The 72,089-nt window shown below is 43.5% G+C and overlaps 2 protein-coding genes across 6 annotated transcripts; both read right to left on the bottom strand.

Annotated features, from left to right (window-relative positions):
* Positions 1-41,767: 41,767 nt before the first annotated feature.
* On the bottom strand, positions 41,768-59,583 carry LOC118391503 (protein prune homolog 2-like). 4 transcript variants are annotated; one of them, XM_035782965.2, is made up of 12 exons: positions 59,501-59,564; positions 58,518-58,808; positions 55,973-56,048; positions 55,421-55,630; positions 55,002-55,178; positions 54,523-54,625; positions 53,719-53,850; positions 50,699-50,785; positions 44,159-44,257; positions 44,026-44,064; positions 43,500-43,547; positions 41,768-43,273 (listed from the first exon to the last, which is right to left on the bottom strand). In XM_035782965.2, the coding sequence occupies exons 3-12, from the start codon at positions 56,025-56,027 to the stop codon at positions 43,243-43,245; spliced, it is 981 nt and encodes a 326-aa protein (XP_035638858.1). In that variant the 5' UTR covers positions 56,028-56,048; positions 58,518-58,808; positions 59,501-59,564; the 3' UTR covers positions 41,768-43,242. The 4 variants fall into 4 exon arrangements, with proteins under 4 accessions (XP_035638858.1, XP_052314288.1, XP_035638859.1 ...); XM_052458328.1 differs by lacking the exon at positions 59,501-59,564 and adding an exon at positions 59,262-59,471 and having other exon boundaries at positions 43,496-43,547; XM_035782966.2 differs by lacking the exon at positions 59,501-59,564 and adding an exon at positions 59,262-59,470.
* A 1,236-nt stretch (positions 59,584-60,819) lies between these two features.
* On the bottom strand, positions 60,820-71,125 carry LOC118391501 (guanine nucleotide-binding protein subunit alpha-14-like). Of its 2 annotated transcripts, none has more exons than XM_035782964.2 (7): positions 70,886-71,125; positions 65,522-65,730; positions 65,238-65,377; positions 64,888-65,016; positions 64,408-64,537; positions 63,986-64,139; positions 60,820-63,658 (listed from the first exon to the last, which is right to left on the bottom strand). In XM_035782964.2, the coding sequence occupies exons 1-7, from the start codon at positions 71,004-71,006 to the stop codon at positions 63,465-63,467; spliced, it is 1,077 nt and encodes a 358-aa protein (XP_035638857.1). In that variant the 5' UTR covers positions 71,007-71,125; the 3' UTR covers positions 60,820-63,464. The 2 variants fall into 2 exon arrangements, with proteins under 2 accessions (XP_035638857.1, XP_035638854.1); XM_035782961.2 differs by having other exon boundaries at positions 65,238-65,392; positions 65,546-65,730; positions 70,886-71,117.
* Between the last annotated feature and the right edge of the window lie 964 nt (positions 71,126-72,089).

Raw genomic sequence — 72,089 nt, 5'->3', positions numbered from 1 at the left:
TGGAGGTCATTTTGCAGGGCTCTGGCAGTGCTCCTCCTGCTCCTCCTTGCACAAAGGCGGAGGTAGCTGTCCTGCTGCTGGGTTGTTGCCCTCCTACGGCATCCTCCACGACACCTGATGTACTGGCCTGTCTCCTGGTAGCGCCTCCATGCTCTGGACATTACGCTGACAGACACAGCAAACCTTCTTGCCACAGCTCGCATTGATGTGCCATCCTGGATGAGCTGCACTACCTGAGCCACTTGTGTGGGTTGTAGACTCCGTCTCATGCTACCACTAGAGTGAAGGCACCGCCAGCATTCAAAAGTGACCAAAACATCAGCCAGGAAGCATAGGAACTGAGAAGTGGTCTGTGGTCACCACCTGCAGAACCACTCCTTTATTGGGGGTGTCTTGCTAATTGCCTATAATTTCCACCTATTGTCTATTCCATTTGCACAACAGCATGTGAAATGTATTGTCAATCAGTGTTGCTTCCTAAGTGTACAGTTTGATTTCACAGAAGTGTGATTGACTTGGAGTTACATTGTGTTGTTTAAGTGTCCCCTTTATTTTTTTGAGCAGTGTATAATTACTATATTACTCATATGGTTAGCCCTGCAGCCACTTGCCACAGTAGCTAGTGCGTTTTATTAGAGGGGTTGTGTAGGTAAAGTAACCTGGCCTATTGCCTGTGTATTAGACTGCATAAAGGACATATTTAAAAGGAGGGCTAAACCATTTTCTTTTAGCAGTTATTACTGGTTAAAAGAGTAGCAATAGCTGCTGAAACACAGTCTCAGACCGAGACGGTCCCTGGAAACACATTCAAATAATTGAACAATCCAAAGGTTTTAATAGCAAGCAACAACTGCTGAAAACAAAAACTAAAGACTTTCAGACTTTCAAAACTTCAATATGTTTTGTGTGTATTTCCATTCAACAACTGACCCCTAGGGACCTGTACACTAGAGGTGCAATAAAAGTTTGCATTACAGCAAGACTTTTTAAAACCAAATAAATAGGTAGGAGGACTGGTGCCTTAGTTACCTGTGGGGCAGTCAAGGTGCTCAAGAACACAGTTTAACAATTATTTCCAGAGGAATTTGCCATTTATTTGAAATGAATGTTTTTAAACATCAAAGTCAGTCTCTCCCAGTATATGTTATATAACTTCAAAGTGGTGTGACTGCTTGCCGAGAGGTGCATTTTCTTTGTTTTGTTCAGCTTTCATCCAGTTAGTTTTTTTCCCCAAAGTGGAATACTAGATTAATACACCAATTCAAAAGGAATACATTTAACTCAAAAATGGAATTAATCTTCGAGCACAACTATTGCAAAACATTGAATACACAATGCAGAATTACAATGAATGATTCATATCAATAATAAATCAACATTGGCTCGATGATGAAATTATAATATACAGTGCCTTCGGAAAGTATCCAGACCCTTTGACTTTCTCAACATTTTGTTAGGTTACAGCCTTATTCTAAAACTGATTAAATAGTTTTTTTCCCCCTCATCAATCTACACACAATACCCCATAATGACAAAGCAAAAACAGTTTTTTAGATTTTTTTTTTGCAAATTAATACAACAAACCCCGGAAATATCACATTTACGTACGTATTCAGACCCTTTATTCAGTACTTTGTTGAAGCACCTTTGGCAGTGATTACAGCATCAAGTTTTCTTGGGTATGACGCTACAAGCATGGCACACCTGTATTTGGGAAAATATCCAATTCTTATTTTCAGGTCTATCCAGAGATGTTCGATCGGGTTCAAGTCCGGGCTCTGGCTGGGCCACTCAAGGACATTCAGAGACTTGTCGCTAAGCCACTCCTGCGTTGTCTTGGCTGTGTGCTCAGGGTCGTTGTCCTGTTGGAATGTGAACCCTCACCCCCAGTCTGAGGTCCTGGTCGCTCTGGAGCAGGTTTTCCTCAAGAATCTCTCTGTACTTTGCTCCGTTCATCTTAGCCTCGATCCTGACTACTCTCCCAGTTCCTGTCGCTGAAAAACATCACCACAGCATAATGCTGCCACCACTATGCTTCACTATTAGGGATGGTGACAGGTTTCGTCCCAACGTGACGCTTCACATTCAGGACAAAGAGTTCAATCTTGGTTTCATCAGACCAGAGAATCTTGTTTCTCATGGTCTGAGTCCTTTAGGTGTCTTTTGGCAAACACCAGGCAGGCTGTCATGTGCCTTTAACTGATGAGTGGTTCCCGTCTGCCTATTCTACCATAAACGCCTGATTGGTGCAGTGCTGCAGAGATGGTTGTCCTTCTGGAAGGTTCGCCCATCTCCACAGAGGAACTCTGGAGTTCTGTCAGAGTGACCATCGGGTTCTTGGTCACCTTCCTGACCAAGGCCCTTCTCCCCCGATTGCTCAGTTATGCCGGGTGGCCAGCTCTAGGTAGAGTCTTGGTGGTTCCTAACCTCTTCCATTGAAAAATGATGGAGGCCACTGGGTTCTTGGAGACCTTCAATGCTGCAGAATGTTTTGGGTACCCTTCCCCAGATCTGTGCCTTGACACAATCCTGTCTCGGAGCTCTACGGACAATTCCTTCGACATCATGGCTTGGTTTTTGCTCTGACATGCACTGTCAACTGTGGAACCTTATATAGACAGGTGTGTGGCTTTCCAAATCATGTCCAATCAATTTAATTTACCACAGGTGGATATATTTGTTTTTTCTACATTTTAAAAAATTCTGTTTTGTCATTTTGGGGAATTGTGTGTAGATTACTGAAAAAAAATGTTTTATTTAATCCATCTTAGAATAAGGCTGTAACGTAACAAAATGTGGGGGGTCTGAATAATTTCTGAAGTCACTGTATATATATACCATTCAAAAGTTTGGGGTCACTTAAAAATGTTCTTGTTTTTAAAAGAAAAGCACATTTTTTGTTGATTAAAATAACATCAAATTGATCAGAAATACAGTATAGACATTATTAATGTTGTAAATGACAATTGCAGCTGAAAATGGCAGATGTTTTATGGAATATCTACATAGGCATACAGAGGACCATTATCAGCAGCCATCACTCCTGTGTTCCAATGGCACGTTGTGTTAGCTAATCCAAGTTTATCATTTTAAAAGGCTAATTGATCATTAGAAAACCCTTTTGCAATTATGTTAGCACAGCTATAAACTGTAGTCCTGATTAAAGAAGCAATAGAACTGGCCTTCTTTGGACTAGTTAAGTATCTGGAGCATCAGCATTTGTGGGTTCGATTACAGGCTGAAAATGGCCAGAAACAAAGACTTTCTTCTGAAACTCGTCAGTCTATTCTCGTTCTGAGAAATGAAGGCTCTTCCATGCGAGAAATTGCCAAGAAACAGAAGATCTCGTACAACGCTGTGTACTACTCCCTCCACAGAACAGAGCAAACTGGCTCTAACCAGAATAGAAAGATGAGTGGGAGGCCCCGGTGCACAACTGAGCAAGAGGACATGTACAATAGAGTGTCTAGTTTGAGAAACAGACGCCTCACAAGTCCTCAACTGGCAGTTTCATTAAATAGTACCCGTAAAACATCAGTCTCAACGTCAACAGTGAAGGGGCGACTCCGGGATGCTGGCCTTCTAGGCAGTGTTCCTCTGTCCAGTGTCTGTGTTCTTTTGCCCATCTTCATCTTGTGTTTTTATTGGCCAGTCTGAGATATGTTTTTTTTTTGCAACTCTGCCTAGAAGGCCAGCATCCCAGAGTCGCCTCTTCACTGTTGACATTGAGACTGGTGTTTTGCGGGTACTATTTAATGAAGCTGCCAGTTCGAACCCACAAATGTTGATGCTCCAGATACTCAACTAGTCTAAAGAGGGCCAGTTTTATTGCTTCTTTAATCAGGACAACAGTTTTCAGCTGTGCTAACATAATTGAAAAAGGGTTTTGTAATGATCAATTAGCCTTTTAAAATGATAACTTGGATTAGCTAACACACATGCCATTGGAACACAGGAGTGATAGTTGCTTTAGCTATTCCATTAAAAAAAGCAGCCGTTTCCAGCGAAAATAGTCATTTACAACATTAATAACACTGTATTTCTGATTTTAAAAATTGCTTTTCTTTCAAAAAAAGGACATTTCTAAGTGACCCCAAACTTTTGAAAGGTAGTGTATATATATCAGCAAAACATTTAAAACATTATCACGTTCTGGGAATGGATTGAGAATCAAACGTTCATTCAGAGGGTGTCAGTTCAAGGTCGTCTTAAAGTAATACTTTGGGATTTTGGCTATTAGACCCTTTATCTACAACCCCAGAGTCAGATGAACTTGTGAATACTATTTGTTTTTCTCTGTGTCCATTATGAAGGAAGTCAGACCTAGTTTCGCTAGTCAATGCTAACTACCATTAGTGTTAGCACAATGATTGGAAGTCTGTGGGTATCTGCTAATACCCATAGACTTCCAGTCATAGTCAATTGCTAGTTGGCAATTGTGCTAGCACTAATTAGAAACTTCCTTCAAACTGTAAGCAGAGACATAAAAATGGTGTCCACAAGTTCGTCTGACTCATGAAAAGTAGATAAAGGGCCTCATTGCCAAAATCTCTTTAACACAATAAATGCTGGTTTTAATGGATGACAGATAGGGATCGATAATATTCCACTGACGTGTAGATCCCAGTTTATCCACTACCACTGTCCTGAACTGATCCTGAATGAATAGGAGGGCTCAACCATCTCTGAGTCTGCCATAATTACATTGTTAGCATCATCTCAAGGACAGCGGTGTCAACTCCTCACTAATCAGGCTACTCGTCTGCCATACAAAGAAGCCTAGTCTAGGCCTAATCATACAGTGCAATTCAACATTTCGAAGGGAGGGATTGTGTCAGTCACAACATGTGTCAGTCACTAAATCCTTCATACGCAAAATTGTTGTCAATCAAATCACACATAGGCTCCATACACTGAGTTTACAAAATATTAGGAACACCTTCCTAATATAGAGTTGCACCCCCTTTTTGTCCTCAGAACAGCCTCAATTCGTCGGTGCATTGATTCTACAAGTTGTTGAAAGCGTTCCACAGGGATTGACTCAGCTTCCAACACTCGTGTCAAGTTGGCTGGATGTTCTTTGGGTGGTGGACCATTCTTGATGAAACTGTTGAGTGTTAAAAACCCATTCACCCTCTGAATAGAAGAGCACATACACAATCCATGTCTCAATTGTCTCAGGGCTTAAAAATCCTTCTTTTACCTGTCTCCTACCCTTCTACCCTTCGTCTACACTGATTGAAGTGAATTTACAAGTGATATCAATAATGGATCATAGCTTTCCCCTGGATTCACCTGGTCAGTCTATGTCATGGAAAGAACAGGTGTTCCTAATGTTTTGTACACTCACAGTATAGTGAAATCTGCAGTTTGACCAATAGGCCTAGTTGATTGTATCACCTGTGAGTGACTGAAAGAAGATTATGCAGGGCCATTGAAGATGGCAATCTGATATCTAGGCTAGTCTGCTTTCTAAATGAAGTCGGTCCTTCAATGGTAGATTCAACAGAGAAAGTATATTAACTGTAACTAGAGTCCAATGTAACTAGAGTCCACTGGAGGTGTTATTGACACACTCCTACATAATTTAGCAGCTGCATGACGTCCTGCACACACGCAGGCACACACGCATAAGACATACTACATGTACATAAATACATATATATGAATATAATTGGACCTTTCACCTGTAAGGAATTCAGCAGAATCAGCAAACATGCAAAACAAAAGTGTGCATTCCATACTAAGTAGCTGACAGTAGTTGTCCTGTAACCTCTATGTGTCTGGAGGTGAAGTGGATGCAGCAGCAGGTGGTCCATCAGATGACCAAGAGGAACTCCAGAGCCAGTCACATCTACTCAGTCGATGTCAGGACTAAACACACTCACCTAGGCCCCACCCAACCTAACCAGACCCAGAACTAGACCCAGAATCAGAACCAGAACCAGAATCAGAACCAGAGCTGGACCCAGACACTGGTCTTTAATGACCCCCAGTAGAGCATTCTGTTGTGCATTGTATTATACTATCCCTCCACTGAGCTCAGACGAGGGCACAGACTACACTGCAGAAATAATGGCCCCGTTGCAACACTTTTAAAATGGATCCTTTGTTCTTACCTTGAGGTAATCACTAATCTGACATGACATGATTGATGAGAGCAATGTAAAATGAAACAGATCAGTGATTACCTCAAGGAAGAAAGGAAGGATACATGTTAAAGTCATTTGAAAAGTATTATTGATTACTACATTGTCGGGGTTAGAGCTTGCAAGAAAGGCTGTACTTGTGCATGTGAAATTAACACTTGAAACTTGGCCTTTGGTTTACAAACATGCTGCAGGTTTGTGTGCATGACCCACATATGCCCCATTGTTTTGTGTTTTGTGAGGACCCCTTGCAGTTATAACTATTACTAAAGTAATAGATAATGATCCAACTTAACAACTAAACATGATATTGCTGTGGGACTTGATTCTATTAAGCCACAAGAGCATTGGTGAGGATGGAAATTAGGCCTGGCTCGCAGTCAGTGTTTCAATTAATCCAAAAAAGATGTTCGATGGGGTTGAGGTCAGGGCTCTGTGCAGGCTAGTCAAGTTCTTCCACACCAATCTTGACAAACCATTTCTGTATGGACCTTGCTTTGTGCACAGGGGTATTATCATGTTGAAACAGGAAAGGGCCTTCCCAAAACTGTTGCCACGAAGATGGAAGCTCAGAATCATCTAGAATGTGAATGTATGCTGTAGCGTTAAGATTTCCCTTCACTGGAACTAAGGGGCTTAGCCCGAACCATGAAAAACAGCCCCAGACCATTATTCTATTCCACCAAACTTTACATTTGGCACAATGCATTCGGGCAGGTAGTGTTCTCCTGGCATCCGCCAAACCCAGATTCAAACCCAGATGGTGAAGCGTGATTCATTACCCCAGAGAACGCATTTCCCCTGCTGAGTCCAATGGTGGCAAGCTTTACACCACTCCAGCCGACGCTTGGCATTGCAAATGGTGATCTTAGGCTTGTGTGTGGCTGCTTGGCCATGGAAACCCATTTCATGAAGCTCCCGAAACAGGTATTGTGCTGACGTTGCTTCCAAAGGCAGTTTGGAACTTGGTAGTGAGTGTTGCAACCGAGGAGAGATGGTTTTTGAGCACTACGGGCATCAGCACTCGGCTGGCCCATTCTGTGAGATTGTGTGAGCCATTGTTGCTCCCAGAAATGTCCACTTCAATAACAGCATTTAAAGTTGACCGGGGCACCTCTAGCAGGGCAGACATTTGACAAACTGACTTGTTGGAAAGGTGGCATCCTATGATGGTTCCACATTGAAAGTTACTGAGCTCTTCAGTAAGGCCGTTCTACTGTCAATGTTTGTTTATGGAGATTGCATGGCAGTGTGCTCAATTGTATACACCTGTCAGCGGGTGTGGCTGAAATAGCTGAATCCACTACTTCGAAGTGGTTTGGCAAATGGCCCAAATGTAAAAGTCCAGAGCTGAGACAATGTGCAGTCAAAGCTCTTGGCCGGGAGATTTTAAACGTCAATGCAGAGTATTAAAATGGAAGCTAAATGTTTGGTCTACTTTTGTCTGCAGACACCGCCTGGTTGATTTGTGAGTAAATAGGTTCGGACTGGTGTGATGGAGGAAAAAAGGCCAATTGACCACTAACTTTTTTTTATGTCAGTGTATCTTAGGACCCCTTTGCCCGTCATGATGTCAATGGGAATGATGATGATCCCACAGCCAGATATGACTCCAGCCATGACGTCTGCGCGACAGGTAGCCTAGAGGTTTAAGTGTTGGGCCAGGAACTGAAAGGTCGCTGCTTTGAATCCCTGAGCCGACGAGGTGAAAAATATGTCAATGTGCCCTTGAGCAAGGAACTTAAATCAAACTGCTTCTGTAAATCGCTCTGGATAAGAGTGTCTGCTAAATAAGTCAAATGTATATTACAATGTACAGATCGCTCATTGCTAGAGCCAGAAGTTTTCCTTGGTTAAGCCACATGGTGGAGGCAGATGACAGGAGTACTGCCAGGTGTGTCCATGTGACAGTTCATAGGTGGTGTGTCCATGTGACAGTTCATAGGTGGTCTGTCAGTTCATAGGTGGTAAGTCCATGTGACAGTTCATAGGTGGTAAGTCCATGTGACAGTTCATAGGTGGTGTGTCCATGTGACAGTTCATAGGTGGTGTGTCAGTTCATAGGTGGTGAGTCCATGTGACATTTCATAGGTGGTGTGTCCATGTGACAGTTCATAGGTGGTGTGTCAGTTCATAGGTGGTAAGTCCATGTGACAGTTCATAGGTGGTGAGTCCATGTGACAGTTCATAGGTGGTGTGTCCATGTGACAGTTCATAGGTGGTGTGTCCATGTGACAGTTCATAGGTGGTGTGTCAGTTCATAGGTGGTGAGTCCATGTGACAGTTCATAGGTGGTAATAACATGCGACAGTTCATAGGTGGTATGTCCATGTGACAGTTCATAGGTGGTGAGTCCATATATTTTATATATATATGACAGTTCATAGGTGGTGTGTCAGTTCATAGGTGGTAAGTCCATGTGACAGATCATAGGTGGTAATAACATGCGACAGTTCATAGGTGGTGAGTCCATATGACAGTTCATAGGTGGTATGTCCATGTGACAGTTCATAGGTGGTGAGTCCATATGACAGTTCATAGGTGGTGTGTCAGTTCATAGGTGGTAAGTCTATGTGACAGTTCATAGGTGGTGAGTCCATGTGACAGTTCATAGGTGGTGTGTCCATGTGACAGTTCATAGGTGGTGTGTCAGTTCATAGGTGGTGAGTCCATGTGACAGATCATAGGTGGTGAGTCCATGTGACAGTTCATAGGTGGTAATAACATGCGACAGTTCATAGGTGGTATGTCCATGTGACAGTTCATAGGTGGTGAGTCCATATATTTTATATATATATGACAGTTCATAGGTGGTGTGTCAGTTCATAGGTGGTAAGTCCATGTGACAGTTCATAGGTGGTAATAACATGCGACAGTTCATAGGTGGTATGTCCATGTGACAGTTCATAGGTGGTGAGTCCATATATTTTATATATATATGACAGTTCATAGGTGGTGTGTCAGTTCATAGGTGGTAAGTCCATGTGACAGATCATAGGTGGTAATAACATGCGACAGTTCATAGGTGGTGAGTCCATATGACAGTTCATAGGTGGTATGTCCATGTGACAGTTCATAGGTGGTGAGTCCATATGACAGTTCATAGGTGGTGTGTCAGTTCATAGGTGGTAAGTCTATGTGACAGTTCATAGGTGGTGAGTCCATGTGACAGTTCATAGGTGGTGTGTCCATGTGACAGTTCATAGGTGGTGTGTCAGTTCATAGGTGGTGAGTCCATGTGACAGATCATAGGTGGTGAGTCCATGTGACAGTTCATAGGTGGTAATAACATGCGACAGTTCATAGGTGGTATGTCCATGTGACAGTTCATAGGTGGTGAGTCCATATGACAGTTCATAGGTGGTGTGTCAGTTCATAGGTGGTAAGTCTATGTGACAGTTCATAGGTGGTGAGTCCATGTGACAGTTCATAGGTGGTGTGTCCATGTGACAGTTCATAGGTGGTGTGTCAGTTCATAGGTGGTGAGTCCATGTGACAGATCATAGGTGGTGAGTCCATGTGACAGTTCATAGGTGGTAATAACATGCGACAGTTCATAGGTGGTATGTCCATGTGACAGTTCATAGGTGGTGAGTCCATATGACAGTTCATAGGTGGTGTGTCAGTTCATAGGTGGTAAGTCCATGTGACAGATCATAGGTGGTAATAACATGCGACAGTTCATAGGTGGTGAGTCCATATGACAGTTCATAGGTGGTGAGTCCATGTGACAGTTCATAGGTGGTAATAACATGCGACAGTTCATAGGTGGTGTGTCCATGTGGCAGTTCATAGGTGGTGAGTCCATGTGACAGTTCATAGGTGTTGAGTCCATGTGACAGTTCATAGGTGGTAATAACATGCGACAGTTCATAGGTGGTGAGTCCATATGACAGTTCATAGGTGGTGAGTCCATATGACAGTTCATAGGTGGTGTGTCCATGTGACAGTTCATAGGTGGTGTGTTCATATGACAGTTCATAGGTGGTGTGTCCATGTGACAGTTCATAGGTGGTGAGTCCATGTGACAGTTCATAGGTGGTGAGTCCATGTGACAGTTCATAAGTTCATCAAAAGTTCAGAGTTCTTTATTAGTTGCGTTTATAAAAGCATGAAATGTGTCCTTTAGCGCCAACACACAAGACAGAAAATGTAAAAAAATTACACATACTGTATATTCAGCAGTTCAAGTTAAATTTTAAAAACAGCACTTATGGGTAAGGGAGGCACAGTATATTGTATATTGAAGAGGCATACATACTGTATGTACTGCAGGTCAGATGGTCCCATAAAAATAGAATCTCAAGTAACACTTTCTTTGTATAGTCCATCTGTAGATGCTCTACAAACTTTCTACTAACCCTAACCCTTACCCAAACCATTATTCTAACCCTTACCCTAGCCCCAACTCTAACCTTAACCCTTACCCTAACCATTCTTCTAAGCCTAATAGTTTGTTGATAGTATGACCATCTGCAGAGCATCTACGGATGGAAAATCTGGACTATCCAAATAAGTTCCAGTCTATTCCTATGGGTGATTCACCCTATGTATTGAATGCTAAGGTTATGAAGGTCCCTCCCCCTCCCATGTCTGTAGGTATTCGTATGCTGGAAGGAGATGTGACGGACATGGTGGAGGCCCCATCGCTGAGCTTCAGGCAGCAGCATGTTGATATCTACTCTGCCAGCTTGGAGCCGGGGGATGACGGGAGGACGGTGGAAGGACCTGGCCATCTCCTCTCCTCGCCTTAGAGAGCGTCATACACACTGTAAGTGTGTGTGTTTGTTTGTGTGCGTGTGTGGGTGTGTACATTAGAAAAGTTGATTATCCACTGTGTGTGTGTGTGTGTGTGTGTGTGTGTGTGTGTGTGTGTGTGTGTGTGTGTGTGTGTGTGTGTGTGTGTGTGTGTGTGTGTGTGTGTGTGTGTGTGTGTGTGTGTGTGTGTGTGTGTGTGTGTGTGTGCGTGTGCGTGTTTCCGTGTGTATATATGTATATTTGTGTGTATGAGTGTTTGTGTGTGTGTGTGTATGTTTGTCTTGCCTGAAAATGTGTTTGTTTGTGTGTTAGTCTTTTGCCTTGGGTTGTATGTTTACTTCTAGGATTTATTTTATCAATATGTAAATAACAGAAGATGCCCTTAGGCACGGATCTAGGATAAGCTTACGCTCCCCAAATCCTAACCTAAACCAATAATGAGGGGAATTATAATCCTAACCTAAACCAATAGTGAGGGGAATAATAAACGTAACCTAAACCAATAGTGAGGGGAATAATAAACGTAACCTAAACCAATAGTGAGGGGAATAATAAACGTAACCTAAACCAATAGTGAGCTGAATAATAAATGTAACCAAAACCAATAGTGAGGGGAATAATACACGTAACCTAAACCAATAGTGAGGGGAATAATAAACGTAACCTAAACCAATAGTGAGGGGAATAATAATCGTAACCTAAACCAATAGTGAGCAGAATAATAAACGTAACCTAAACCAATAGTGAGGGGAATAATAAACGTAACCTAAACCAATAGTGAGCGGAATAATAAACGTAACCTAAACCAATAGTGAGGGGAATAATAAACGTTTCCTAAACCAATAGTGAGGGGAATAATAAACGTAACCTAAACCAATAGTGAAGGGAATAATAAACGTAACCAAAACCAATAGTGAGGGGAATAATAAACGTAACCTAAACCAATAGTGAGGGGAATAATAAACGTAACCTAAACCAATAGTGAGGGGAATAATAATCGTAACCTAAACCAATAGTGAGCAGAATAATAAACGTAACCTAAACCAATAGTGAGCAGAATAATAAACGTAACCTAAACCAATAGTGAGGGGAATAATAAACGTAACCTAAACCAATAGTGAGCGGAATAATAAACGTTTCCTAAACCAATAGTGAGGGGAATAATAAACGTAACCTAAACCAATAGTGAAGGGAATAATAAACGTAACCTAAACCAATAGTGAGCGGAATAATAAACGTAACCTAAACCAATAGTGAGCGGAATAATAAACGTAACCTAAACCAATAGTGAGCTGAATAATAAACATAACCAAAACCAATAGTGAGGGGAATAATAAACGTAACCTAAACCAATAGTGAGCGGAATAATAAACGTAACCTAAACCAATAGTGAGCGGAATAATAAACGTAACCTAAACCAATAGTGAGGGGAATAATAAACGTAACCTAAACCAATAGTGAGCTGAATAATAAACGTAACCTAAACCAATAGTGAGCTGAATAATAAACGTAACCAAAACCAATAGTGAGGGGAATAATAAACGTAACCTAAACCAATAGTGAGCGGAATAATAAACGTAACCTAAACCAATAGTGAGCGGAATAATAAACGTAACCTAAACCAATAGTGAGGGGAATAATAAACGTAACCTAAACCAATAGTGAGGGGAATAATAAACGTAACCTAAACCAATAGTGAGCGGAATAATAAACGTAACCAAAACCAATAGTGAGGGGAATAATAAACTTAACCTAAACCAATAGTGAGCGGAATAATAAAAGTAACCTAAACCAATAGTGAGCTGAATAATAAACGTAACCTAAACCAATAGTGAGCGGAATAATAAACGTAACCAAAACCAATAGTGAGGGGGATAATAAACGTAACCTAAACCAATAGTGAGCGGAATAATAAACGTAACCTAAACCAATAGTGAGCTGAATAATAAACGTAACCTAAACCAATAGTGAGGGAATAATAAACGTAACTAAACCAATAGTGAGCGGAATAATAAACGTAACCTAAACCAATAGTGAGGGAATATTAAACGTAACCTAAACCAATAGTGAGGGGAATAATAAACGTAACCTAAACCAATAGTGAGCAGAATAATAAACGTAACCTAAACCAATAGTGAGCAGAATAATAAACGTAACCTAAACCAATAGTGAGGGGAATAATAAACGTAACCTAAACCAATAGTGAGCGGAATAATAAACGTTTCCTAAACCAATAGTGAGGGGAATAATAAAAATAACCAAAACCAATAGTGAAGGGAATAATAAACGTAACCTAAACCAATAGTGAGCGGAATAATAAACGTAACCTAAACCAATAGTGAGCTGAATAAGAAACGTAACCAAAACCAATAGTGAGGGGAATAATAAACGTAACCTAAACCAATAGTGAGCGGAATAATAAACGTAACCTAAACCAATAGTGAGCGGAATAATAAACGTAACCTAAACCAATAGTGAGGGGAATAATAAACGTAACCTAAACCAATAGTGAGGGGAATAATAAACGTAACCTAAACCAATAGTGAAGGGAATAATAAACGTAACCTAAACCAATAGTGAGGGGAATAATAAACGTAACCTAAACCAATAGTGAGCGGAATAATAAACGTAACCTAAACCAATAGTGAGGGGAATAATAAACGTAACCTAAACCAATAGTGAGCGGAATAATAAACGTAACCTAAACCAATAGTGAGGGGAATAATAAACGTAACCTAAACCAATAGTGAGGGGAATAATAAACGTAACCTAAACCAATAGTGAGGGGAATAATAAACGTAACCTAAACCAATAGTGAGGGGAATAATAAACGTAACCTAAACCAATAGTGAGGGGAATAATAAACGTAACCTAAACCAATAGTGAGCGGAATAATAAACGTAACCTAAACCAATAGTGAGGGGAATAATAAACGTAACCTAAACCAATAGTGAGCTGAATAATAAACGTAACCTAAACCAATAGTGAGGGGAATAATAAACGTAACCTAAACCAATAGTGAGGGGAATAATAAACGTAACCTAAACCAATAGTGAGCTGAATAAGAAACGTAACCAAAACCAATAGTGAGGGGAATAATAAACGTAACCTAAACCAATAGTGAGCGGAATAATAAACGTAACCTAAACCAATAGTGAGCGGAATAATAAACGTAACCTAAACCAATAGTGAGGGGAATAATAAACGTAACCTAAACCAATAGTGAGCTGAATAATAAACGTAACCTAAACCAATAGTGAGGGGAATAATAAACGTAACCTAAACCAATAGTGAGGGGAATAATAAACGTAACCTAAACCAATAGTGAAGGGAATAATAAACGTAACCTAAACCAATAGTGAGGGGAATAATAAACGTAACCTAAACCAATAGTGAGCTGAATAATAAACGTAACCTAAACCAATAGTGAGTGTCACGAGTCCGACCGAGGGTGGCTCCCCTTCCCGATCGGGTGGCGCTCGGCGCTCGGCGCTCGGCGGTCGTCATCGCCGGCCTATTAGCTGCCACTGATTGTCTTTCCTCCCCCTCCTTGTATGTTTATTGTTAGCACCTGTTAGTGAGTCATTAGTTGGGCTTTATTAGACAGCCGGCCCGCCTGTTTCTTTGTGCGGGATTAATTATTGTGACCTTTGGTTATGTAGTAGAGGAACGTGTTTGTTCCTGGTCGTGTATTCTGCTGTACTGTTTTCGTCCCCCGTGTTTGGGGCATTTGGTTTAGAGCACCCAGTGTTGCGTGAGTGCATTAAAGAGCACAGTATTGCATTCTCTGTTTCCTGCGTCTGACTCCACACCCACGACACCCGGAGCGTTACAGAATCCTGCACCATATGGAATGGAGTCAGCAGGAGCAGCAGCCAACCCTCTCCCATCGATGGAGGAACGGGTTCTCCACCACACCACCGTCCTCCATCGGATCGGATCGGCGATGGATCAAATGATGGAGAGAATGGACCGATGGGAGAGGAGTGGTCTCCTCTCTCCACCTTCGGCACCCCCGGCTCCGGACTCCCCATCTCCTGACTCCAGCACCCTCCGTCTGACGCTCCCGAGGGCTTATGATGGAGCGGCGGCGGGTTGCTAGGGGTTTTTACGACAGGGCCCTTATCTACCACTACAGATGTTGTCTCCGGGAGGACGTCCGCAGGGAGCTAGCGTGTCGGGACACCGCTCTTTCCCTGGATGAGCCAATCGATATGTCCATCCGATTGGACAATCTGCTGGCTCAACATCACAATACCTCCGGGAATGCTAGCTAGTTACCTAACGTTAGTTAGCTACTAATACATCAAACTTGCCAGGCGGTATATTAACTATCTGCTATCAAACTAACTACCCAACATTTATTGACTTGATTATTCACATCATTCTTAGCTAAGTGGTATAGGCGTTGAGCATTTCAATGGACATGGTTAATTCTCGCTCTCCACTCCAATTTCAGAGCACTCTGAATGCTGCAAAAGTGAAAGGCTCTGAATTTACAAATGGAAAATCTGACAAAGCTCTGGATTTACGAACGTCCAGAGCGAACTCTGGCACTCCAGATTGAATTTACGAACACATCCGAAATCATAAAATGTCTAGCTAGTAATTTATTATGCTAAAAATCTAGCAAGAGGTTGCATAGCAACAGCATCAACTTCCTTTAGACAGGCGAAATGCTAGTATGCTCAACTGAAATGATACAGTTTGTTTACAGTGTACTAAAATGAACTAATAGTGTATAGTATGTAGTATATACTCATTAAGTTTGTAGTATACAGTATGTTAGTATGGGTATCCGAACACACCTATTGACTTGTCAAGTCTGCTTCTCAATGCATTCCCGGTGGTATTGCGATGTTGAGCCTTTGGGTTTAGAAACTCTATCATAAAATGTCACATGGTCGTGTCGTGCCGAACTGTGTCACACGACCATTAGACCCGATGACATGTTTCTGCATGTGATCTTAGCTAGCTAACGTCGCCATGTCATCGCCTACGAGTGGCGAGCGTAATCAGGGATTTTTATTGGAGAAGCAGTTTTTAGGCATCTTCATAGTAAACTATTTGATTCTACAGTCACACAGCATTACTCTTTCTATCTGCCAGGTAACGCTAGACCATAAACAAGGCAGCAAGAAGGAGCATTCTGGGACCTCAGTCTCCACCCAAGTAACGTACTTTCCTAAAGATATCATCACTGATATCTAACTGTATTGGGAATAATATAGGTAGGACAAGGAGGTTTTCCTGACTACATGATCTGACCAGTAACAACTCTGGGCCCTAGTTACATGCCTTAGTTCCAGGCACTATAGTTACAGGTCCTATAGTTACAGACCCTAGTTACGGACCCTAGTTACAGGCCCTATAGTTACAGACCCTAGTTAAAGGCCCTATAGTTACAGACCATAGTTACAGACCCTAGTTACAGGTCCTATAGTTACAGGCCCTATAGTTACAGACCCTAGTTACAGGCCCTATAGTTACAGGCCCTATAGTTACAGACCCTAGTTACAGGCCCTATAGTTACAGACCCTAGTTACAGGCCCTATAGTTACAGACCCTAGTTACAGGCCCTATAGTTACAGACCCTAGTTACAGGCCCTATAGTTACAGACCCTAGTTACAGGCCCTATAGTTACAGACCCTAGTTACAGGCCCTATAGTTACAGGCCCTATAGTTACAGGCCCTAGTTACAGGCCCTATAGTTACAGACCCTAGTTACAGGCCCTATAGTTACAGACCCTAGTTACAGGCCCTATAGTTACAGACCCTAGTTACAGACCCTAGTTACAGGCCCTATAGTTACAGACCCTAGTTACAGGCCCTATAGTTACAGACCATAGTTACAGACCCTAGTTACAGGCCCTATAGTTACAGACCCTAGTTACAGGCCCTAGTTACAGGCCCTATAGTTACAGGCCCTAGTTACAGGCCCTATAGTTACAGGCCCTATAGTTACAGGCCCTAGTTACAGGCCCTATAGTTACAGACCCTAGTTACAGGCCCTATAGTTACAGACCCTAGTTACAGGCCCTATAGTTACAGACCCTAGTTACAGACCCTAGTTACAGGCCCTATAGTTACAGACCCTAGTTACAGGCCCTATAGTTACAGACCATAGTTACAGACCCTAGTTACAGGCCCTATAGTTACAGGCCCTATAGTTACAGACCCTAGTTACAGGCCCTAGTTACAGGCCCTATAGTTACAGGCCCTAGTTACAGGCCCTATAGTTACAGGCCCTAGTTATTGGCTAAAACTTGGGCTGCAAATATTTCATTGTCAGAGAAACTCCTGGCTCTATTTATAATGTACTGACAATATTATTTTAGTATTACGACATTATAATATGCTATACAGTCTTTTTAACTTGTGTACGTGTGACCCTGATCCAGCCCACTGCTGACCTGGAGGGATGTGTGGCACATTACTGTCAGAACGTCACAGGCCAGTCATCAGACTGCCCATGACTGGGACTACAACAGAGCTGGATACAAGGGAATCTGGTTTGATTGAATTTGTTCCCCATACTCTGTGCAAACCAAAAATGTAGTTGTTGTTCCTTTAACACTTAGCCACAGAGCACTTAAGGGGCTTTCTTTCATTTCTATTTTTAATTACATTTTCTGTTAGCATTCAAGGGAACATAGAAGGATTTAATGCAAAAAGGAAGAACCATGACTGTAAAACTACACAACAAATGACAAACAACCACATTTAGGCTTTCCTATCTGATTGGCTCACTAATTGCTTCATTGATTGAGCCTATTGGTTTGTTTGTGTATTTGTTCTTCCTTCCTTCCTTCCATGCATCCTTCCTTCCTTCCAGCCATACTTCCTTCCTTCCATCCATGCATCCTTCCTTCCATCCATGCATCCTTCCATCCTTTCATCCATGCATTCTTCCTTCCTTCCATCCATGCATCCTTCCATCCATGCATCCTTCCATCCATGCATCCTTCCATCCATGCATCCTTCTGTCATGGAAATTACCACCAGAGACACCTGAAGTCAGTCTTAAATTAATCATTCTTTATTAACCGCAAACTGGAGAGGTCACCGTCAAACTTAGATGCATAAAGTACCGGTCTGAAGTGAGCTCTGCCGGGGCAGTCCCGTTAGTTATTTTCTAAACTGCTTACACAGACAAACTACATGGGCATTGTTCATAGGGTTGGTTCCTGCATGTGTCTGGCACCGTATCCTATCTTAACTTATAGAACATATTCTGGGCGTTCTGCCAAAAGGTCTGAGGAGAGGGTCATGACCGTCTCCCCCTCATATCTCTCCCCAGCACCAACAGGAACCAATGATTGTATGTGACAAGATGTACAATTCAAGGCTTTCTCCAGACTATACATTTTTCCTCCACACTTCCCTCCTTCCATCTAGTCATTAATTTATTAATCCGTTCATTCATTCATTGGCAGTCCAGACTGGTCCTCTTCCAGCATGTGTGTGAAGAGGCTTCCATCCAACACAGCAAGAATGGGACTGGCTGCTACCATCATGGATACAATCCTCTATTTTCTCTGAAGCATATCCATCTCAGCAGATAATTATTAAGCACCATCTCACTCTCTCTCTCTCTCTCTCTCTCTCTCTCTCTCTCTCTCTCTCTCTCTCTCTCTCTCTCTCTCTCTCTCTCTCTCTCTCTCTCTCTCTCTCTCTCTCTCTCTCTCTCTCACTCTCTCATCCCCCTTTCTCTCCCCTCCCCCCTCTCGCTCTCTTCCTTCTCCCCTTTCTCTCTCTCCACCCCCCCTCTCTCTCTCTCTCTCTCTCTCACTCTCTCATCCCCCTTTCTCTCCCCTCCCCCTCTCGCTCTCTTCCTTCTCCCCTTTCTCTCTCTCCATCCCCCCTTCTCTCTCTCATCCCCCTTTCTCTCCCCTCCCCCTCTCGCTCTCTTCCTTCTCCCCTTCTATCTCTCCATCCCCCTCTCTCTCTGTCTCTCGCCCTCTCCATCTCTCTCTCTCCATCCCCCTCTCTCTCCATCCCTTCCCCCATCCTCGTTCTCTCCCCCTCTCTCTCTCCCCATCCCCCTCTCTTTCTTTCCCCCTTCTCTCTCACCTCTCTCCCCCTCTCTCTTCTCTCTCTCTCCCCATTTCTGTCCCTCTCTCCCCCTCTCTATCTCTGCCCCCTCTCTCTCTTTCTCCCCCCTCGCGCTCTCTCTCTCTCATATAACACAACTATTTCTTCAGGCCTTGTGATGAGGTCTGACTCCACTGGCTGCTCCAGCCATCCCCTGCAGCACGTTGTCTATCTGGAGCACGTCGTCATCCAAGTCACTATCACCCAGAGTCACAGAGGTGACCTCTCCTCTCCAGGTCACTCATTTCACATGTACTGTATGGGCCAAACCGAGCTGAACTGTACTGAGCTGTCCTGGTTCACATCCACCCATAGTTGCTGGAACCGTGAAAACAACAATGTGAAAAGGGACTATCTGAGCCAACACAATACGGTTCAGGTTGGCATATTAGTGTTAAAAGGGTATTATACTGTAGTATGGTCACTCCACCCACTCATAACAAACCCTAAATATATTTTGATGATACTAACTGGCTGATGTGCTGAGTGAGTTAAAGTGATAGTTACTTCGAAATTAGTCTCTCCAATTTTGTCTTACCTAAAACGTGGTCCATGTCCCACACCATCTGCTGTAGAAGCCAGATACATCCCTCAATGCCAAATTAATAGGAAATGTAGAATCACACAACAGATGGCATGGGACGTGGACTCATGCGGACATTGGATGACATTGGGTATGAAAACGTACCGACAAACTTTGTATTTGGAGAGAATCAAGAAGTGACAGTGTACCAAGGCCTGTGTTGAATCTTGGTTTGGGTCACAGTGGCAGTATATCATGCAATGGTTGCGTTTTGGTCCTGGTCACAATGGCACTATATGTAGGATCTGAGTGTACAAAACATTACGAACACTTTCTTAATATTGAGTTGCACCCCCACATTTTGCCCTCAGAACAGCCTCAATTCGTCAGGGCATGGACTCTACAAGGTGTCAAACGCGTTCACAGGGATGCTGGCCCATGTTGACTCCCATGTTTACCACAGTTGTGTCAAGTAGGCTGGGTGGTGGAGAATTCTTGATACATACAGGAAACTATTGAGCATGAAAAACCCAACAGCATGGCAGTTCTTGACACAAACCGGTGCGCCCTGGCACTGACTAATATACCCCGTTCAAACGCACGTAAATCTTTTGAGAGACTCATCATCAGTCATACCTGGACTTTATTACTCCCTTGATTACCTACCCTTTATATAGCACTCTTTTGTTATCAGTCATCAGGTAGAATTCTTTATATTTCTATATCAGACGCTTCTCTTGGTTTGTATCGCTCCATGTTCGTTATTATTAAACTCTGCACCTGGTTCCTGAATCCTTGCGTCTACGTTACAGAATACTACCTCAACAAATAGAAGCAGCAGTTAACCAAGACATCTCCCAGATGGTCGGTGAACAGGGACACCTCCTTCATCAACACCATGACATCTCCCAGATGGTCGGCGAACAGGGACACCTCCTTCATCAACACCATGACCAGCTGGCTCATTTGGGGATGGCGACGGATGAGGTAACCCACGTTCTTTCAACATTACTCAAGAGGCATCATCTCCAAACAGTGGATGATTCTCTATCACAAATCGACCCAGCGAGCCAGTAATCGCGATGGCCATCCGTCTAGATAACCTTCTTCGGGATCATTCTGAGTCAGAGCCTGAACCCATGGAGGTGGGGGCCACATGTCTCTCCGCGGCTGAGCGACGCCCTTGTAGACAGCTAGGGCTCTGTCCTTATTACGGACAGGAGGGGCACCAGTTTCAACGGTGTCCAATACGTTCTGCCCAGGGTCCACAGGAGCAGTGGGACAGCCACTTGTTCATCCAACGAAGCCTTCCGCCTACTAAAGAGTCGTTTCACCTCCACCCAACATCCAGATCCTTTGCTGCCCTTCATAGTGTTGGTGGACGCTTCAAAAGTAGGTGTGGGGGCTGTCCTGTTCCAACGTCAAGGCAATTCACAGAAATTGTATCCATGTGCATATTACTCAAAAAAGCTGTCTCTTGCAGAGACAAACTATAATGTTGGCGATCGGGAGCTCCTGGCGGTGAAGTTGGCATTAGAGGAGTGCAGATACTGGCTCGAGGGCACCCAGGAGCTATTTCTCATCCGCACCGACCATCAGAACTTGGAGTACATATGGACAGCGAGGTGACTGAACCCTCACCAAGCCAGGTAGGCCCTTTTATTCACCAGATTCGATTTCACATTGACATATTGCCCAGGTTAAAAAAAACATCAAAGCCGATGCCCTGTTCCGTCTCTATAATTCGGGAGAGGTTCCTGTCTTGAGTGCACCCATAATCCCACCCTAGATGTGGGCATTCGCAAGGCCCTGGAGAGGGAACCCACACCTGCCATCTGTCCTCCTGAGCGCATCTATGTTCCCACAGGGATACTGGATCGGTTAATGACCTAGGTGCACACAGCTGTTGTCGCTGGACATCCAGGTATCACCCGCACCATTCAAATCAAATCAAATTTTATTTGTCACATGCGCAGAATACAACAGGTGTAGTAGATCTTACCGTGGAATGCTTACTTACAAGCCCTTAACCAACAATGCAGTTAAGAAAATATAGTTAAGAAAATATTTACTAAATAAACTACAGGTTAGGGGTACAGGTTAGTCGAGGTAATTTGTACATGTAGGTAGGTGTAAAGTGACTCTGCATAGAAAATAAACAGCGAGTATCAGTAGTGTGAAAGAACAACGGGGAGGAGCTGTTAAGGAGCCTTTTGGACCTAGACTTGGCACTCCGGTACCGCTTGTCATGTGGTAGCAGAGAAAACAGTCTGACTTGGGTTGGACTGGAGTCTTTGACAATTCTTTGACACCACCTAGTTTAAAGGTCCTGGATGGCAGGATGCTTGGCCCCAATGATGTACTGGGCTGTACACATTACCCTCTGTAGCGCCTTACGGTCAGATGCCGAGCAGTTACCATACCAGGCAGTGATAAAACTGCTCAGGATGCACTCGATGATGCAGCTGTAGAATGCTTTGAGGATCTGGGGACCCATGCCAAATCTTTTCAGTCTCCTGAGGGGGGAAAGGTCTTGTCGTGCCCTCTTCACAACTTCATTTTGTGTGTTTGGACCATGATAGTTTGTTGGTGATGTGATTTGATTTGAATGGTGCGGGTGATACCTGGATGTCCAGCGACAACAGCTGTGTGCACCCAGGTCAATAACCGATCCAGTATCCCAAGGAACTTGAAACTCTCGACCCGCTCCACTACAGTCCATCGATGTGAACATGGGAGTGTTCGGCCTCCTTTTCCCGTTGTCCACGATCATCTCCTTTGTCGTGCTCACATTCAGGGAGACGTTGTTGTCCTTGCACCACACTGCCAGATCTCTGACCTCCTCCCTATAGGCTGTCTCATCATTGTCGGTGATCAGGCCTACCACTGTTATGTCGTCAGCAAACTTAATGATGGTGCTGGAGTCATGCTTTGACCTGCAGTCGTAGGTAAATAGGGAGTAAAGGAGGGGACTAAGCACGCACCCCTGAGGGTCCCACATGTTGAGGATCAGCGTGGCAGATGTGTTGTTTCCTACCCTTACCACCTGGGAGCAGCCCTTCAGGAAGTCCAGGATCCAGTTGCTGAGGGAGGTGTTTAGTCCCAGGATCCTTAGCTTAGTGATGAGCTTTGTGGGCACTATGGTGTTGAACGCTAAGGTGTAGAACGCTGAGCTGTAGTCAATGAAAAGCATTTTCACATAGGTGTTCCATTTGTCCAGGTGGGAAAGGGCAGTGTGGAGTGTGATTGTGTCATCTGTGGATCTATTGGAGTGGGTCTAGGTTTTCTGGGATGATTATATTGATGTGAGCCATGACCAACCTTTCAAAGCACTTCATGGCTACCGACATGAGTGCTACTGGGCGGTAGTCATTTAGGCAGGTTACCTTCGCTTCCTTGGGCACAGGGACTATGGTGGTCTGCTTGAAACATGTAGGTATTACTATTATTTCAGGGAGAGGTTGAAAATGTCAGTGAAGACAGTTGCCAGTTGGTCCGCACATGCTCTGAGTACACGTCCTGGTAATCCGTCTGGCCCTGCGGCCATTGAATGTTGACCTGTTTGAAGGTCGTGCTCACATCAGCTACGGAGAGCGTGATCACACAGTCGTCGGGAACAGCTGTTGCTCTCATGCATGCTTCAGTGTTGCTTGCCTCGAAGCGAGCATAAAAGGCATTTCATCTGGTAGGCTCGCGTTACTGGGCAGCTCACGGCTGGGTTTCTCTTTATAGCCCGTAATAGTTTGCAAGCACTGACAAATCTGATGAGAGTCAAAGCCGGTGAAGTAGGATTTTATCTGTCCTGATTAAATCCTACTTCATAGTCCTGTATTGATGCTTTGCCTGTTTGATGTTTCGTTAGAGGGCAGAGCAGGATTTCATATAAGCATCCGGATTATTGTCCGGCTCCTTGAAAGTAGTAGCTCTAGCCTTTAGCTCGGTGCGGATGTTGGCTGTAATCAATTGCTTCAGGTTGTGATATGTGCGTAAGGTCGCTGTGGGGACGACGTCGTCGATGCACTTATTAATGAAGCCAGTGACTGATGTGGTGAACTCCTCAATGCCATCGGATGAATCCCAGAACATTTTCTAGTCTATGGTAGCAAAAAGGTCCTGTAGAGTAGCATCAGCGTCATCTGACCACTTCAGTATTGAGTGAGTCACGGGTACTTACTGATTTAGTTTTTGCCTTTAAGCAGGAATCAGGAGGATGTAATTATGGTCAGATTTGCCAAATGGAGGGCGATGGAGAGCGTTGTAAGCATCTCTGTGTGTGGAGTAAAGGTGGTCTAGAGTTTTTTCCCTCTGGTTGCACGTGACATAGAAATTAGGTCAAACGGATTTAAGTTTGCCTGCATTAAAGTCCCCGGCCTCTAGGAGTGCCGCTTCTGGATGAGCATTTTCTTGTTTGCTTATGGCCTTATACAGCTCATTGAGTGCGGTCTTCATACCAGCGTCGGTTTGTGGTGGTAAAAAGATGACTATGAAAAATATGGATGAAACCTCTCTTGGTAGATAATGTGGTCTACAGCTTATCATGAGGTACTCTACCTCAAGCGAGCAATACCTAGAGACTACCTTAATATTAGACATTGCTCACCAGCTGTTTAGTCCATCTGGAAAGTACTGGTAGCCCACCTTGGCAGGAAGTCCCTCATTATGTCAATTCCTGTTCCATATGTGCCCAATCCAAATACCCCCGGAACGCTCCAGCAGGGAAACTCCTTCCCGTGCCTCAGTATCCCTGGTCTCATCTGTCCATTGACTGTCACTGATCTCACCTCTTCTGTTGGTTTTACCACAATTTTGATGATAGTGGAAAGATTCTCTAAATCATTACATTTCATCCCTCTCTCTGGTCTACCTACTGCTCTTCAGGTCGCTGAGGCATTGTTCTAGCATGTCTTTCAGCGCTATGGCCTTCCCGGAGGATATCGTCTCCAATCGTGGCCCCCAATTCACATCACGTGTATGGAAGGCTTTCATGGAAAAGCTGGGGGTCACAGTCAGCCTCACTTCCTGGTACTGGCTTCAGTCTACGTTACAGTCTTGCCCATTCACCCTCTGAATGGCACACATACACAATCCATGTCTAAATTGTCTCAAGGCTTAACAGTCCTTCCTTAACCTGCCTCCTCCCCTTCACCTACACTGATTGATGTGGATTTAAGTGACATCAGTAAGGGATCATAGATTTCACCTGGATTCACCTGGTCAGTCTATGTCATGGAAAGAGCCGGTGTTCTTAATATTTTTTACACTCAGTGTATTACACAATGGTTGTGTTTTGGTCCAGGCCTCTTGACCACTCTACTGAAGGCTTCCAGAGATGGAAGTTCCTGACCACTCACTGCTGGGAGAAGAAAGCAGCAGGAGAATGGAGTATGGAGATCCTGGATACTACCTCTCAACAGAAGGACAACAGTGAATCAGGTCTGCCATTCAATACCACAAAAAGTACACCAGATATCAAATAATGCAATTCGTGAGTAGGGCCCTAGGGTATTTCCTGATCATGTGACCATGCCAGGAAAAACTCAGGTCCCTAGTTGATCCTGGTCAGGTCATGTGATCAGGAAAAACTATGGTTTGTTTCCTCTCTTGTCCACAGGGAAATTGAGTGTTCTTTAGTGCTTTATAGCACCTCAGAGAACACATACTCCCTGCTGCGTGAGCAAGACCGCTCAGCAGAGCTGCCAGCTGATGGTGGTGACCTTCCTCTTACCCGCTGTCACAGAACAACTCTGGTACAAGACAACACACAATTATCACACCCTTTTATAGCCAAACCAACGGAATCCAACTACTAATTGTAGATCAGATTATATGTGTTTAAGGAGTAGCTTTTCAACCTCTCTTTTGTAGTCCTATTTTCTTATCCATTTTGTTGTCCTATTTTCTTATCCATATCTCACAATATACCGTGCGGCTCTGCGGATTTGAAATCTGTAGGATGGAATATTCAGTATATGTCCCATGTGGAGACAATCCTAGTAATGCAACATCATCCAACCAACCAACGAGGCATGTGCTTTTTCTCTTATAGGATGTGTGTGTCTGCGTGCCTGGCAGGGTTCTGGTGTGACAGACGCCCTATTGCCTAAGTAGTGCACTACTTTTGGCTAGAGTCTCATAGAGTTCTGGTCCAAAATAGGGCACTGTATAAGGAATAGAAGGCGATTTCAGAATTGCCCCCTATGTTGTGAGGCTGAGAGATTAAGACAGGTCTCCTCCCACCAGTAGTGTAGGGAGGACATTATATCTCCATTGTATGTCCCTATTGTGGTCCCATTTTGGGATCCTGGTGACTTGGGAGGGGTAGAGAATAATGTGTAGGCAGTTTTTTTTATTATATTATGCTGTATTGTTGTAAAAACAAGATGATGTCTCTACTGAATACATGCTTAATGAACAATGCATTTACGTCAACTGGAGTGGACTTATATTTAGCAATATGAACGCTTCTATTGTTGTGTTTTCCCTACAGATGTGAATGTGTGCAGGAAGCGCATTGGAAATGCTTGAGATGCACCTCTGCGAACATCTGTACGGAACGCAAACCAGGCACAACCAATCCCTCTGATGACTCCTGAATTACCAACTCATGCATTTCTACTCCGTACACAGTGATTCTCCATCTCAGCCACAGAGAATACTAAATCACACACTCACAGAGATTCTAAATCTATTGCAAACAAAACAAACTCCTATCTTTGTCATATAATTTTGGAGTGTGTTCTCTGGGTCGGAACACTGAGCCTAGATAATGGTTGCTCTCTCTAGCTCCCTCTCTCTCTGCCTCTCTTCTCTCTCCATCCCTCTCTCTCTCTCTTTCTCTCTCCATCCCTCTCTCTCTCTTTCTCTCTCCATCCAGCTCAAATCAAATTTTATTGGTCGCATACACATATTTAGCAGATGTTATTGCTGGTGTAGCAAAATGCTTGTTGTTCCTAGCTCCAACAGTGTAGTAATATCTAACAATTCACAACAATACACACAGAGCTAAAAGTTAAATAATGGAATTAAGAAATATATAATATTATGACAAGCAATGTCTGAGTCCGGAAAAATACTGTATATATATGTGATGTATAGACATTATGGACAGTATGTGGATTGAATATTTACATCTGTAGAATACGTAGGATAGAATAGTGTATATAGAGCAATTGTTGAATATGATGGTATTGACTAGAATATAGTATATACATATAAAATGAGTAAAACTGTATGTAAACATTATTAAAGTGACCAGTGTTCCAATATTAAAGTGACCAGTGATTCCATGTCTATGTACATAGGGCAGCAGCCTCTAAGGTGAAGTATTGAGTAACCGGGTGGTAGCTGGCTAGTGACAGTGACCGAGTTCAGGGCACAGTACTGGGTGGAAGCCAACTAGTGATGACTATTTAACAGTTTGTAGCGCGGCTTTTGATAATCCTTGGTTGGGGTCGAAGCAAATTATTTGTTGCGATTGCAAACGTAATAAGATGGTGGTCCGATATGTGACTATTATTTGCCATGACTACAAGTTCTGATAGGAATTCAGGGAACTCAGTGCCTTTGTGTTTCCCATGTAGAAGAGTATCAGGAAAGCCATGGAAGTGCCATGCACGTGACGCCACGTGTCTGAAGTGTACAGGCCCAAAGACAGAAGACACCCCTCTAGGTGAGTCTATGGTGAGGACTGTATCAGCTGTAGCCCCTCTAGGTAAGTCTGTGGTGAGGACTTTATCAGCTGTAGCCCCTCTAGGTACGTCTATGGTGAGGACTTTATCAGCTGTAGCCCCTCTAGGTAAGTCTATGGTGAGGACTGTATCATATGTAGCCCCCCTAGGTAAGTCTATGGTGAGGACTGAATCAGCTGTCGCTCCTCTAGGTAAGTCTATGGTGAGGACTGAATCAGCTGTAGCCCCTTTAGGTAAGTCTATGGTGAGGACTGAATCAGCTGTTGCCCCTCTAGGTAAATCTATGGTGAGGACTGAATCAACTGTAGCCCCTCTAGGTAAATCTATGGTGAGGACTGAATCATCTGTAGCCCCTCTAGGTAAGTCTATGGTGAGGACTGAATCAGCTGTAGCCCCTTTAGGTAAGTCTATGGTGAGGACTGAATCAGCTGTTGCCCCTCTAGGTAAGTCTATGGTGAGGACTGTATCAGCTGTAGCCCCTCTAGGTAAGTCTATGGTGAGGACTGTATCAGCTGTAGCCCCTCTAGGTAAGTCTATGGTGAGGACTGTATCAGCTGTAGCCCCTCTAGGTAAGTCTATGGTGAGGACTGTATCAGCTGTAGCCCCTCTAGGTAAATCTATGGTGAGGACTGAATCAGCTGTAGCCCCTCTAGGTAAATCTATGGTGAGGACTGTATCAGCTGTAGCCCCTCTAGGTAAATCTATGGTGAGGACTGTATCAGCTGTAGCCCCTCTAGGTAAGTCTATGGTGAGGACTGTATCAGCTGTAGCCCCTCTAGGTAAATCTATGGTGAGGACTGTATCAGCTGTAGCCCCTCTAGGTAAATATATGGTGAGGACTGAATCAGCTGTAGCCCCTCTAGGTAAATCTATGGTGAGGACTGTATCAGCTGTAGCCCCTCTAGGTAAATCTATGGTGAGGACTGTATCAGCTGTAGCCCCTCTAGGTAAGTCTATGGTGAGGACTGAATCAGCTGTAGCCCCTTTAGGTAAGTCTATGGTGAGGACTGAATCAGCTGTTGCCCCTCTAGGTAAGTCTATGGTGAGGACTGTATCAGCTGTAGCCCCTCTAGGTAAGTCTATGGTGAGGACTGTATCAGCTGTAGCCCCTCTAGGTAAGTCTATGGTGAGGACTGTATCAGCTGTAGCCCCTCTAGGTAAATCTATGGTGAGGACTGAATCAGCTGTAGCCCCTCTAGGTAAATCTATGGTGAGGACTGTATCAGCTGTAGCCCCTCTAGGTAAATCTATGGTGAGGACTGTATCAGCTGTAGCCCCTCTAGGTAAGTCTATGGTGAGGACTGTATCAGCTGTAGCCCCTCTAGGTAAGTCTATGGTGAGGACTGTATCAGCTGTAGCCCCTCTAGGTAAATATATGGTGAGGACTGAATCAGCTGTAGCCCCTCTAGGTAAATCTATGGTGAGGACTGTATCAGCTGTAGCCCCTCTAGGTAAATCTATGGTGAGGACTGTATCAGCTGTAGCCCCTCTAGGTAAGTCTATGGTGAGGACTGAATCAGCTGTAGCCCCTCTAGGTAAGTCTATGGTGAGGACTGAATCAGCTGTAGCCCCTCTAGGTAAGTCTATGGTGAGGACTGTATCAGCTGTAGCCCCTCTAGGTAAGTCTATGGTGAGGACTGTATCAGCTGTAGCCCCTCTAGGTAAGTCTATGGTGAGGACTGTATCAGCTGTAGCCCCTCTAGGTAAGTCTATGGTGAGGACTGTATCAGCTGTAGCCCCTCTAGGTAAGTCTATGGTGAGGACTGTATCAGCTGTAGCCCCTCTAGGTGTCTATGGTGAGGACTGTATCAGCTGTAGCCCCTCTAGGTAAATCTATGGTGAGGACTGAATCAGCTGTAGCCCCTCTAGGTAAATCTATGGTGAGGACTGTATCAGCTGTAGCCCCTCTAGGTAAATCTATGGTGAGGACTGTATCAGCTGTAGCCCCTCTAGGTAAGTCTATGGTGAGGACTGTATCAGCTGTAGCCCCTCTAGGTAAGTCTATGGTGAGGACTGTATCAGCTGTAGCCCCTCTAGGTAAATCTATGGTGAGGACTGAATCAGCTGTAGCCCCTCTAGGTAAATCTATGGTGAGGACTGTATCAGCTGTAGCCCCTCTAGGTAAGTCTATGGTGAGGACTGTATCAGCTGTAGCCCCTCTAGTAAGTCTATGGTGAGGACTGTATCAGCTGTAGCCCCTCTAGGTAAGTCTATGGTGAGGACTGAATCAGCTGTAGCCCCTCTAGGTAAGTCTATGGTGAGGACTGAATCAGCTGTAGCCCCTCTAGGTAAGTCTATGGTGAGGACTGAATCAGCTGTAGCCCCTCTAGGTAAATCTATGGTGAGGACTGTATCAGCTGTAGCCCCTCTAGGTAAGTCTATGGTGAGGACTGTATCAGCTGTAGCCCCTCTAGGTAAATCTATGGTGAGGACTGTATCAGCTGTAGCCCCTCTAGGTAAGTCTATGGTGAGGACTGTATCAGCTGTAGCCCCTCTAGGTAAATCTATGGTGAGGACTGTATCAGCTGTAGCCCCTCTAGGTAAGTCTATGGTGAGGACTGTATCAGCTGTAGCCCCTCTAGGTAAGTCTATGGTGAGGACTGTATCAGCTGTAGCCCCTCTAGGTAAGTCTATGGTGAGGACTGTATCAGCTGTAGCCCCTCTAGGTTCATTGAAGTGACATACTGTATAGTTCAGCCATGGATGTAAAACGGTGATATAATATTATGTTCCTCTCTGACCTCTGTTGCTCTCTTCCTGTGTCATCCTGTCCGAGACACTTCTTTTTACAAATAAAAAGTTCATTCTAGTAACTTTCAATTCCCTTTTGGTAACATTAGAAAATACAAAAACACAATTATCCAAGAGGATAAACAAAAAGGTCCAGCACTTTTTACAGGCAAAGAAAGTTCCAGATTTCACCTTTTAAGAGTGGCTGCCAAAGTTTAAAGTTTTGTTTGTCACATGCACAAGTAAAGTGAAGTATTGGAAGCAAATGTAGTTTAATAGTTAGGTGCTGTTGACTCATTGTCTCAGGTCTCTGGATGAGGGTCTCTGTGTGTTCAGGGGAAGTACCAGTCTGATGGCAGTCCCACCTGTGTGACCACACCTGTGCCAAGTGCCTGGATGGAGGGCCTGCCAACTGCACCAGCTGTAACACTGGTGTGGGCTAAGGACAGCTGTCATTCAAACTGGCATGGTCCAGTGGACATGTGCTCTTGCTCTGGGACAAACAAACACACCGTGCTTCTACATCTACATTGATTGCTGTTTGGGGTTTTAGGCTGGGTTTCTGTATAGCACTTTGTGACATCGGCTGATGTAAAAAGAGCTTTATAAATGCATTTGATTGATTGCTCGCATTTATACCACTAACAAAATTATATTTGACTGTAACAGACTAATTTGTGTAATCTGTCTACCTACCTGCCTGCCTGTCTGTCTATTTGTTTCCCTCAGATTCAACAAGGACCGCGGACTGCGCTGTAACTCCTACTACTACATCACTGATGGAGTCTGCAATCGACTAGTGTGGAGAAGGTGACAGACAGAGCCAGAATGTTGTGATGTTTGATGTTGCTATCATTTTTTCTGCATGAGGTATGAACATGGAAAAGAAAAGCATTCCTGTCCCCATAGAGAATCGTAATTCCCCTTTTCATATCTTTCTGTGTTGCTCTCTCTCTATCTCTGTATGTCTGTCTCTGTATGTCTGTCTGTCTGTCGTCGTCGTCCCCCCCCCACACTCACACACCCACACACCTCTCTCTCTCTCTCTCTTGAAGGTGAGGTGGAGGATCCAGATTGGGATGACTGTTTGGCCTGTGAGGAGGGCTGTAAGAAGTACTGTGTAAGTTAGTCTATCCCATGTAAACCTTTCCTGAACTCCTATCTAACAGTTTGAGCACGGTTGTTGAGGGCCATGGGGAGAGAAGTAGGATGAGAGGATGTTCCCCAGATAACCCCAGGCATTGCCTATCCTGCACTGACAGCTTTTACAAGTAAATAGGAATGGAAATGTTACAAAAGATGTTCTTAATCTTAAAGCTGGAATCTGTGAACGGTGAAACTGTCACCTCCGTTTGCGATATTACAACAACCAAGAAGTTACTTCGAACAACAAACAGTTTTATTTTTTCACTCCCTGCTGCTGTTATCTTGGACCAGGTGTCTCTTGAAAAGTATATATCAATTTTAAACTAACCTTGATAAATAAAAGCTTGAATAAAAAGTATAATTGCACGCACGATAAAAGAGCAGATAGTGTACAGCTATCGGCCTCTTCTCTGTTTCAGCAACAAAACAAAAGCAATAACAGTGGTGCTGTTTCCCTTTATGTGGATTTAATGTTCATGAAACTCCCCTTATATTATCAAATGTGACCCCAACTCTTAATTAATGTGTGATATGTAAAGCTATGGGTAAGTGTGGAAGATGACACAAACCAACCTCCCCCATGGGTTTAAATTCCAAGATGGCTACTACAAGAACTGCCCAGCGAAGACATACAGCATAGCGGTGGAGATGACCTGTGTGCCGTGTGATGAGAAGTGTATTAGCTGTGACGAACACGAATGCTACTGGTGTCAGACCGACCTCTTCTTATCAGGTAAGGATTGGGTGTGCGTGTGTGTACTATTGTGTGTGTGATCTTGAATGTTTTAAGGTATGCTCTGTTCCACCCAGAGGGGAAGTGTGTGCCAGAGCATCCAGACGGTTTCTACGGAGATGAGGACAACCAGGAGTGTGAGGAGTGTCAATTTGACTGTGTGACGTGTAACGGTCCCAACATTAACGATTGTGTGTTGTGTGAGGAGGGGAAGAGCCTGGAGGAACGGGAGTCTGAGGAGGGGAGGAGCCTGGAGGAAGGGGAGTCTGAGGAGGGGAGGAGCCTGGAGGAAGAGGAGGGGAGGAGCCTGGAGGATGGGGAGTGTGAGGAGGGGATGAGCCTGGAGGAAGAGGGTGTGAGGAGGGGATGAGCCTGGAGGAAGGGGAGTGTGTCTCTGACCAGGAGTCCTGCCCTGCTAACACCTTCCTCAGTGGTGAGATTTAAAGGATCACTTTACTGGAAAAATAACCAGATAAGGGGGTATTCAGAAGTTCACCTATACTGCAGAAAACCATTTGGTACGAAGTGAATATTACCACACTCGCAGGGCAATTTCATAAATGTATTTCATTACACAGGTTATTGTTAGATGATTGCTAATGACTTGGCAGTCTTGACTTTACCCTGCAAGAGAGTTTGTCACATTGATCATGTGCCTTGCTGCAGCGAAGGCATTTTGTAACAGCAACTTTTTAATCCCACCGACTGTGGTTGTAGGCTATGATTATAATGAGAATCATTCGTTGGTACTTTATGATCTTTCCCCTGCAGGGGAAGGAGAGTGTGAGGCCTGCCATGCCTCATTTGACTCATGTTCAGGAGAGGAGGAGAACCAGTGTAAAACCTGTGTAAATGGTCTGTCATACCATAGTTCTGCCTGTCAATTTGTCAGTGTGTGTAGTGTCAGACTGTGTGTGTAGTGTTTGTTTCCTGTGAGGTCAGCTTAACCCTGTGAAAAGAGAAAGATAAGCACATCTCACTAGTTCAGTTGCAGTCCTCTGACTGCATTAATTAAAGCATTCCATTCTTTCTGACCGTGGCAGTGTGTGTTCTGACCGTATCCTCCCTGTGCTCCTCTCAGGGCGGTTCCTGTCGGCAGAGCAGGTGTGTGTGTTGAAGTGTCCAGCGGGCTCGTTCGCCAGCAGGCTGAGCTGTGTGTGTGTGCAATGTGTGGACATGCAGCGCTGCTCCTGCTGTCAGGTGGTTCGCAAGGCCCCGCTCTACCTGCAGGATGGACAGTGTGTTCGTCAATACCAGAAGTTAGAATCAATGATGTATAGTATATAAACCCTGGAATCCTGATGCTATGTATTGGCCATTGAGAGGCTTTGAAGCCTTCAGTCAGCCATATTGGCTCTCCCCAGACGAAGCCGTCTTACATAGGAATGAATGGAATTCTACATTATTTCAATGAAATATTTCATGACCAAAGGTAATGAGGTTAAGAATGAACTAAATTAAGGAGAGGACCAGACTTGAATGCAACCACTAACTAGTTACCTTGAATGTACAGTAGCTCCCTAACAACTCAACAAGCACCAGCTGATACCAATTGCCTCCACACCTGTTTGCAATGCTTTAACTAGTTGCCTTTAAAGCAGCTCCTCAACAAACATCATCTGCAAATCATTGCTAATTAGCTTCCCCACCTGTCCTCACTTTCCTTAATCACCTGCCACCCTACTTAAGCCTAATCAAACTAACATTCCTGCTCTTTGTTCTGCAATGTTGCGATGCACAGCTCTGTGCATGACCAGCCTTATCAAGAGTCGCCGCATAACAAGTTAATTGTAATGTTTTGTTGCAGCTCACACCTGCTCCCGTCAGGCTAGCTCCCTAAGCTCTACTCTGTCCGTCTCTCAACCTCGCTTGTGGTGTTTCATTCTTTAGAGTTTTATTTAGTTTTCAATTGCTGTCTTCAGTCTCTTTATATCCATCGTTCTTCTCATATCACGGACCAGCAAGCTACCTGCTTTCACCACATTTCCCCTCCCCTCTGCCGGCCAGCTCTGTGGCTTATTTCCCATCGCGCTCTCCTGAGGGAATTTCCCGACTATCCACTGCCCTGCTTCACCGAATGCACTAGCGCATCTCCCGGCCACATGCAAGCCGCATGGCCCACTCCTTGGTGGACCTGTGAGGCCGTGCTGCCAATCATCGCTTCTGAGTCCCACCTATTCAACCATCAGTACAATAATTCATTTTGTAATACAATACATTCATTTCCATTCACATTAAGGGTAATTGATAAAAGCTGCTTGGCACTCTTCATTATGCCATTAATGGGGTCATGTGTGACACACTTCATGTGACTGCAGGCCACACAGTATCATATTGCATACTTTTTTTAATGGTGTCCGTCCAGCCATGATTGTTCTCGCTTGTTATTTTGCTCTCTTGTGCCCCTTTACTTCCACTAAACTACTTCTCCCTCTCTCCGGTTGGTTGGCTATGGCTGCCCCTCCTGCCGGGACCACAACCACCTCCACCCATGTTGCCTACCGAATGATGACACCACTCAGCCGAGAGCCACCATGACATCCCCTGATACATCTGCTGCATATTCATTCCAACACCACCAACTCGGCCTCAGCCTCAGTTAAGGCCTCACACTTCAACCCAGGTCCCCAAACCATTTTCGGATGTGGCTTCTCTCCCAGCCTCCGATTACGACTTGGCATCCGACACAGCCTAAGTCCTTGCAGCTACAGCTCCCCCTGATGGCCCAGCAGGCCAGCTTTCTCACTCCCCCGTTTCTAATTCCTGACACAGCTACACGTTCCTCTCCCCTGTCTTTTTATTTATATTTTTTAATTTCCCCTTTATTTAACCAAGTTCTCATTTACAACTGCGACCTGCCTATCCTCACCACCCTCACCAGGTGGTGAGGGTAGGCAACAACATCTCCACCCTCAACACTGGGGCCCCACAAGGGTGCGTTCTGAGCCCTCTCCTGTACTCCCTGTTCACCCACGACTGCGTGGCCACGCACGCCTCCAACTCAATCATGATTACCAACAATGACGAGACGGCCTACAGGGAGGAGGTGAGGGCCCTTGGAGTGTGGTGTCAGGAAAATAACCTCACACTCAACGTCAACAAAACTAAGGAGATGATTGTGGACTTCAGGAAACAGCAGAGGAACACCCCTATCCACATCGATGGAACAGTAGTGGAGAGGGTAGTAAGTTTTAAGTTCCTCGGCGTACACATCACAGACAAACTGAATTGGTCCACCCACACAGACAGCATCGCGAAGAAGGCGCAGCAGCGCCTCTTCAACCTCAGGAGGCTGAAGAAATTCGGCTTATCACCAAAAGCACTCACAAAATTCTACAGATGCACAATCGAGAGCATCCTGTCGGGCTGTATCACCGCCTGGTACGGCAACTGCTCTGCCCACAGCCGTAAGGCTCTCCAGAGGGTAGTGAGGTCTGCACAACGCATCACCGGGGGCAAACTACCTGCCCTCCAGGACACCTACACCACCTGATGTCACAGGAAGGCCATAAAGATCATCAAGGACAACAACCACCCGAGCCACTGCCTGTTCTCCCCGCTATCATCCAGAAGGCGAGGTCAGTACACGTGCATCAAAGCTGGGACCGAGAGACTGAAAAACAGCTTCTATCTCAAGGCTATCAGACTGTTAAACAGCCACCACTAACATTGAGTGGCTGCTGCCAACACACTGACTCAACTCCAGCCACTTTAATAATGGGAATTGATGGGAAATTATGTAAAATATATCACTAGCCACTTTAAACAATGCTACCTAATATAATGTTTACATACCCTACATTATTCTTCTCATATGTATACGTATATACTGTACTCTATATAATCTACTGCATCCTTATGTAATACATGTATCACTAGCCACTTTAACTATGCCACTTTGTTTACATACTCATCTCATATGTATATACTGCACTCAATACCATCTACTGTATCTTGCCTATGCCGCTCTGTACCATCACTCATTCATATATCTTTATGTACATATTCTTTATCCCCTTACACTTGTGTCTATAAGGTAGTAGTTCTGGAATTGTTAGCTAGATTACTTGTTGGTTATTACTGCATTGTCGGAATTAGAAGCACAAGCATTTCGCTACACTCGCACTAACATCTGCTAACCATGTGTATGTGACAAATAAAATTGGATTTGATTTGATTTGATGACCGACCTGCGACCTCTCACTGCCCCGGTCTCCATGCCGGTAGTGAACTACCTGCATCCAACAGCTGCTCTGGCCCCCCAGCTCCCTTTCCTCTTGCTACTATTTTTCTCTGGTCCCACTGGACCTGTGACTGTTGCTCAGGCAGTGGCTCACTTACCCTCTGCCAGCGATGGTCTATCTCTCAGCATACTGCTTCCTCTACTCCCCTCTCATGCTCTTTCTCTGATGGCCATTGCCTGCTCTAGCCTCTTGACTACATCTTCACAGCCTCTGGCTCCTTTTGGGTCTCACTGTCCCTGTGACCGTTGCTCCGGCAGTGGCTCACCCACTATCTGCTAGTGTTGACCTCTCTTTCCCTCCTTGTCTCGCTGACTCCTGGCTACCTTGCCAATCTTCACAGCCTCTGCCCCCTCCTCCCACTCTCACTGTCCCTCTGCACTGTCTCCCCTCTCTGCCAGGAATGACCTCTCACTTCCCCACCTACTCAGTCAATTATGTGCTCATTGCCACCACAGCGGTCCGGTCCCTGGCCCTCCTCGTCGCGAACCTGTCCCAGTTCAGTGAAACGACCGTCTCGCTGTTCCAGTCTTCACTGCTGGCCGCTCTGGCCTCCCGGCTACATAGCCTGCACCATCACAGCCTCTTGCACCGCTCCCCTTCTAAGGTCCAGCTGGCGCCGTGTCTACGGCTACAGCAGCGGCTCATCCCCTCTCTGCCAGTGACGACACTCTCTTCCCCAGAAGGGGTCACAAGCCCGGTGAGTGCTGCAGCGGCTCACCCCCTCTTTCTGCCAGTGAGGTCCTCTTCCCACCTCGGGCTGGCCTGTGACAGCTGCTCCCATGTTGACACAATCTTCCTCTCCACCAATGACTACCTCAAACTTCGCCACTTGTCCTGTGACCTCCACCCCTGCAGTGCCTCACCTTCTCAGCCAGCGATATGTGCCTGCTCCCCCCTCCTGTGGCTTGGCCCCTGCCCCCCCCGGCTTGGCCCCTGCCCCCCTCCTGTAGCTTGACCCCCCCCCTCCTGTGGCTTGGCCCCTGCTCCCCCCTCCTGTGGCTTGGCCCCTGCTCCCCCCTCCCCTTCTGTGGCTTTCTTTCAGTTCAGTGAGCTGATTGCTTTGATGTTTTCACTGCTGGCCCCAGCCCCGCCCTCTGGCTCACCATTCCCTCTACTTGGGACTCCAAGCCAAACTCTACATTCCACCCTCTGAATCTTTCATCTGCTGCCCTTGGATTCGTTTATCTGGCCCATGCTCATTCCTGACATCATTCCATTTCCTCATACATATTCTAAACCCATTTAAATGTCTGGTTCTTAAACTCTACTATTCTAAAGAAATGCATGTTTTATTTGTATGTTTAGCTCACATAATTTTAATTTAAAGTAGGCATTAAGGTGTACCAAAACATTTCTGAAGGTCCCCAAGAATACAGTGCCGTCCATTCTTAAATTTTAAGTTTGGAACCACCAAGACACTTCCTAGAGCTGGCCGCTAGGGGCCAAATTGAGCAATCAGGGGAGAAGGGTGTTGGTCAGGGAGGTGACCAAGAACCCGATGGCCACTCTGACAGAGCTTGAGTTCCTCGTGGAGATGGGAGAGCCTTCCAGAAGGACAACCATCTCTGCAGCACTCCACCAAATCAGACCTTCATGGTAGAGTGGCCAGACGGAAGCCACTACTCAGTAAAAGGCACATGACCGCCTGCTTGGAGTTTGCAAAAATGCATCTAAAGGACTCTGACAATGAGAAACAATATTCTCTGGACTGATGAAACCAAGATTGAACTCTTTGGACTGAATGCCAAGCATCACGTTGGGAGGAAACCTGGCACCATGCCTACAGTGAAGCATGGTGGTGGCAGCATCATGCTATGGGGATGTTTTTCAGTGCCAGATACTGGGAGACTAGTCAGAATTGAGGGGAAAGATGAACGGAGCAAAGTATAGAGATCCTTGATGAAAACCTGCTCTAGAGCACACAGGACCTCAGACTGGGGCGAGGGTTCACCTTCCAACAGGACAATGATCCTAAGCACACATCCAAGACAATGCAGGAGTAGTTTCGACACTAGTCTCAATGTCCTTGAGTGGCCCAGCCAGAGCCTGGGCTTGAACCCGATCAAACATCTCTAGAGAGACTTGAAAATAGCTGTGCTGCGATGCGCCCCATCTAACCTGACCGAACTTGAGAGGATCTGCAGAAAATAATTTGAGGAACTCTCCAAATACAGGTTTCCCAACCTTGTAGCGTCATACCCAATAAGACTTGAGGCTGTAATCGCTGCCAAAGGTGTTTCAACAAAGTACTGAGTAAAGAGTCTAAATTAGGGTTGGAAACTTTCTGGTAAATGATTGGAATTTCCCATGGGAAATTAAAGCCCTGGAATTTTGGGAATTTTGCTTAAATTCATCAAAAGTTAGCTTTTAACAGTGAACCTTTTTTTGTGGGATACAGGTCTTATGGCATATTTTGGTTAAACTATCCCCAATTCAATGGAATTGCAACCCTCTGCATGCACTTGTGCAGTGCATTCTTCCATCACATGTACAGATGATTCTCAAGATCTTGCACACTAATGAGATGCTATTGAGCCCACACTACTACACTGAGCCAAGGACTACATTCTTTCTGGTAAGTTTTGATTAATACTGGATGGGGTGAATATAGTTTATGACATGATTTTTTTTGTTAACTAGTAAATAGTAGCCGACAGCAAAGCGTGTTGTAATTCATTTCTAACTTGTTAACAAGTTCTGCTAGTTAGTTTTTGCTACCATGTGGGGTTTAGCTTGCTTGAGCCTGATAACTGAGTTTCATTTTAAAACATTTATCTTAAAAAGGAGTTGTTTAAACTTTTTTTTACTCAATTTCTTTCTAATCTTTACAGGATCATATGTGAAGAATGCAATAAAGATGCAGAATCATCTGGCCAAGTGCATAAAGTTCCCTCAGTGCTCACAACAAGCAACCTCTGACAAAAGTCCCTCTACTTCTATTCAAGGTGAAAATGATGAATCAGACACCTTATCGATAGCAACAGCTCATGGTCCTGCTGGAATCAGAAGTTTTGACTCGATGGAGGAGCATAGTCAGAGAAATGCTGATGAATGTCTTGCTCTGTATGCAACTGGTTCACCTCTGATGCTCACAGGCAATGTGTTTTGGAAGAGATTTCTGAATGTTCTTTGCCCAGCATACACCCCTCCAACCAGACATGATATATATACTAATTTGCTGGATGCAGAGTTCAATAGAGTTAAAGTGAAGGTCAAGCAAATCATAGAGAAAGCAGACTGTATTGCAGTCATCTCTGATGGGTGGTTGAATGTTTGTGGGCAAGGAATAATGAACTACATCTCCACCCCTCAACCAGTATTCCACAAGAGCACAGACACAAGGGACAACAGACACCTGTCTCTACATTGCAGATGAGCTGAAGGCAGTCATCGATGACCTTGAACCACAGAAGGTATTTGCACTGGTGACAGACAGTTGCTAACATGAAGGCTGCTTGGTCTAAGGTGGAGGAGTCCTACCCTCAATCACACCCATTGGCTGTGCTACTCATGCATTGAATCTACTCAAAGACATCATGGCACTGAAAACAATGGATACTCTACAAGAGCGCAAAGGAAACGGTTAGGTATGTGAAGGGACATCAAGTTATAGCAGCAATCTACCTCAACAAGTAAAGTGAGAATAAGAGCACCACATTGAAGCTGCCCAGCAACACCCGTTGGAGTGGTGTTGTCATGGTTGACAGTCTCCTGGAGAAGGAGTCTCTACAAGAAATTGCCATATCGCAGTCTGCCGATATGGACAGCCCCATTGAGGATCCTCCTGCATGATGTATTTTGGGAGAGAGTGGTAAGCAGCCTGAAACTCCTGAAACCTATAGCAGTAGCCATTGCACGGATTGAGGGAGACAAATCCATCCTGTCTGATGTTCAGACTCTGCTTGCAGATGTGAGAAGAAATCCGTACTGCCCTGCCCACTTTACTGTTGCTCCAAGCAGAGGAAACTGCAGTTCTGAAATGCATCAAAAAGCGTGAAGACTTCTGCCTGAAGCCCATACACACAGCAGCATACATGTTGGACCCCAAGTACTTACCCCCTGAATCAAAGAAAATACTTTTGAGATTCACCCTGTTTGTATATCCGCCTCTCCCCTTGTCATCCTAAGCTTTGGTCAGGATTATGAGAACTGTGATGGTTCCTGTCTGGACTGTAGGGGGCCTGGTCCATACAACTGCACTATTTGTCCTGCCCATGCCATCCTCACAGCCGGGGGGCTCTGTCTGAGCGAGTAGAGGGACTCCACAGCATCGGGAGTGCTGCAACTACAGAGACGAGGTGGGCTCTGTTCCAACATCCCGACTAGGCATACCCCCAGACCAGGGTTTAAACACTATTTCAAATTGCTTGATTGAGCGTGCCTGGTGCAATAGAAGCAGTAGAAAAACAAATTGAAATCTATTTGTCACAATGCTTTGTAAACAGGTTTAGACTAACAGGGAAATGCTTCCTTACGGGCCCTTCCTAACAATGCAGAGGCCCAGTCGGTGTAATTCACAGATGGCTGGATGGGCCGGGTTAAAGTTGTTAAATACATGGATCAGGGTGGAATGATCTACATGAGGTTCAGGTACGGGCAGCCAGGGGATAATGACGAGAGCTATACCTTTTGCTGAAGGGTGATGTATCTTGAGCAGGATTTTTCTCTTTCTGCCTCATCGCTCACGCTCTCTCGTTGAATCACTCTTTCTCTCAGAGCTTGCAGCCATCTTATTTGTCCTTGTTTGATATAAAACACAAAGATATTTCATGTTGAGGTGTCTTAATAAATGCTGTTCATACACAAAATTGTGTAGGTTGTCAAATACCAGTTATTTTTAACATTCAGGGGAAAAGTATATTCTTTGACTTTTTGGTTTATTTTGTCTGACTTTAACCATGGCCCCTGAAATACAATATCATGCGCAGTGAAATCAGTTTCAAAATGTTATTCCTCTTTTGTAATAGTGGGAGTGTTTAAGTTCAATACCTTAAATCAGTTATGGTTTTGCCACTTGTCTTTGTATACTTAATTTGCTTTCATAGACTTTTGGAAATGTTTTTTTGTTCTTCAAATAACATTGACAAGATTTTGTTGTGATATACAAGCCATGTGTCACTATCATTGTTATTTAACTAGGTAAGTCAGTTAAGAAAACATTCTTATTTACAATGACAGCCTACCGGGGAACAGTGGGTTAACTGCCTTGTTCAGGGGCAGAACGACAGATTTCTTTTTTACCTTGTCTGCTCAGGGACTCCATCTAGTAACCTTTCGTTTACTGGCTCAACGCTCTAACCACTAGGCTACCTGACAACCTGTATACATTTGGCACCAAATGGAAGAATAGACCATCAGGGAGGAGCTGGACTTATCCAATAAGAAACGCTAAGGGCTGGATTCAATCTGTATCATGGAAGATCTGTGTTAAAATGTAAAGGTAATTTTAGATTGAGCCGACATATTCAGCGTTTACCGTGAATGCAGGAACATTGCCTTATACATTTCAATCACAAATTTTCCCACAATACTTCTGCGATACACATTAAATCCAGCCCTTAATATCACCCTGGTGGTGAGATAGGAAGGTAAATGACCTTCAAGTATGGCTAATAAGGATGCAAATTCATCACTGGCCATTTAATTCACAAATGAATACAACTGACATTGGCATAGATGGCACGTGAGGAAAAACACAGAATTGCTCAGCGTAAAACAATTTATTGATTTCGTGTTCCATCATATTACACACACTGTTGAAGGTCATCATTCTGAGGAAACATGCATTGACACACACGCATACACCCACACGTGGGATGCGAAATTGTGCTTTACAGCGACCCATGCTGCTCTCTCTGTCCCACTCTGAGGTCATATCCTGTTTGGTGCAGCACGAGCCCTAGACGGTGAATATGTAGAAAGTCTGACGGAAACACACAGACACAACACACACACACACGGCACGCTCGACTTATAGGACAGGTATCTGAAAGGACATGCTCTCACAATTTACTGACAGCTTGTTTTCACACATTACCACATGGTTACACACAGAAATATATTTCTATGGTTACACACGGCATCCTCTGTATTTCAGATTAATTCAACGTGAAAACATCTAGAGATTTTAGTGGTAAAACACTTTCATCAAGATCCAGAGTAATAAGATCAACAACAAAAAAGATTGAGACGTGTAACTTGGTCATTTCCTAAGGGGACTAGGTTTTATCATGCCATCGATACGTCAGATTGATTTTGACATACCATCGTTGATGTGCTGTTGTCTCAAGGACATAATGACTTGTCTAAATCCCAGATGGACTAACATTAAAGGTAGACTCAGCGATGTGATTTAGATGCAGAAAGTCAACAGCATCGTGGGTCAATTTCCGCAAGAACTAAGAGCAATGAAGCATGAAACTCAAACTTCCCCGCTGTTTTGGTCCTGTGGCTGTGGCTACCATGCTGTGGACACCGTGAAGCGTGCACCTGCACAGATACTGTGAAAGTCAAGTCTTGCATCTCGCTCCTTTCAATATCTGCGGTGCTGCTCGTGGCCACATCAGTCCACTGAGTCTACCTTTAAAGGATGATATATTATTGCTTCACTGCTGCTCATGCATTATTACCAAAGTACAACATTAACTTTGATGCTAAGAATGGAAGTATGTACTGTACTGTGAGAGACCATTGGTTATTCTGTCCTTAACAAACTATCATGTATGTGGATTTACAGTGTCAAGCATCTTAGTACTGTTCCTGGGCAACCCACTTGTGTGCAAATTCTGTTACAACCCAGCACACACACCTGATTATTCAACTAATCATCAAAACCTTGGTGTGCTATCAGGTGTTAGTGCTGGGAAGAAACAAAACAGTGCACCCCTGTGGGTCCCAAAGACCAGGATTAAGAAACCCCTGGTGCTAATCTAAAGTCTGTCAATGGTGTTGTAGATTAATGTTATGGTGATGTTATAGGATACTGCGTCTGAGTGCTAACAGGGATTATGGACTGTTTTCATAGTCGTCTCCGTGTCTGACAAACACACAGGAATAGTACATCAGTCTTACTGTTTCTAGTGTACGAAACATTCAGGAGTTCTAAAACAATGTGAAATTCCATTTTGAAGCGAAGCCACAACCATCCATTTCCAGTGGTGTTGAACACCACTTTGTCTAGGAGCTGTTCGTGTTGGTTTTATCGGCTCTGCAGAGGAAGAGAAGCCAATGAAACAGGCAGTAATGTTAGAGGCAGCATCCCAAATAGCAAACTATTCCCTAATATAGTGCACTGCTTTTGACCAGGGCCCTAAAGGGAATAGGGTGCCATTTTGGGATGCAGCCTTAGTGTTTATATGAAAGACAGACAAGCCAGACAAGGCCATCTCTCTTCAGACTGCACTTAAACAAGTAGCTTTAGTGGTCTTACTGACTCTGGTCTCCCAGACGCCGGCTCAGGTCCCTGGAGGAAGCTGCTCACACTACAGAAAAAAAAGGAAAACAAGTCAGAAGGGAATTTGGGGTGCAGTGGTAAATATATCAAGGGCTACATTCTATGGACCATATTGAATCAATCAATTCTTTGTGGGGAAGGCTGAACCAAATATAGTCAAATGAGTATGTTTCTCATTGGAATTCTACATCCCTTTCTCAGACTCATCTCATTCACCATCTGTGATATATCACCATAATTAATCATCAATAAACCATAGATTATGGTAATACATGGAAGACAAATGCCTTGCGGGAGACATTTATCACATTTCCATATTACTACAGTGCATGAAAGTAGTCAGAACAAACACACAAGTGAGAAGGCTGATCCAACCTAGAAGCCTTTCTGATGTTAAACAGGATCATGTGATAGATGGGAGTCTAGTTAAGAGAGAACAGACATGGGGGGGTACATAGTTTCTGTTTCTACAGCCGTAATAATAAGGGAAGGGTGTCAATGCTTACGTCGAGCTCAGCGCCGCTTCCTTCAGCTCCTCGTCAAGGCTAAGGGGTGAGAGTTGACAACGGAAGATAGTCAGTTACAGTGAAGAGGAGGAGAGGAGAAGAATGGAGAGAGGGATGTGTAGACTGGGCTCACCTAATGATGCACTCTGGGATGTGGACATACTCCATGGGGATGAGTTCCTGCAGCTCAGCCAGGCTGTTCACGTACTTTATCTTATTGCTGAACTTGGTGCTGTGACAAAACACACAAACACACTCCTGCTATCTTTATCTACCAGATTATTTTATTTGAACAGAGAAATGTACACTGAGTGTATAAAACATTAGGAACACCTTACTAATATTGAGTTGCACCCCCTTTTGTCCTCAGAACAGCCTAAATTCATCTGGTCATGGACTCTACAAGGTGTCAAAAGCGTTCCACAGGGATGCTGGCCCATGTTGAACCCAATGCTTCCCACAGTTGTTTCAAGTTGGCTGGATGTCCTTTGGGTGGCGGACCATTGATACACACAGGAAACTGTTAAGGGTGAAAAACCCAGCAGCGTTGCAGTTCTTGACACAAGCCAGTGCACCTGGCACCTACTACCATACCGCGTTTAAAGGCACTAACATCTTTTGTCTTGCCAATTCACCCTCTGACTGGCACACATACACAATCCATGTCTCAATTGTCTCAAGGCATAAAAATCCTTCTTTAACCTGTCTACCTCCCCTTCATCTACACTGATTTAAAGTGACATCAACAAGGGATCATAGCATTCACCTGTTCAGGCTATGTCATGTAAGAGTAGGTGTTTTGTACACTCAGTGTATACCATGCTTTCACAAAGTATTCACACCCCTTGACATTCTCCACATTTATTTGTGTTAGAGTCAGAATTTTAAAATGGATTAAATTGAGATATTTTGTCACTGGCCTACACAAAATACCCCATAATGTCAAAGTGGAATTATGTTGTTAGAATTTTTGTAAACAAATTAATTAAATATGAAAACCTGAAATGTCTTGAGTCAAGTATTCAACCCCTTTGTTATGGCAGGCCTAAATATGTTCAGGAGTAAACATTTGCTTGACATGTCACATAATAGATTGCATAGACTCACTTTGTGTACAATATTAGTTTTTAACATGATTTTTGAATGCCTTCCTCATCTCTGTAACCCACACATACAATTAACTGTAAGGTCCCGTAGTTGAGCATTGAATTTCAAACACAGATTCAACCACAAAGGCCAGTTAGGTTTTCCAATGTCTCGCCGCAAAGAAGGCACCTGTTGGTAGATGGGTAAAAAAAGCAGACATTGAATATCCAAATCAAATCAAATCAAATCACATTTATTTATATAGCCCTTCGTACATAAGCTGATATCTCAAAGTGCTGTACAGAAACCCAGCCTAAAACCCCAAACAGCAAGCAATGCAGGTGTAGAAGCACGGTGGCTAGGAAAAACTCCCTAGAAAGGCCAAAACCTAGGAAGAAACCTAGAGAGGAACCAGGCTATGTGGGGTGGCCAGTCCTCTTCTGGCTGTGCCGGGTGGAGATTATAACAGAACATGGCCAAGATGTTCAAATGTTCATAAATGACCAGCATGGTCCAATAATAATAAGGAAGAACAGTTGAAACTGGAGCAGCAGCATGGCCAGGTGGACTGGGGACAGCAAGGAGTCATCATGTCAGGTAGTCCTGGGGCATGGTCCTAGGGCTCAGGTCAGTTGAAACTGGAACTTGAAATATCCCTTTGAGCATGGTGAAGTTATTAATTACAATTTGGTTGGTGTATCAATACACCCTGTCAATACAAAGATACAGACATCCTTCCTAACTCAGTTGCTGCGGAGAAAGGAAACCACTAAAGTAATACTGCAAAAATTTGGCAAAGAAATTCACTTTTTGCCCTGAATACAAAGTGCCATGTTTGGAGCAAATCCAAAACAACACATTACTGAGTACTACTCTTCATATTTTCAAGCACAGTGGTGGTTGCATCATGTTATGGGTATGCTTTTTAAAATTATTTTCTTATTTCACCTTTATTTAACCAGGTAGGCCAGTTGAGAACAAGTTCTCATTTACAACTGTGACCTGGCCAAAATAAAGCAAAGCAGTGCGACAAAAACACAGAGTTACACATGTGATTAACAAACGTACAGTCAATAACACAATAGAAAAGTCTATATACAGTGTGTGCAAATGTAGTAAGATTTGGGAGGTAAGGCAATAAATAGGCCATGGTGGCGAAATAATTACAATTTAGCAATTAAACACTGGAGTGATAGATGTGCAGAAGATGAATGTGCAAGTAGAGATACTGGGGTGCAAAAGACCAAAAAATAAATAACAATGTAGGGATGAGGTAGCTGGGTGGGCTATTTACAGATGGGCTGTGTACAGGTGCAATGATTGGTTTGCTGCTCTGACAGCTGATGCTTAAAGCTAGTGAGGGAGATATAAGAATCCAGCTTCAGTGATATTTGCAATTCGTTCCAGTCATTGGCAGCAGAGAACTGGAAGGAAAGGCGGCCAAAGCAGGAGTTGGCTTTGGGGATGACCAGTGAAATATACCTGCTGGAGCGCGTGCTACGGGTGGGTGCTGATATGGTGACCAGTGAGCTGAGATAAAGCAGGGCTATACCTTGCAAAGGCTTATAGATGACCTGGAGCCAGTAGGTTTGGCAACGAATATGAAGCAAGGGCCAGCCAACAAGAGCATACAGGTCGTATATGGGGCTTTGGTAGCAAAACGGATGGCCCTGTGATAGACTGCATCCAATTTGCTGAGTAGAGTGTTGAAGGCTATTTTGTAAATGACATCGCCAAAGTCAAGGATCGGTAGGATAGTCAGTTTCACGAGGGTATGTTTGGCAGCATGAGTGAAGGAAGCTTTGTTGCGAAATAGGAAGCTGATTCTAGATTTCATTTTGGATTGGAGATGCTTAATGTGAGTCTGGAAGGAGAGTTTACAGTCTAACCAGAAACCTAGGTATTTGTAGTTGTCCACATATTCAAGTCAGAACCGTCCAGAGTAGTGATGTTAGATGGGCGGGAGAGTGAGGGCAGTGATCGGTTGAGGGCAGTGATCGGTTGAGCATGCATTTAGTTTTACTTGCATTTAAGAGCAGTTGGAGGCCATGGAAGGAGTGTTGTATGGCATTGAAGCTTGTCTGGAGGTTTGTTAACACAGTGTCCAAAGAAGGGCCAGAAGTATACAGAATGGTGTCGTCTGCGTAGAGGTGCATCAGAGAATCACCAGCAGCAAGAGAGACATCACTGATGTTTACAGAGAAAAGAGTCGGCCTGGGAATTGAACCTTGTGGCACCCCTATAGAGACTGCAAGAGGTCCGGACAACAGGCCCTCCGATTTGAGAAACCAAGGAGGTTGAGTCTGCTGATAAGAATGCGGTGATTGACAGAGTCGAACGCCTTGGCCAGGTCGATGAAGACGGCTGCACAGTATTGTCTTTTATCAATGGCGTTTATGATATCGTTTAGGACCATGAGCGTGGCTAAGGTGCACCCGTGACCAGCTCGGAAACTAGATTGCATAGCGGAGAAGGTACGGTGGGATTCGAAATGGTCGGTAATCTGTTTGTTTACTTGGCTTTCGAAGACTTTAGAATGGCAGGTTAGGATAGATCATCCCCACCGCTTTCCAATCTTTAGGGATCTCAGACGATATGAAATAGAGGTTGAACAGGTTAGTAATAGGGGTTGTAACAATTGTGGTAGATAATTTAAGAAAGAGATGGTCCAGATTGATTAGCCCAGCTGATTTGTAGGGGTCCAGATTTTGCAGCTCTTTCAGAACATCAGCTATCTGGATTTGGGTGAAGGAGAAATGGGGAGGCTTGTGCACGTTTCTGTGGGGGGTGCAGAGCTGTTGACCTGGGTGAGGGTAGCCAGATGGAAAGCATGGCTTATTAAAATCTTCGATTATCATAGATTTATCGGTGGTGGCAGTGTTTCCTAGCATGAGTGCAGTGGGCAGATAGGAGGAGGTGCTCTTATTCTCCATGGACTTTACAGTGTCCAAAAACTTTTTGGAGTTTATGCTACAGGATACAAATTTCTATTTGAAAAATCTAGCCCTTGCTTTCCTACCTGCCTGTGTATATTGGTCCCTAACCCTGAAAAGTTGCATATCGCGGGGGCTATTCAATGCTAATACAGTACGCCACGGGATTTTTTTCTTCTGCTGGTCAAGGGCAGTCAAGTCTGGAGCGAACCAAGGGCTATATCTGTTCTTAGTTCTACATTTTTGAATGGGGCATGCTTATTTAAGATGGTGAGGAAAGCACTTTTAAAGAATAACCAGGCATCCTCTACTGACGGAATGAGGTCAATTTTCTTCCAGGATACCCAGGCCAGGTCGATTAGTAAGGCCTGCTCGCTGAATTGTTATAGTTTGACAGTGATGAAGGGTGGTCTTTTGACCACGGAACCATTACGGACGCAGGCAATGAGGCAGTGGTCGCTGGGATCCTGGTTGAAGACAGCAGAGGTGTATTTAGAGGGCAGGTTGGTCAGGATGATATCTATGAGGGTGCCTGTGTTTACGGATTTGGGGTTGCACCTGGTATGTTCCATGATAGTTTGTGTGAGATTGAGGGCATCGAGCTTAGATTGTAGGACGGCCGGGGTGTTAAGCATATCCCAGTTTAGGTCACCTAATAGTACAAACTCTGAAGATAAATGGGGGGCAATTAATTCACATATAGTGTCCAGGGCACAGCTGGGGGCTGAGGGGGGTCTATAACAGCGGCAACAGTGAGAGACTTATTTCTGGAAAGGTGGATTTTTAAAAGTAGAAGCTCGAACTGTTTGGGCACAGACCTGGATAGCATGCCAGAACTCCGCAGGCTATCTCTGCAGTAGATTGCATCTCCACCCCCTTTGGCCGTTCTATCTTGGCGGAAAATGTTGTAGTTGGGGATGGAAATTTCAGAATTTTTGGTGGCCTTCCTAAGCCAGGATTCAGATATGGCTAGGACATCAGGGTTGGCTGAGTGTGCTAAAGCAGTGAATAAAACAAACTTAGGGAGAAGGCTTCTGATGTTAACATGCATGAAACCAAGGCTTTTACGTTTACAGAAGTCAACAAATGATAGCGCCTGGGGAATAGGAGTGGAACTGGGGGCTACAGGGCCTGGGTTAACCTCTACATCACCAGAGGAACAGAGGAGGAGTAGGATAAGGGTACGGCTAAAGGCTATAAGAACTGGTCGTCTAGTGCGTTGGGGACATAGAATAAAAGGAGCAGATATCTAGGTGTGGAAGAATAGATTCAAGGCATAATGTACAGTATGTATGTTAGGATGTGAGTACAGTGAAGATAAACCTAGGCGTTGAGTGACAATGAGAGAGGTTTCGTCTCTGGAGGCACCAGTTAAGCCAGGTAAGGATTTTTTTGTGTGGGACAAAAGAGCTATATAAGGCATTTTGAGCGGGACTGGGGTCTCTACTGTGAAATAAAACAATAGGAACTAGCCAAGACAGCAGTGAGACAAGACATATTGACATTAGAGAGCGGCATAAAGCAATCACAGGTGTTGATCAGGAGAGCTAAGACAACAACGAGTAAATGGTGATGAATGGGCAAGAGCAGGTCAGTTAGATACATACTGGACTTGAGTTCGAGACTGGGGACGACAGGTAAACAAACGAGGTACCGTGTTATTGAAGCAGTCCAGGGGGCATCAGCTGTGTAGCCGAGTGATCATAGGGTCAAAAGAGCAGCAATAGGTGAGTCAGGGTGAGGTTCGCTAGTCACTACTACGCTCGGTGAGCAGGGGACACAGCGTTCAAAAAAGCTAGTGGGCCGGGGCTAGTAGATGGTTCTTTGGAGACATCGTAACAGAATAGCCTGTTGAGACCACATCGGGCGATCACGTCGGCAGTCCATTCGTGATGGATTGGAGGGGCTCCGATAAAGGGACCAGGCCGATTGGCAAAGGAGGTATTGTAGCCCTAGAATTAGCTGGTCGAGCGGCCTAGCTCGAGGCTAGCTCAAGGCTAGCTGCTGGTTAAGCTGGTTAAGACACGAGAACATAACAAAGACATGGATGCTTGTGATTGTTCAGGATAAAAAAAATAAACATAATGGAGCGAGGCACAGGCAGAATCCTAGAGGAAAACCTCCCACCAGACAATGGGAGATGAATTCACCTTTCAGCAGGTCAATAACTAAAACACAAGGCCAAATCTACACGGGAGATTTTTACCTAGAAGACAGAGAATGTTCCTGAGTGTCCTGGTTACAGTTTTGAATTAAAACTGCTTGAAAATCTATGGTAAGAACTGAAAATGGTTATCTAGCAATGATCAACAACCAATTTGACCAATTTGAGCTTGAAGAATTGCAAAAAATAATAATGGGCAAATGTTGCACAATCTATGTGTGGAAAGCTCTTAGAGACATCCTGAAAGACTCACAACTATAATCACTGCCAAAAGTGATTTGATATATCAAGATATACTAGTTTTCCTTTTCTTTTTCTTCTTCTTTTTTTTATTTTTACAAATGTTAGACTTTTCTTGTACTTTGACATTAGAGTATTTTGTGTAGCTTGTTGACAAAAAAAATGACAAATCAGTTTTACTACCACTTTGTCACAACAAAACGTCATGGGGTGTGAATCATTTCTGAAGGCACTGTCTACATGTGATTACCTTATGAAGGGCCTGGTGATGGCTAGGATGGTCCGTATAAACCAGGACGGGTGGACAATGATGAAAGATTTCAAATTCTTCCTGAGCCTGTAACCAAACATTCATAAAAATGATCATATTGAGTGTTTGTGTGTGGTGGCATGATACAATGTTATTACTGTTGAACACATGGGGTAATACAGTTGAAGTCTAAATTTACATACACCAAATACATTTGAACTCAGTCAGGAATTGTGAAAAATACAGTTTTTCACAATTCCTGACATTTAATCCTAGTAATAATTCCCTGTCTTAGGTCAGTTAGGTCACCACTTCATTTTAAGAATGTGAAATGTCAGAATAATAGTAGATATAATTATTTATTTCAGCTTTGATTTCTTTCATCACATTCCCAGTGGGTCAGAAGTTTACATACACTCAATTAGTATTTGATAGCATTGGCTTCAAATTGTTTAACTTTGGTCAAACGTTTCGGGTAGCCTTCCACAAACTTCCCACTGTCACACCCACACTTTTTATCTTGTCTAGGGGTTTTGGGTTTTGTATGTTTATGAGGCTGTTTCCTTTCTAGGTATATTGTATGTCTATGATTGCCTGAATTGGTTCTCAATTAGAGGCAGCTGTCTATCGTTGTCTCTCATTGGGAACCATATTTAGGCAGCCATATTCTGTGGGTACTTTGTGGGTGATTGTTTCCGTGTCTGTGTTTGTTCACCACACGGTACTGTTTCGGTTTCAGTTGTTCACGGTTCGTTTATTGTTTTGTAGTGTTCAGGTAATTTAATTAAAAACAACTATGGACACTTACCACGCTGCATATTGGTCTTCAGACGAAGAGGAGGAAATCAGCCGTGGCAGAATTACCCACCAAAACAGGACCAAGCAGCGTGGTGACAGGCAGCGGCAGGAGGAGCAACGCAATCAGGATTATTAGACTTGGGAGGAGATACTGGACGGAAAAGGGGAATATCGCCGCCCCAAAGCGGAGCTGGAGGCAGCGAAGGTGGAGAGGCGTTGGTATGAGGAGGCAGCACGGCGGCGTGGATGGAAGCCCAAGAGTCAGCCCCAAAAATGTATTGGGGGAGGCACACAGGGAGTAAGGCGAAGCCAGGCAGGAGACCTGCGCCCCCAGTGCGGAACATACCAGCTCCTCGTATCGGCCGGGCTCAGACGAAGAGGAGGAAATCAGCCATGACACCCACAATATGTTGGGTGAATTTTGGCCCATTCCTCCTGAAAGAGCTGGTGTAACTAAGTTAGGTTTGTAGGCCTCCTTGCTCACACATGCTTTTTCAGTTCGGTCCACACATTTTCTATAGGATTGAGGTCAGGGCTTTGTGATGGCCACTCCTGTCACACCCTGACCATAGTTTGCTTTGTATGTTTCTATGTTTTGTTTGGTCAGGATGTGATCTGAGTGGGCATTCTGTTGGATGTCTTGTTTGTCTATTTCTATGTCTGGCCTGATATGGTTCTCAATCAGAGGCAGGTGTTAGTCATTGTCTCTGATTGGGAACCATATTTAGTTAGCCTGTTTGGTGTTGGGTTTTGTGGGTGATTGTTCCTGTCTCTGTGTTTGCACCAGATAGGGCTGTTTTTGGTTTTCCACATTTATTGTTTTGTAGTGTTCGTGTTTATCTTTTTTTTATTAAACATGAATCAATATAACCATGCTGCGTTTTGGTCCGCCTCTCCTTCACCACAAGAAAACCGTTACAACTCCAATACCTTGACTTTGTTGTCCTTAAGCCATTTTGCCACAACTTTGGAAGTATGCTTGGGGTCATTGTCCATTTGGAAGACCCATTTGCGACCAAGCTTTAACTTCCTGACTGATGTCTTGAGATGTTGCTTCAATATGTCCACATAATTGTCCACCCTCATGATGCCATCTATTGTGTGAAGTGCACCAGTCCCTCCTGCAGCAAAGCACTCCCACAACATGATGCTGCCACCCCTGTGCTTCACGATTGGGATGGTGTTCTTCGGCTTGCAAGCCTCCCCCTTTTACCTCCAAATATAACGATGGTCATTATGGCCAAACAGTTCTATTTTTGTTTGATCAGACCAAAGGACATTTCTCTAAAAAGTACGATCTTTGTCCCCATGTGCAGTTGCAAACCGTGGTCTGGCTTTTTTATGGTGGTTTTGGAGCAGTGGCTCTTCCTTGCTGAGCAGTGTTTCAGGTTATGTCGAAACAGGACACGTTTTACTGTGGATATATACTTTTGCCTGTTTCCTCCAGCATCTTCAGAAGGTAATTTGTTGTTGTTCTGGGGTTTGATTTGCACTTTTTGCACCAAAGTATGTTCATCTCTAGGAGATATACCGCTCAGGAAGAAGACGCGTTCTGACAGCTGTGCGGTCCCATGGTGTTCATACTTGCGTACTATTGTTTGTACAGATGAACGTGTACCTTCAGGCATTTGAAAATTGCTCCCAAGGATCAACCAGACTTGTGAAGGTCTACAATGTTTTTTCTGAGGTCTTGGCTGATTTCTTTTGATTCACCCCTGATGTCAAGAAAAGAGGCACTGAGTTTGAAGGTAGGCCTTGAAATACATCCACAGGTACACCTCCAATTGACTCAAATTATGTCAATTAGCCTATCAGAAGCTTCTAAAGCCATGAAATCACTTTCTGGAATTTTCCAAGCTGATTAAAGGCACAGTCAATTTAGTGTATGTAAACTTCTGACCCACTGGAATTGTGATACAGTGAAATAATCTGTCTGAAACAATTGTTGGAAAAATTAATTGTGTCATGCTCAAAGTAGATGTCGTACCCAACTTGCCAAAACTATAGTTTGTTAACAAGAAATTTGTGGAGTGGTTGAAATAATTAGGTTGGAGTCATTAAAACTAGTTTATGTAAACTTCCGACTTCAACTGTAAATACATGTTAATCCTATCACATTTTATCCCGTGGTCCTGATTCTATCCCCTTGCACTTTTTCATACTACAAATATAATTCATCCATCTACTCATCCATGAATCAAACATTGTAAAAAGCAATCTACCTCCTGTCAATCATCTGGTAGCACTTCTTGAGCCAGCCCATTCCAGGCATCCTCCTGTGGGGCGTGGCTCCGTTCAAATAGACAATCATATAGTCCTCTGCCACCATCAGCTCCAACGTGCTGATCACATACCTGCCGGCAGGGCAAACAGCAGGGCAAGTACACATCAAACTACTATCACTGACTTCGCTGATAACTACTTTATTGAGGGAAATGTACTTACTACCACTGTGATATGAGTTTGCCTCACCTAGCTATCTTAAAATGAATGCACTAATTGTAAGTCGCTGTGGATAAGAGCATCTGATAAATGACAAAATGTCAAATGTAAATCAATCTAATCACTAGATTCTAGTGTATGATTTAAAACATGTCCAAAGAGTGGAGAAACATCTGAAATATCACTGAAATGAAGAACAAGAGAGGAGTATGACAGTGAACGATTGGAAGGTACATGCAGAATATTTACAACATTGCTCTTCAAGTTATTTTTCTTGGAAATAAAGACAGACATGAACTTAACCATAAAACGCAATTAGTTATCAGTATATCCATCAAAACATCTACACATAACGTGTGTATTGTTCGGTCACAGGTCTACGTTTCGAAACAGGGATAGGGGAGTAAGGTCGGGAAACATTCCCGATCCACACAATAACTGAGTAATAGCTTGCTTGACATTTAAAGGTAATTTCAGATTGAGCTGAAATATTCAGCATTTATAGTGAATGTGATCTCCGCGTGCATCACCTTTAAAAGGTGCCTAAGTCAGTACTAATGAGAGTGAGGATAGGTGCAACTTACAGGAAGAGGTTCTCCATGACTTCATGGTAGTCCTCACTGTCACTGTCTGGGAGGAAACACGCTGCAAACACTATTATGGCGTTCACTCCATTTCCATAGTACCCTGATGAAGGAAAAACAACACTTCAAAAGAAATATTAAAATATTGCCCACACTACAACAGTTTACAAGAGTACCCTGTCTCAGAGGCTAGATCGTGGGTTGGGTCTGGGTTGGGTGGGGTAGGGTAGGGTAGGGTTGGTTGAGGTGTTTGGCTGTTTCGTTTCTCAGTTTGTTTGTATTTCTCTCTGTCATCTGCCATCGGTATGTCAGTGTATGTCTGAATATTACATTTTTTACCTGTAATTAAGTCCCATTACATTCCATGAAATTAAAATCTGTTTTGTATGGGAGACCCCATCAAGAGAAAGGAGGTAAAATAAGGTATATAAAAAAAGAAGGTATAAAAACACCGAACAACAATCCGAACTTTCCTGTACCTCCATGTGATATAACTCTCTGGTAGGGCTCGATGATCTTCATGTTGATGCGGTGTTCCTGCTCTCCGATGACCACGGCCCTCCACAGCTTCGCATCCTGACGCTCCTCCGCTGCACTGCACGTAGGAATCGGCTCGCACGGCTCTTTTGATGTGTTGCGATTGGCTGTCGGGGGTTCTGGTTTGGGGAAAAAACAACAGAAACACAGCTAGTAGAAAAAACACAGACATACTATAAATCCAACCACAAACATTTAATTACAGAGAAATTAGGTATACGGAATAAAATGTTCATTTTCATTGATACAGCTTCCCAAGTGGTGAAATATCTTGTTTGGTATATTAGACTGTCTGAAATGGACCTATACTGTAAAGTGTACTTAAGAGTGCCATTTGGGACGTACTCCTAGACTGACTCACCCTCCCAGTCCAGCTCATTGTCGGTGTAGTCCAGATAGTCTGTGTCGTCAGGCGTATCCAGGTCGTCCACGTTAATGTCCAGGTCATCGGGTGTCTCTAGGGCGTCGTCTTCACTCTGGTCCAGTGAAAGGCTGATACGCGGGGCGGAGAGCTTCTTCCTTTGGGAGGGGCCACCCGGCGTGCCCTGCAGGGGCAGCGAGTTGGGAGGGGCTACAGGGAGAGAGGGGGAAGAGTCACTGTACATGTTAGAATGATCCATCTGTCTCTCTTCATCACTCCTTATCTCTTGTGGAGTCGTGTGTTATGGCATTTTGTCTGGTTGTCTTCTGTGCTAAAGAACATTTGGACTTTTAAATGATATAGCAGTAAATGTGCATTAGGAATGAGTTAATGTGTCTGTATGAGTAACTCGCCTCATCATGCTGCTGTATGTAACTGTGAGAGGGTGCCTAATTAAGTAAACTGACAGCTCAGTCCTGCAGGTAGCCAAAGAGTAATGATGGAATAATAACCTATCACACACAGAGTTGCCAGTGTCTAACTGAGGCTCACCTGGTCTGCCCTCGGCCACCTCTGAGCTCATCTTACTGTGAGATGCCAGGTCCATACCCTCATCACCCAGTGGGACCTGAAGAGAACACGGAGACCAATGACATACTGAATACAGACTCAATAAAGAGTGTGCGCATGTGTGAGTTTGTCCATGTCAGAGAAGGCTGGTGGGAGGAGCTAACTCCTCTGGTTCAACTTTGTGTGTGTGTGTGTGTGTGTGTGTGTGTGTGTGTGTGTGTGTGTGTGTGTGTGTGTGTGTGTGTGTGTGTGTGTGTGTGTGTGTGTGTGTGTGTGTGTATGTGTGTGTGTCATTATCTAAACAACAGGGCTTTAATTTCTTGCACCACAAAGAGAGAATAGATTCTTCACTTCAACAGACAGGTTACAAGGTCCCAAACCCTCTACTGTGGTCCTTCAACCTCTACATTGCTGGGGAGAATCATCATCCATCATCCACAATAGTCCCTATACTAACACATCAAACATAGACACAGACACATGCATACACAGACACACACGATAACATATGCACTATAAACACACATACACATGGATTTTTCTACTGTAGATATTTGGTAGTGGTGGAGTATGGGCCTGAGGACACACAGTGTGTTGTAAAATCTGCGAATGTATATGGGGACTGCCTTGGCAGCAGCTAATGGGGATCCATAATAAATACAAATACTAAGACATCATCCACAATAGTCCCTATCCTAAGACATCATCCACAATATTGCCTATCCTAAGACATCATCCACAATAGTCCCTATCCTAAGACATCATCCACAATAGTCCCTATACTAAGACATCATCCACAATAGTCCCTATACTAAGACATCATCCACAATAGTCCCTATACTAAGACATCATCCACAACAGTCCCTATACTAAGACATCATCCACAATAGTCCCTATACTAAGACATCATCCACAATAGTCCCTATACTAAGACTATTGATACTGCGTACCAGTGAGAGCTTGACTGTGTTATGTGTTTGCTCATACACACACAGTGAGTGAACTCAGTTGGCAATACTGTAGTACACACAGTCACACAGTCACATCTTCTACAGGCACACTGTCTTAAAGGATTGTGTCTCTATCATTGCTGCTGGGATGATTTGAATTTACCCCACTAGAGGGGAGAGGAGGAAGAGGGGTAGAGGGAGAAAAGGGGGAGAGGGAGAAAAGGGGGAGAGGGAGAAAATGGGGAGAGGTAGAAGAGGGAGGGTGGATGAGGGTCAGAAAAGGAAGGGGAGGGAGAGTGGAGGAAGAGGAGTGGGAGGGAGAGGGAGTAGAGGGGAGGAAGAGGAGTGGGAGGGAGAGGGAGTAGAGTGGAGAAAGAGGAGTGGGAGGGAGAGGGAGTAGAGGGGAGGAAGAGGAGTGGGAGGGAGAGGGAGTAGACGGGAGGAAGAGGAGTGGGAGGGAGAGGGAGTAGAGGGGAGGAAGAGGAGTGGGAGGGAGAGGGAGTAGAGGGGAGGAAGAGGAGTGGGAGGGAGAGGGAGTAGAGGGGAAGAGGAAGAAGAGAGGGAGAGTGGAGGAAGAGGGGAGAGGGAGATGAGGGAGGGGAGTGGAGGAAACAGGGGAGAGGGGGGATGGGAGGGGAGTAGAAAAGAGGAATGGGAGTGGAGGAAGAGGGGGAGATGAGGGAGGGGTGGGAGGGGAGTAGAAAAGAGGAATGGGAGTGGAGGAAGAGGGGGAGAGGGAGATGAGGGAGGGGTGGGAGGGAAGTAGAAAACATGAATGGGAGTGGAGGAAGAGGGGGAGAAGGAGATGGGGGGAGGGAGAAGAGAGGGGAGTGGGAGGAAGAGGGGGAGAAGGAAAAGAGGGAGGGGAGAGGAGAAAGAGAGGGAGAAGAGGAGAGGAGGGGAGAGGGAGAAGAGGGGGGAGTGGGAGGAGGGTTGGAGTTAAGGTCGTCAGATCTCTCCTTCTCTGTGAATCATCCATCCGTTTCTTGCAGGAGGAGGCGGAGAGAGGGATGGGAAGGTAGGGTAAAGCTGTTACATCATCAGCAGCCCATTCTCCTCCCTCTCTCCTCCCGTTCTCTTCTCTTCCCTCTCTCCTCTTTTCAGTCTCTCTGCTGATTCAAATGTCCACACGCTCACTCGAGCACAGATTAGGCACAGATGCAAATGAACCAACCTTCACGTGCACTCACGCACATGAAAATACTGAACTGATCCTAGTTTCTCTTCCAGACGGGAGAAGACAAATCTGATTGCATTGGCAAATGTAACAAACTAAAAACATGCTGATTAGAATAGCTGAATTCTGAACAGAAGAGATGAATTACATACTGCTGATTCACACACACACATACACACAGATAAACACACATATGGTCGGTATAGCAAGACCAGCATCAGCTGCTTTGCTCCATGGACGGCGATGAACCGCCTAATACACACACCGCAGCACAGCAACACAGTGCTGATGGCAGCAGCCCCTCCCTCTCTCTCCCTCTCTTCCTGTCTCTAGAAAATAAATACATCTCTCTCTTCTCCCCTTTCCTTTATTCTGCATCACATTTAACTCATCCACTCACCACTACTGGGGCACAGGAATCTCTGTCCTTCTCTGTCTCAGAGCATGGATTTCAGCTGTATCTCCCTTTTTGTCTTTATTTTCCTCCCAGGCTCTTGGTAGAGATGCTCAGCTTGCAAACTGCTCACAGCTTCCACCATTTTGTGGTCACATGACCCAGGCTGGCACCAAATAAAGGCAATCCCCTGCTTCTCCAGTTGTGCGTGCGTGTGTGTGTTATCATTAGAGGCCAACTGAGAGGAGTTGTAAGCCCGACTGCGCAGCTAAAAGAGGTTTTTATCATCCCTCAGGGCTAAAAGAGAAACAATGAGTTGAAAGGAAACAGTATAATTCAAATGAATCCCTTGCTTTCACTATTTAAGACAATCGATGTATTTTAGAAGCCATTCCATGTTATTTTATTAATCTAAATAAATTGATCAGAAAATGTTGTAAATACGTAGCAGTGCTTTATGATGAGCATTAAACTGTATGACTACCACCTTTACTAATGTTCTAATTTTACGACCATTTGCTAGTTCCACCCACTATAAATGTTCAGTTATCATGTCTGGTAACCTTAAATTGCTTCAGTGTCTCCTAAATAAACACACCTACCTACAGTCTCATTCATCTCCCATATTTCTCCATGTATAGTATCTGCCTTATTGTCTTCATTATAATATATATATAATACACTATCTAAGGATAACAAGCACTTGATATTTCAATCAAACAATAGAAAATAAATACAGCATGTCCTCACCTAATGCAATCAAAAATAAAAAATATATAAAAAACAGGAAGATCGAACAATAGCCAGTGTCTCCTACGACACAATAGAGATGTGGAACTTTCAAATATGAGCAGGGATTTCAAGTATACAGTAAATAGTTGCAAACACTGGTTGTTAAATGACAAAACTTAATTCTACATAGTTGGAAGATCTTTGCTCTGAGGAGATCCTCTTTGGACGGGCGCATGTTTGTTTGTTTAGTCACTCACCTCTGTTCTTGGTCTCGGTCTCACCAGTTAAACAGGAAGAGATAGGAGTCTGAAAGTACAGCACACATGACTGCTGCCTGTTTGGTACAAAGGTCGTTGCCACGATGTCCTGCCACCGTCATACCTATGTGTGTGTGTGTGTGTGTGTGTGTGTGTGTGTGTGTGTGTGTGTGTGTGTGTGTGTGTGTGTGTGTGTGTGTGTGTGTGTGTGTGTGTGTGTGTGTGTGTGTGTGTGTGTGTGTGTGTGTGTGTGTGTGTGTGTGTGTGTGTGTGTGTGTGTGTGTGTGTGTGTGTGTGTGTACGTGTGTGTGAGTGTGTGTGTGTGTGTGTGTGTGTGTGTGTGTGTGTGTGTGTGTGTGTGTGTGTGTGTGTGTGTGTGTGTACGTGTGTGTGTGTGTGTGTGTGTGTGTGTGTGTGTGTGTGTACGTGTGTGTGTGTGTGTGTGTGTGTGTGTGTGTGTGTGTGTGTGTGTGTGTGTGTGTGTGTGTGCGTGTGTGTGTGTGTGTGTGTGTGTGTGTATGTGTGTGTGTGCGTGTGCATGTGCATGTGCGTGTGTGTGTGTGTCTACGTGTGTACGTGTGTACGTGTGTGTGTTAACACCAGAGCTTGACTTGTGATGGAAGAAGTGCAGGAGCTGTCTTTTCCCAAGTCATCCATTAGACTATGTTCGCTGAAATTCACAAATGACATTATGCTATAGATACCTCTGATTATTCACTGTTAACGGTTAATACATATTTTCCTTGACTTCTCCATGACGTGTAACTACATTTTCATTCATATTCATATTATATGAAAAAGTAAGCATTACTGACACTGGAAAAGTGGTGAGTCCAATCCCATGTAGACCTACCACCTCCTACCATTGTACCCTTGATCAAAGCACTTAGCCCCCCACATAGAACTGCACTGTTAGTCACGTTGTCAACATGTGGTCAACCCTCCATCTGGAGAGCTCCTGGGTGTGCAGGCTTGGCTTTCTCAACATTACAACCAAATACATTTGTCTTTATAAAATTATTCATGTGTTGTGGAGATCTATGCACAGAAAGTTCTTAGAATATTTTCTAATGATGTTCGCAGTTATATTGCTTCTGTTTAATAGAGGGGAATCCCAGTTTTCTATCAGTAAAGATTTATTTAGGCTCTGCAGTGCTGGTGGAAAGACAACAACGAAATGAATGCTTAGTTAGCCAATTCAAAACATACCTATAGCTATCTAGTTTGTCTGCCATTATTTTATACCTGCTGCTAAAATGTGGTTTTCTCTCACAGACATACACCACAGACATGCACTGAAGGGTCAAAACGATAATGGCTGATATGTAGTTATTTTTATTGATTGATCATATTTACAAGTGTGCTTTCATGAATTACATGAACAATTAGGAAACTAATTTCCATGACTTTCCATGACCTTACAAAACCTGATTTGACCATTTGGAACCTGATTTGGCCATTCAGGTTGGCACATTTTCAGTGTACTGTCATTCACTGATTCACAGACTAGCGGCAGATACATTTGAACAGAGGAATCAGAAAATGAATGCCCACTCTCCATTGTTATTAAATGAAGATTCCGCCTTCATTCTGCTTTGATTATTTGTTTTGCCTTGGTGTGTGAATCTGGGCCAGCGATAGGCTGCTTTGGTATGCAATTTCCCAAAATGTAAAGTGCTGGTACGGTGTTCTGGACATCTCCAGCCCAAGTCAAGCACTGAAATACACAATCTGGCTGTTCAAAAAGCCAATAATGAGGTGACGTACTATTCCTTATTATAACCCTTCTATTATATATTAAAACAATAAGGCACAATAAGGCACACTAAGGCACAATAAGGCACAATAAGGCACACTAAGGCACAATAAGGCACACTAAGGCACAATAAGGCACACTAAGGCACAATAAGGCACACACACAGCCCTTAGCTGTGGTATATTGGCAATACCCAAAGTTCCTTATTGCTATTATAAACTGGTTAAACATAATGAGAAGAGTAAAAAATAAATGTTTTGTCATACCTGCTTTCCGTCAATCAATCCACCCAGTTTATAATATATTATATAGACTATCATGAACTATTACAATATTAAACCACAGGTTAGTTCCCTACTCTACATGTCCTGTGAGAAATGAGACAGAACTCTCCATAGGGCCGATTTTAATGATTTATTGCTAAGATACCTGCACAAACATGAACAAACCAGTGACCATTCCAGAATCCTGTGAATGTGTTGATAATTGTGTTGATAATTTATTTGAGGTTTTATAGATACAAAAAAGGAGGAAAGTGTCAATTATAAAACAATGTGAAACGCACCTATTACAACACAAATGTAAACTAAGGAACTTTGACTCTGTAGGCATATATTCCCTTTACTTCCTCTTAACCTGCAGGAACTGTGCAGGCAGGATCGGCAACATTCTTCCCAGGGTATTTTTCTCATCAACCATGTCATACAGATGGGATAGCCTACTGATACCCCATCTCATAATATGGTAGATGTTCAGGAGACTGTCTGTTATTTCTTACAATTCATACGTTTTACAATCAAATTCAATCACATGTATTTTATTAAGCCCTTTTACATCAGCAGTTGTCATGAAGTGCTTTACAGATACCCAGCCTAAACCCATAAAGAGCAAGCAATGCAGAAGCACAGTGGCCAGGAAAAACTCCATGGTTGTTCTTTGGGGTTTTAGGCTGGGTATCTGTATAGCACTGCGACAACTGCTGATATATAAAAATATATTTAAAAAAAAAAATACATATATATATATACACACAACCGTTCAAAAGTTTGGGGTCACATAGAAATGTCCTTGTTTTTGAAAGAAAAGCACGTTTTTTGTCCATTAAAATAACATCAAATGTATCAGAAATACAGTGTAGACTTTGTTAATGTTGTAAACTGCAGATGTTTTTTATGGAATATCTACATAGGCGTACAGAGGTCCATTATCAGCAACCATCATTCCTGTGTTCCAATGGCGCGTTGTGTTAGCTAATCCAAGTTTATCATTTTAAAAGGCTAATTGATCATTAGAAAACCCTTTTGCAATTATGTTAGCACAGCTGAAAACTGTTATGCTGATTAAAGAGGCAATACAACGGGCCTTCTTTAGACTAGTTGAGTATCTGGAGCATCAGCACTTGTGGGTTCGATTACAGGCTCAAAATGGCCAGAAACAAAGCACTTTTTTCTGAAACTCGTCAGTCTATTCTTGTTCTGAGAAATTAAGGCTATTCCATGTGAGAAATTGCCAAGAAACTGAATATCTTGTGCAACGCAGTATACCACTCCCTTCACAGAAGAGCGCAAACTTGCTCTAACCAGAATAGAAAGAGGAGTGGGAGGCCCCGGTGCACAACTGAGCAAGAGGACAAGTACATTACAGTGTCTAGTTTGAGAAACAGACGCCTCACAAGTCCTCAACTGGCAGCTTCATTAGATAGTAACCGCAAAACACCAGTCTCAACATCAACAGTGACTCCGGGATGCTGGTCTTCTAGGCAGTTCTAGGAGTTCCTCTGTCCAGTGTCTGTGTTCTTTTGCCCATCTTAATTTTGTATTTTTATTGGCCAGTCTGAGATATGGCTTTTTCTTTGCAACTCTGCCTAGAAGGCCAGCATCCCAGAGTCGCCGCTTCACTGTTGACCCGCAAAACACCAGTCTCTATGGAGAGTTCTCAATATCAACTCTGAGTGAGCAAGAGGACAAGTACATTAGATTCACAATAATTGTATGTTATTTTAATGGACAAAAAATGTGCTTTTCTTTAAAAAACAAGGACATTTCTAAGTGACCCCAAACTTTTGAACGGCAGTGTAAATCACAATGTTTCTGAAGTCCTGCTCTAGTAAGAAAGTGTGTTATTCACGACCACAGTTATTCTGTAGCAAAACTGTAACCCCAAACTAAAATAACATGTTTGTAGCATATAACCGTGACCACACTAGTCCTAAACCCCTAACCCGAACCGATCCAGGTTTTCTTGGAAGACTGTGTCCCTGACAGCTTTGGAGACAACTCTGATGTTCTCTGTATCGGTAGCACAGGTGAAGTGGTTGTACAGAGATTTGTGACGCCCTATGTGCTGCTCTTTGTACATGTTCAGGATGAACATCTTAGCAGACTCTGCATCTCTCTGTGGACCTTTAAAAAAATACATTTATGAAAAAGAATGTTTGTAAAATACACTGGGAATCGCTTCGTGCATAATACGGTCAGAGTTGGGGTCCCTTCTAGTTCCCGTCACTTGGATTGGATATGGACTCTGATTTTTTATATATAGGAATGAACTCTAATTCATTGGAATTTAGGTGGAATTGACCCCAACAATGGATATGTAAAAGATATTGACACACACCTATCAAGGCATAACTATCCAGTGTACTTAGGAAAGTAGTCAGCAAGGTTGGAGTATAGCCTGAATATACAACTAAATGTATGACTACCAGTGTACTAGTCTAGTGTACTAACCAGTGAACGTTGAGAAGTAGTCTGCTAAGTTGGAGTGTAAGATCTTGTCTGCTAGGAGGTCTGTTTTGTTGAGGAAGAGGATGATGGAGGACTCCTGGAACCAGGGATAGGTGACAATGGTTGTAAACAAGGCTTTGCTCTCCTCTAATCGATTCTGCAAGGAACATAAACACATAGGAAGATTCATATCATGTTCAAATGTGTTATTGGTAGAATAATATATGTCTAAAAACACTTAGGCTTGGAATTAAATTGAACCCTCCACATTGAACCCTCCACATTGAACCCTCCATAATCTTTGATTATACACTACTGCGCACGTACACAATGAAGGGAGTCTACCTGGCTGGTAGTGGTAGTACATTTTACAGTACCCCAAATAATTTATTTGACTTTATGTGACCATGGGAGAAACAACTCACCACATTGGCGCTCTCATAGAGAACCTGGTCGTACTCGCTGAGAGCCACCAGGAAGATGATGGAGGTGACCCTCTCAAAACAGTGGATCCACTTCCTCCTCTCTGACCTTTGACCTCCAACATCCACCATCCTGGTAAAAACAACATGGAACACATCTCAAATCACACTCTATTCCAGCTATAGGGAACCACCTTCAGGGTGTCATTTAAAATGCTGACATGGGGAATACTTCCTTCCCTCATTCCCTCCACTCTTCCTTGAAGTAATCACTGGTCTAATATTCCTAAATAAGTGGAGGTAAGAGCTCAACTACAGTACATAGCTTTCAAAGATCCAAACAAGTTAGATCAGAGATTACTGGAAGGAAGGAAGGAAGAAAGGAAGGGTGGAAAAAAGTATAGTAGAAGTATATAAACAGAACCATAGCCTCAGTGGACAACAAGGCTCTGACACCATTACTCCAATAGAGAGGTTACTGACCTGAAGATGACAGTCTTGAGGTCAAAGGGGTACTCTATGATGCCAGTGGTAGGGACCCTGACCCTGAGGATATCCTGCAGAGTGGGGAGGTATGAGGGTGCAGCGATTCTGTCCAGGTCACTCAGGTAACTGTCATGAAAATAACATTGGAAAATGCATTTGCAGTGGCACATACTTTGCTAAATACCCTAACACTAGATACCTGACTTATTATGGAGTGCATAGTCATATCTATCTATCTATGGATACAGATCACACATTTGGCTGATTCAAGGAGCTGGGACTTGTTGAGTGTACATGCATGTATACCTGAGCTTGGACTGAGTGAGTGGGTAAAAGACAAATCTCACTATTTGGTAGAGTCAGAGAGCTGGTACTCCCTCCTGCGCTCGTAGCACTTCTGCATACCCTGGTCACTCCACAGTCTTCTGATGCCATCCACCTGCCATGGTTCCAGGTTGGTCAATATGTCTGCCTCCACCCTGCTCAGCTTGTCTGCATGGCCCTGGAACACACAGAGATGTCATTTTAGACATGACAATAAAAACCTATTCATAGAGTAGATGTTCCTAGAGATTGATACTTAAATTTATGAACCAGCAAGCCCCTTTAGAAAAACACAATCATATGATACTGAATCTTCTGACAAGCTGCTTGCAATGTTCTGGTGATCTTTGAAATCAATCCGTAGGGTCTTCATGGCTTGGATCATTTTCTGAACAGCAATGACGATGTTCCCGTACACCAGCTTGGTGAAGCCTCGTTTGTCCTCCTCGGAGTAGCCCGTCCCATGGATGATCCTCATCTGCTTGATGAAGGTGCTCTTCCCACTCTCACCAGTCCCTGGGAAAGGAGAGACATGAGTCTGTGAATGTCGGTGTGTGTCAGGATTGGGCTCAATTTAGAATGGAATTGAGAGTGCCTCACAAATCCCAATTCAATTCTTGAATTTATGTAGTAAACAGGATAAAGAATTTCTTAAAGAATTTCACAAAATTTTATTATATTTCCTATGAAATTCAAAATGCCTCTTCTAAATTAGGTGTAGTCTATACAAATAAACATATTGTACGTAAAACATCAAACATGTTGTTATACACATGCATATCAAATATTGATGAAACAATTGATTTTCAGGTTAATCTTAGAAGGAATGACCACTGAAAACAAACATTTATGCAAATATTCTACTAATTTCCTGTTTTTGGGACTACAAGCTGTTGAGGTCTATTGGAGTCAATTCCAAAATTGCGAATTGAGCACAACCCTCAGTGTATGTGTGTTTCGTTTTACTATCCTTGTGGGGACCAGAAGTCCTCACAAGTATAGTAAAACAAGGAAAATGTTTTGCCGGTCTCCACAAGGAAAAAGGGTATTTATGCTTATTTTTGAATGGGAATCAATTGTTTGGTCCAGACAAGGATATTAAAACAAATGTGTGTGTGTGTGTGAGTTTATGTACGCATGTGTGTACGAGAATGTGTGTGTTACATGTGGGTGTGTGTTACATAAAGGTACCACTTCATCCACATGTATTGCATACTTTGGCTTATTGGCCAATAATACGACCTTTAGAGCAGGAATACATTGAGAAGTTTGTTAACTAGAGCTGAAGGATAAGATTGGTTTGACCTTTCTTCAATGTCCTGTAATACTTAACGCATTCCTAAAATAACCTAAGAACAATCCATGTTTTGATAGTAAGTAGTAAAATGCACCGTGTGAAAATTTTGCAATAGTGCAATAGGCCTTCATGTAGCTATTACAATAGTGCAGTAGGCCTTCATGTAGCTATTACAATAGTGCAGTAGGCCTTCATGTAGCTATTACAATAGTGCAGTAGGCCTTCATGTAGCTATTACAATAGTACAGTAGGCCTTCATGTTGCTATTACAATAGTGCAGTAGGCCTTCATGTAGCTATTACAATAGTGCAGTAGGCCTTCATGTAGCTATTACAATAGTGCAGTAGGCCTTCATGTAGCTATTACAATAGTACAGTAGGCCTTCATGTAGCTATTACAATAGTGCAGTAGGCCTTCATGTAGCTATTACAATAGTACAGTAGGCCTTCATGTAGCTATTACAATAGTGCAGTAGGCCTTCATGTAGCTATTACAATAGTGCAATAGTGCAGTAGGCCTTCATATAGTACGGTGTGGCTAGTAATCATTTCACTATGAGAAATTCTGACATTAAATTGCATTGTAGTTGGCCTCACATGACTGTTGCATTAAAATGCAAGCCAGGATCAACTACTGTCACTTGTCCACATACCACACATAGCCATAACTGCTGATCAGAGAGTTAAAATGTGCTAGATTTGGATAGAAGAGAGATGCTGGTGAGATAAGTGTGATGTAGGATAGAGGCTTTCAGAAAGTGCTTCTTGGTCCCTCTCCAAGTAGTTTTGAAGGACTATTCTATGAATGATAATGCCCACTCACCACCAGTCACCCCTAGATTACACATTGTCACACTTTGTACAGCACATTTAAACTATGTCATGCAGAGGTACAGACAGTCATTTTAAAAATGTAGCCGACTGTTATTCGACCTGACTGTAATTACTCTGCCAGTAATACTCACCTTTTTCAGGGCTGAAAATCACCAAGACAAAAAGTGTAGCCTTGTTCTGAGTGTCTGCTCAATTATCTACTGGTTTAATAACAGGTTTCTATGTGGAGAATGGGGTTTGGAGTGACTCATACCTATTCAACTGCCCAGGGCTTCTCTGGAGAACAACTATGATAAGAAAACTTGTCCTGTCAGGGAAGATGCAGCCTACTATTCCATAGAGGTGATATATAGACTAGATGTTCATCTCATGGTGCAGGAGGGGATGGCTGCTGTTTTACGGGTCCTAACCAATTGTGCTATTATAAAAAAAATTTGCATGGTTAGTAACAAATTTAGTCCATAATTTCTCTTATGACTGAAAATAGCTTCTGGATATCAGACCCCCTGTAGGTAATAGGGGTCTGATAGGTAATAGGTACCAGGATACCTACTGATAGGTAATCCTGTCAAAAGCAGTTTTTTTAAAGAATTGCGTATTAAAACTTAACAAAAGAGTCGACTATGCAAGTATTCATTTTATTAGAACTTCACTGCAACTACTGTTCAGATTGCTCTCGTCCGAGTGTGCCAGAGTGCAGAATAACTGATGAATTTACTAACGCTCAACACTGGTTGAATATGGCTGGTGTCAGTAAATCGGCAAAAAAGTGTAGTTAAATTGTTGCCAGGAGCACAGTTACAGTTACCAACACTCTGGTTAACATGAAAACAGCCTAAAAAACTATGCTAGGGTGAGTGAAATGGTCAGATTTTGGGTGGGGGCTAAAGTTTAAGATGATTCTTCATCAACAACTACGCAGAGGATAATGCAATAGTATTACCAGGACGCCACCCAGGACACAAACACTTTGGTGGAAAGCTGCTGCCATTCCATGTGACAAAAGCAGCAGTGTGGCGTCTCTATAAGGAATTGATGGCAACACTTGGTATGTGAAGCATAAGCAAAACGTTTTGACTATTTAATTGACCTCAAACACGATTGGCACTACTTTTATTGATCTAACATTATTTCTGTATTTTCTAGAGGTGTGTGTAGTCGGGCTGTGTGTTATCATTTTAATTTCCAGTTTCCAAGATTATGTTTCTGTATACAGTGCTACTGATCTTTACATTTGTAGGTAAGTGAAACTTACCTGATAATGATGCATTAAAACATTATCTTACGTTTTACGTTACATTTTCTTTTCATTAACTTCATATTCTTTTGTTGTTTGCACTATCATTCTGGACCCTACGCAACCAGGTCCCATCTACTTTTTACCTGGCCAGTGTGGCTTGTTTGGTGTCTGCTGTGAAGAAATACCACAACGAGTCAAGTACTTGATTGATGAAGGCATGACATCCAGCAAAGCCATCAGCGCAGTCAACTACAAGCCTTATTTCTTCACCAACTACGGAGTTGGGGAAAAACACACGTGCCTAATTTGTGATAACTGCAGTGGCCATAACAAGAACAAGTTTGTGCTCTGGTATTGTGTCTGGTGGACCGTGCACAAGCTCCACCACAGTCTGGACCTCCACTTCCTGATCACAGGCCACACCAAGTTTGCCCCCGACTGGTGCTTCGGCCTCACCAAAGCAGCGCTTCAGAAAGACCAGAGTGAACACTTTGTCTGAGATTGCTGGTGTTGTGAAGGATAGCACTGTGACAGGGGTCAACGTCCCACAGCCGGTTGGACTGGAGGATGGTACGGTGCTGGTGGAAAAATACTGTATGGCTGGCAACAACACGTTACTCTGTACTCCGCTGCCACAGTTCAAGCGGTACCAGGACTTCAGGTGAATATTATTTTAATTGCATTGTATGAGGTTATTCTTCTTATCTAAACTTGGAAGGTGAATTGATGTTGTGCAAGGTTGTAATTTCTTAACTTTTTTTGTTATTCCCTGTTTTAGAGTTTTGATGCTCTGGAGCCTGGTGTTGTTGTCGCCAAGGAGTGTTCGGACTCAGTCAGGAACCAGGTTTCAGCTGCTGAGGTACCGGGGCTCCAAGTCTAGGTCCAAGAGGCTTCTAAACAGCTTCTACCCCCAAGCAGTAAGACTCCTGAACATCTAATAAAATGGCAACCCAAACTATTTGCATTGCTCCCCCATCCCCTCATTTACACCGCTGCTACTCTCTGTTATTATCTATACATAGTCACTTTAATAAATCTACTTACATGTACATATCACCTCAATTACCTCGACTAACCGGTGCCCCCGCACATCGACTCTGCACCAGTAACCCCTGTATATAGTCTCGCTCTTGTTATTTTACTGCTCCAATTACTTGTTCCTTTTATTTCTTATTCATATTTTTTTAGATGCATTGTTGGTTAGGGGCTTGTAAGCATTTCACTGTAAGGTCTTCGGCGCAAGTGACTCATTTACTCATTTGATTTGTTTTGATTTGATTTATAGCATTTCTTTCACATGACCCAGCAATTTAGTGTGTCTGGGTAAGCGTCATCTAATATTTATACAAATATTTTTATCTGGACACTTTCTGTTTGCCTGGAATTTTTCCTTATTGTAGGTGACTACTTTTGCCACTGTTAGTCTTAATCTTTACTACACTACTCACTGTTTTTCACATGACCTCCCATGTGAATCCTTAAAGAGATGGGTGGGGCTGGCTTAAGAAGGTGTGAACAATGCTGAATGGGTGTAGACAAAGGAGAGCTCTTCGGTATGTACCAAAACATTCAAAAGCTATTTTCTCAAAAGTGAGTTTACAAGTTTGTCAACTTTCAAAGCAGAATTACTTTCCCATTGGTCCTCAAATGCAGTGTATGATATACAATTTTGTAGCTCTGAGTCTCTACTTGTATCCAATGCAAAAAACACAATTTCCAATTTTGCTACCTAATACCGATTTGAGCCAGTTGGTCACCTATTTCTTATTGATCTATTAACTAATTTAGCGCCAAAACTCCATACCACCAAAACAGGCTGACATATCAGGCATATCTTTTTAACAGCTCTTACACTAAAAAGGGAATATCATTGTTTTCACCATTCCACAGTATTATTCCAACCTCATTCCACAGTATTATTCCAACCTCATTCCACAGTATTATTCCAACCTCATTCCACTGTATTATTCCAACCTCATTCCACAGTATTATTCCAACCTCATAGTGTGGAAATATATTTAAAACCCAGAAAATCTCGTTTTTGACTGCACTGGGCCTTTAAATGGCACTGATCTATAGCAGAGTAAAGACAAATCGAGTTTAAACTAAACCACAGATGATGGGAACCATTTGAGGAAAGTCAAATGTTCTTTTGCAAGATTAAAATAATTGTCAAACCCCTATCTAGACTAGGCCTATTCCTCTAACATTTTTTAATGATATAAAATCAACGTAGTTAACTATACCTAGCGCATAAAGTTGTCGAATAACCAATTATACATAGCATACGCCATGACTCACCTAAAAGCAACAACTTTATCTCGCGGTGAGATTCTCTCTTGTCCCGGCGAAGCTGTCTCTCAATCTCCTGATGTATCTTATTTCTCTCCAATTCTTCAGCCGACATACAGCATTCACCCATATTGGTGCCGTGTTGTAGCTGTCCGTAGGTAAAGTGAGGTAGATGGATAATGATTTGTATTCCAACCAGGGGGATGCGGGTCAAGATAACGTCCTCCCTCCCTGTCAAAATGCAGAAGTCATGCTTACGTGTAGGAACCGGGTCGCATTCCTAACATGCATTTAAACCAGAAGCAGGTGATATAAACCAGGGTTTCCCAAACTCAGTCCTGTGTTGTTTTTTTGCCCTAGTTGATCAAGCTTCGATTATTTGAATTGTTTTGAATTATTAATCAAATGGCTACCTGGACTATTTACACTGCTGCACTCACTGTTTATTATCCATGCGTAGTCACTTTACCCGTACCTACATGTACACATGACCTTGACTAACCTGTACACCACAGATTGACTCGGTACCCCTGTATACAGCCTCTTTATTGTTCTTTTGTGTGGCTTTTTATTCTTTTTTTAAAACTTTTGTTTATTTAGTAAATATTATCTTAAACTACATTGTTGGTTAAGGGATTGTAAGAAAGAATTTAATGGTAAGGTCTGATTTTGATTTGAATCGGCCATGCATTTTTAGGGAAAAAAACTAAATCTCTACCCAGGGAGGGGGGCAGGAGCGAGTTTGGGCGAATCCCTGATGTAAACTACTGTAGTTCTCTTCTCCATTATATAGTTTGGGTTTGGAAACAACTGAAACAAACCCCTCCCACACACACACAAGTTGGGTTGTAATTATTTTCCATTTTACAGGCAAGGTAACTGTCACCAAGTAGGGTAGGCTTTTCCCCATACAAACTGGGCTGTTCTGTTGATATTGTAAACCCACTGGGTTTATAGGAGTGTGCCTGCCAGTTGAAAAATGCAACAATGACCTCATTACATTTGACTTTGTAGTAATTTAGCAGACACTCTTATCCAGGGTGACTCAGTTAGTGCATTCATCTTAAGATTGCTAGGTGGGACAATCACATATTACAGGTATAAAAAGTATATTTTTCCTCAATAAAGTAGCAATTTTTTTTCTAAATGTCCTCATAAAGGAGTAGCCTAGCCTAGTATGATTCTTGCCCTACGAAGCCTACAGGAAAGTGTC

This window comes from Oncorhynchus keta, chromosome 12 (genome assembly GCF_023373465.1).
Source record: "Oncorhynchus keta strain PuntledgeMale-10-30-2019 chromosome 12, Oket_V2, whole genome shotgun sequence".
Classification (NCBI taxonomy): Eukaryota; Metazoa; Chordata; class Actinopteri; order Salmoniformes; family Salmonidae; genus Oncorhynchus; species Oncorhynchus keta.
Note: the sequence above shows the minus strand (reverse complement) of the source record. Positions and strands in the feature narration are given on the sequence as shown.

What these genes read in the sequence shown, in the direction of transcription:
- LOC118391503 (XM_035782967.2), bottom strand. Translation starts at nt 56,027, where the DNA reads ATGGACCTGGCATCTCACAGTAAGATGAGCTCAGAGGTGGCCGAGGGC. An exon ending in GGTGGCCGAGGGCAGACCAG is followed by an intron (nt 55,631 to 55,972) that starts GTGAGCCTCAGT and finishes CTCTCCCTGTAG; the next exon opens with CCCCTCCCAACTCGCTGCCC. An exon ending in ATCCCAGAGTGCATCATTAG is followed by an intron (nt 44,065 to 44,158) that starts GTGAGCCCAGTC and finishes CTCACCCCTTAG; the next exon opens with CCTTGACGAGGAGCTGAAGG.
- LOC118391501 (XM_035782964.2), bottom strand. Translation starts at nt 71,006, where the DNA reads ATGGGTGAATGCTGTATGTCGGCTGAAGAATTGGAGAGAAATAAGATA. An exon ending in CTCTCTGACTCTACCAAATA is followed by an intron (nt 65,017 to 65,237) that starts GTGAGATTTGTC and finishes TTTTCATGACAG; the next exon opens with TTACCTGAGTGACCTGGACA. An exon ending in CTCAAGACTGTCATCTTCAG is followed by an intron (nt 64,538 to 64,887) that starts GTCAGTAACCTC and finishes TGTTTTTACCAG; the next exon opens with GATGGTGGATGTTGGAGGTC.